Here is a 72,089-nt window from a genome sequence, read left to right as displayed (position 1 = left end):
TGGATGAGTTGTGTCTCGTGAGTGTTTGCAGTGAATATACACCCAAAATTCAATTTGTAAATCCATACTATAGCCAAGATAAGGAATGCAACCCCAAGATAATTTACTTTGAGATTTTCTAGATATTCCCCCACACTTGAACTTTATTATCCCACTCTGAGTTGGAGAATTATCATACACCTAACTTAGGAAGGTTTGGGGTCGGGTGAGTCACCCTGTTTTTCCTTGAGATTAGATCGAGTAGGTCATCAAGGCTACAAAAGATTTCAGCTCGGAACCTTGGTAGAACCTTTAAACATATGCACACTTTCAATTTCACTTCGATTTCACTTTGCCATACATTTTCAAGTATTGAACTCAAGTTTCCCTCCACTACAATTGGCTTGAATGACATGCAGGGCTTGCACCAGACACCCAAGTTACTAAGTAGTGTTGGAGTAGATTCTCAGTGCATATATCATTTGATTGCCACATTGTGGCTTTAGACATTGATGCAGTATGAGTTCAAACTTTTTTTTTTTCCAACACACATTACTCCAATCCGTGTAATGTCTTGACTTCTTAAGCTTTCTAGGTGGCTCTTGTAGTGAGCTTTAGGCCAATTACTCTCAAACCAGACGGCTTTAAGGAATTAGGTGTAAAACACCCCTTGGGCTTACTTACTCAAACCAAATAGGCTACAAGCCAAGACTGGATCAAAGAGTAAATAATTATTTTTTTCTTGGCAATCAGCTATATCATGCAAGTATATCATGGTTCAACCTTAGCACCTAGCCAAAACTCGTGTAAACAGGATGACTAACAAAATCGGCTCTCTCAGTAGACAACGTACTTTCAAAGAATTTAAAATCCCTTTGATCGGTATATTTCAATTCCCTCCTCAGTGCGGAATTTTTTATTACTTCAAAGTGTAGGGTATTTTGGATGCTCTCAAAGTCTTTCAGAAAAGTAAACTAAAGAGGCTACACACTTGCACTCAAACCAAAGTAAAGACTACAATTCAATGAAATCCCCCCCATACTTAAATGATGCAGTGTCCTCAATGCACGAAAAAAAAAATAAAAATAAGGACAAAGAAGAGGAGGAGTACCGGATATGATCATGGTGGCTCAAAATAAGGAGGTGCATGGAAATCCATGACCTCGTAAGAATGTGGTGAAGAAAGTGGTATGAGAGAGGAATTAAAAGATGTGCTAGAGATTGTAGAGTGTGTACCCTTACCTGGATCAAATATTACAGAGCCTCCATTGTGTTGTTGGGACAACATCTCTTGTTCCTTTTCAGGCGGTTCCACTGGTGGTGACTTGGGAAGAGAAGTAGACAGATTACCATCTGGCTCAACAGGTGGTGGCTTGGTCCACAATTTAGAAGGCTCTCCCCCATACTTGGATTGAGGCAAATCCTTTAGACATTGATTAATACCTGTGTTAAGAGAAGTTGTAACCAAATCAGGTGGTTCAAAAATTAGATGCACGTCTTCATCTAAGCATGGTTGCTTTCCCAATCGAAAGACATTAAAATCATGAGATGCATTCCCAAAAGACAGCCTCATCAGACCATTCCTACAAATGATCAGAGCATTGCTAGTAGCTAAGAAAGGTCTACCAGGGATAATTGGGATTTGACCTTTGATATTGGTCACAGGTTGGGTATCTAGGACTATGAAATCCACGGGAAAAAGAAATTCCCCAACCTTTAATAACACATCCTCAATTACTCCCTTGGGAGTCTTGACGGATCTATCTGCCAATTGTAATGTGACAGATGTAGGCTTAAGGTCTCCTAACCCTAATTGTTGGTACACTGAATATGGCAATAAATTGACACTAGCTCCTAGATCAAGAAGGGCATGGTCAATTCTAGTGTTACCAATCATACATGAGATAGTTGGGCAACCAGGATCCTTATACTTAGCCACAATCTGTTGTGACAGAACTGAGCTCACATTGGCAGTCAGGAAGGCTTTCTTAGGTACATTGATTTTCCTTTTCTGAGTACACAAGTCCTTGAGGACCTTTGCATAGGTAGAAACCTGGGAAATAGCATCTAAAAGAGGGATGTTAACTTGCACATTTTTTAAGACATTTAAAATTTTTTCAGTTATTGCATCATTCTTGTTGCTTTTAAGCCTATTGGGAAATGGAGCCTTAGAGACATAAGTCTTCTCAGGTGGCTCTTCATGTTTCTCTTCACTAACTACTATAGGTTCATCAGACGAACTTTGGACAAGGGGCTGGTCATTCACAACTATGGGAGGGTCATGTGGGGCACTTACAATGGGTGATGGATGGAAAACATTCACAGCATCAATAGGAGGCTCAGAAGTTAAAGGAGTTGGTTGAATTGGAGCCTCTTATTGGTTCTCACGTCCACTCCTCAGAGCATATATGGCATTACATTGACTAGAGGGTTCTGAGTGGTGTGGACTCTGATGGATAGAGTTCAACTGAGTGTGAGGTGGATAGGGCATAGAGGTCCCATGGTTCGGATCTGGTTGACTCGCCACCTTACCCTTTTCCCTTTCATGGAGAGTATTGGCCAGTTGAGAGATTTGCCTCTCCATGTTATGTTGGCTGGTCAGGAATGTGCTCATGAGGAGCTCCATACTCTTCTCAAGGGAATTTAACCTGATAAACTCATCACTATTTTTCAAAAATTCAGGTGGTTGCTGATTCATCATTGGGGTTAGATTATTGGGAGGGGAGACAAATCTAGGGTTAGTCTGCTGGGGAGCAAACTGACCTTGGATTGGAGGCTGGAATGTAGATGAACCAATTTGATTGGGATCTTGGTTCCATGAGAAGTTAGGGTGATTTATCCACCCAGGATTATAGGTTCCACTATAAGTATTGTTCATTACATGCACACTCTCATAGCTTCCATGCCCACTACACCTATTATGGCACTCATCCATCACATGTGATGAAGATTGGTATCCACTACACAAAGGGGTGGTCTGACAAACCTAATTTATCGGGGAAGGTCCCTTGGTCACTATGGCTTCCAGTCTTCTAATAAGACTGTCCAACTGAGCCTCTTTGGCTACAGTTCCCTCTACCAAAAATCCCTCACCGGAGTTTTCATTTTCTTGAGTGGATTCCCACTCTCTGGTCTTGTCCGCTAAGTCAACCAAAAACTCCCAAGCTTGATTTTCATTGGTGAATGATGTGAATCCAGTTGGGCACATGGATTCCACCAACTGCTTGGTTTGATAATCTATACCCTCATAGATGATTTGGCACAGATGCCAAGTATCTAGGCCATGGTGAGGACATTCTTGAAGAAGGTTGTTGAATCTCTCCATAAATTTAGAGAAAGATTCGTTTGGCCTGTGTCTGAACTGCAGAATATCATTCCTAATCCTATTGGTCTTATGCAAGGGAAAGAACTTCTTTAGGAAGACAACTATAAATTGATCCCATGTAGTTATTGAGTCTCTAGCCAAACCATAGAGCCACTTTTTAGCTTGATCCTTAAATGCAAAGGGGATGAATCTCAACTTAACCGCATCATCAGTCAATTGTTGCATCTTAATGAGCACACATACCTCCTCAAACTCCCTAAGAAACAAATATGCATCTTCGTTAGCTACCCCATGAAAGTGGGGCAACATACTAATGAAATTAGATTTAAGCTCATAATTGTTTCCTTGGGCGACGGGTAAGCAAATGCATGAGGGTTGTGCAGCCCGTGCGGGACAAAAGCGATCCCTAAGGGTCATAGGTTGCCTCTCTCCTTTCTCACCCATAGTTGGAATCTCAACTCGTTCTATCCGGTTCTTAAAATTCCTCTCCCAAACAAGCATACAAAAGCCACAATTCGAAATTTAAAGCACAAAGCTCTTTGTTTTTTTTTCTTTTGGATTTTTTTTTTTAAAATTTTTTTTTTTTTTTTTGAAAACACTACGAATCAATTAAAATTGGAAACTAAACAAGCGTCACCTCCCCGGCAACGGCGCCAAAAACTTGTTTGAGTTTAAAATAATAACCGCAAGCGTACGGGTCAATCGTAGCTACGGGTCGAACACGAGGAGGTCAACCTTGAATAAATTTCCACTTTTAATTAACGCGAAGTGTACAACTTACCAAATATGAAAACAACCTATATATAGAAACTATCAATTATGGAAACTAGCAAATATAGAAGCAACTAAATTACCAAAGATAACAAATTAAAAATAGAAACTAGGGCAACCACTAAGGTAATGGATGAATTAAAAATAAGAAAGTCACTTGAGAATGAGTTCCACCATGAGAATTAGGGCAAATCAATGGCTAGCATATTAGGGCAAAGCATGCATACGGCATAAGTCTATAAGATATGCGGCACGGCTTATATACGGCTAACATATCCTATGAAAACAGTGCTCACACAACATACAATGTAAACAAAAAAAAAATACATGAACATAATTTTGTCACAATGGATACGGCTAACGAACATGTATATAGTTCTCCTTGGAATGACATACAAGCTGTGGGCGGTCATCCATCGTAAGTCCTATATTGATCATGTCCATTAATCACAAAGACATTGCTAGCCATCAATTCTTCCTTCTCGCATGGTTTCACCCACTCCCAAAAGGAGAGGTTTAGCTAGCCATGAAAGCAATGAAGAGGGAAGGAAGGATTGATGGAGAAAAAGACATAGAAATTATTAAAACTAAAATTTATAAGAAGAAGAACTTAGCTGATTCGAATAACTCCAATGAAGATGATTCCGTCACTTGAATTCCATCACTTGAAATCGCATCCAATATTGAAGAACAAATTACCAAAGTGTATAATGAAGATTACACATATGATCGAAGGGATGGGGAAATAAAATTTATCCTAACAATGATTCTAAAAAATAATAAAATTACATATGATAACCTAATTACATAAGATCTAAAAACTAAAAATAAAAAGAAGAGGATGAGAGATCGGGTATAACGAAGAGGAACAGCACTACTGCTGCTATTATCATTCTAGAATAGAAAATTAAAACTGGAAAAGAAAAAAAATGAAGGACTGAAGGGAGAGAGCGGCTGGAGTGCGATCAAGATGGGTTTTATATGGGGGAGAGAGAGCTCGTGAAAGGGAGATGGGAAGGAGATAGCAGAGAAGAGGGAATTTAAGAGGAAGTGGGAAAGAGAAGATATAGAAATCGAATTTACCAAAATAAAAGAAATACAATCCGAGGGAGAATACGAGAGAGTTAGGAGAGAGATTAGAGAGAAAAGATATTTTTCTCATTTTTTTTTATTATATTTTTTTATCCTAAATTTCAACTTCACTAAGAATCGTGTTTGGGCTATATCTTTTTATCCTAGGTCCAGATGGAACTAACCCGAGAATTAAAGTTACACCATTTTAAATTCCAGACAATAAGAGCCCAATATCCGATATCTTTTGAAAGATTCTTGATTCTCCAAAATTACCGTTATGCCCCTATGCTTGATTTTTCTCTCTTCTTCTTCTTCTAAACTCGAATCGGCTCTAATCAAGTGACTTTTGATGCTGTGCATTGGAAAGCTAACCCGACTGAAGTCTTCAACCTCGTAATCTGGCATTTGGCGGTCCAATTAGACATGTATTCTCTACTTTGACCAAAATGCCCCTAAACCTGAAAAATGACAAAAAGTACCCGAGTAGCACTGTTCAATGTGGTAAAATGAATGCTTTATATCCTAAGATTTCACACATAAATGTGCTCATCAAGAGCAACCAGAAACAATATAAACTTTAGAGCTAAGAGAGAGACTTAATTGAAAATTTAATTCAAATTATGTAAATACCTCTGTAAGGGAGTGGAGGGAAAAAAATAATGAGGAGATCAATATGAAAACCCGACAGGAAAACGGAAGTTCTTGACAAACAGCCTCTATAGATAACTTTATGGCTCTTAAGTAATTTATTTCGTCTAGTACTTCAGGAAAGATTGAACTTGACAATAAGAACCAAAAAAAAAAAAAAACACCCATCAACCAAAGTACCTGTACATACCTTTCTAGGCATGAGAGTGTTAGGACTAATTTCAAAATCATGTGGACAAAACTAGTATGTTGTAAAATTATTTATCCTCTTTTCTAATAATGATTGTTGAAGTAATGATTGCCATAAAAGATTAGTTAAATAGCATTGTTTTTGTCACCTTATTTATTTAATTTTTTTTTGGTGGAAAGTTTTTGCCACCTTATTATAATACAAGTATGTTTTTTTTTATTTTTAGATATTTTAGGAAAGTCCATGGAACCCTTTGTTGTCAATTCAAAATGAACTTTACATAAAACTCTATTTAGGCTATAAGATCATCTTGCTCTCTTTGACTAAGTTGAGAGTTGAGTTAGGTAATTCGCAGAGGCTTTAGCGAGAGTATAAAAGTAGCTATTAAGAGATGTAAATTTAATAGTCCTTTTTTTTCTTTAACCCGAATATTCTCTAGGACCCGGGTTGGCCCTTCATACTTTTATTGCTGAAACCTATAATTAAAACTTACAAGGGGGGGACATGTCTGCCTTACCCCTACCCAATTACAAGGTGATTCACTCTTGCTCTCCTATCATCTCACACCCTTACAGATCCCTCTACCTACTAATCCTTAACGAAGGAATTCCATAGTAATCCTCTCCAATGATACGATTGAGTTCAAAAGGTAGTACACTAAAAGCCTCAAATTTAGTGTTATTACCATTCCTGCACGCAAAGTTCGCCAACCAATCAACCGCCCTGTTACCTTCTCTAAAGATGAAAGAAATTTTAGGTCCTAAGTAGCTCAGCAGTCCTTCTATTTCATTGTACCAGTACCATAACTTCCAGATGTTGCAGCTTCTAGTAATCACATAATTCACTGTAAACTTGGAGTCTAAATTCACAAACAATTCGTTGAATCCCAACTCTTCACAGAATTTTAAGCCATCCCGCAACGCCCTGAACTCTGCAATGGAATTGGTACACTCTCCATAAAAATTAGCGAAAGCCGCTAAAACCCTCCCATCACAATTTCTGACAATTTAATAGTCCATTGGATGGTTAATTAATCAAAGGACATAGAGACACAAGTAGATAAACAAGAATGAATAACATTGGCTAAATCCACTTCACATCATATGCCAAATGACAGTACTAAGAATTTAATACGTGAATAAGTACAATAAATATTAAAAAGGAACATCCTAATTTTTCGTCCAAATTTTTATAGATCAATGAATAATTACCGAATCAAATCCTGATTTTATTTTAGTCCACTTTTTTTACCGTACTTTTTTAATTGAATTCTTAAAGGGATTTTCTTTTTTACACCTTTGTAACAATACTTTTTTCCCCTTTTAATATGACACTTTTTTCTCAATAAGATTAAATAATGTAATTTCACATAAAAGTACATCAAAATACCATATTAAAACAGCTTTCTCTTTCTATTTTTTTTTTTTTTTTTGGTAGAAAGCAGTAATTTATTAGATCATGCAAACAACTCAAGGTGTTGAGAGCGAACATAACTCTTGCAACCAAAGAAAGGAAAGAGGCCAAACTGTCGTGCATGTAATCTACAGGGCCATTCGGGCCAGGGAGTCAGCCACAGTGTTAATCTCCCTTGGAATACAACTGAAGTTACAAACAGTAAACAAGGATGACAAATGTAAAATATCATCAACTATTGGACGAATCAGCAATGGTGAAGCTTGTGTGCTATCAGTAAGGAATCTGATTAGATTGGAATTATCAAATTCAATTACAATCCTCATATGCCCAGATGCATGAAGATCCACCAAGCTTTGACGTACCACCAACGCTTCACCCACCAAAATATCATTGAAAGAATTCGGTGATGATACAACTTTAATAGGATCACCTACTGAATTTCGCCAGACATAGCCCAGGCCACCAGAAGAACCGCTCAATGGCAGACTTGCATCACAATTACATTTAATAAAGCTCGGTTCAGGCCTTTGCCACCGAAGATGATGATCCAAATGTGCAGCAGAGATAACTTGAGCAGTAGGAAGAGACCCAATAAATTCCTTACATGAGGAAGACGCTGCAGTAATTATATCCTTTGGTTTCCATGTGCGCCGGCCAAAGATAGCATCATTCCGCGTAATCTACAGGTACCAACAAACAAAACTAATGTAGGTTACCTTAAAACGAGCCTCCTTCTTCCCTAAATGTGCAAATTGCCCCCAAGTAGAAATCCATTCAGCAATAGAGGAGATAGTAGGTGTAAAGAAATTACAGCCCATACTGCTTCCAAACCAAATAGCCCGAGAGAAGGTGCAACCAAAGAGGATGTGTAACGGTGTTTCCAAACTACCACAACAAACACAAGCAGCATCCACCTGAAAATAACGCCGATGAAACGCATCACCAATTGCAAAACCCGATGCACATGCCCTCCAAAGGAAATGCTGAATCTTAGGTAAAGTCTGACATCTCCAGATTGCATTCCAAACTAATGTGGGAATAGTATCCCATGAGTGGGGTCTCGAAGTAGAGGCTGCAGCACTTGCCATCCTAACATCGTGATTTGATAGCATATGATATGCACTTCGAATTGAAAAAATACCACATTTACTTGTTGCCCATTCAAGAACATCTGGCTGAAGAAACAAAGATAAATTAATCTTCAATATCTCACAAACATCACTATGGCTGAAAAGAAAATGCAGCAACTCAATACGCCAACTTCTAGAGACCGGATCAATAAGATCCGAGACATATATTGCCGTGGCATTAAGTGGTCTTGGAGAGCTGATTTTAAAGTAAAAAACAGTTGGAATCCAAGCATCCTCCCAAATCAAAATGCTTTCACCAGCGCCAATCCTCAAACAAAGACCAGAACAAAGAACATCCTTTCCAACCATGATACTCCTCCATCCCCAACTTTGTTGATTACCAATCTTTGCATTGAAAAAGTTTGTATGTGGAAAATTGATGGATCTAAGGAAACGAGTCAACAAACTAGAGGAGTCTGTCCACAAGCGCCATGCAATCTTAGATAATAAAGCATAGTTATGCCTTCGTGGATCATGAAAACCCAAACCTCCACACTCTTTTGACAAACAAAGACGATCCCAAGAAATCCAATGAAGCTTAGGCTTGCCATTGGTATCTCCCCATAAAAAGTTTGAAGCACTTCTTTTTACATGATCATGATGAGACACAAGCAGCTTAAAATGTAAACAAGCATAATTAGACATAGAGGATACCACAGACTTAAGAAGAATCTCCTTGCCTGCATGGGATAATAACTTCGATTTTCATCCTTGCACCTTGTTATCCACCCCTTGTAACAACTCCTTGAATAAAGAGGATTTAGACACCCCAAATTCCGTAGGTAAGCCCAAGTATTTTTTAGGACCAGAACCATATTGAATTTTGAGGACCCTGGAGAACCGCCTCTTAATCCTTGAATGTGTATTGAGGAGAGAAAGTCAAGCAAGATTTCTTCAAATTAATTTCCTGCCCTGAAGCTTTGCAATATAGATCAAGATAGTCCCTCAAAGAACACAACTCCTCAAGTTTACATTCAGCAAATAAAAGACTATCATCTGCAAAAAGCTAATGTGTAATAGCAGGAGCTCGATTCCGTACACTGAATCCCTTAATAATACCATCATTCTCTACCTTGATAAGTAAGCAACTAAGAACATGAGAACATAAGATAAATAATGCCGGAGAGAGTGGATCACCTTGCCTAATACCACATGTAGGAACCACCTTGCCTCTTGAGGCTCCATTAATTAAGATTTGGTAAGAAACAGACGAAATACTACTCATAACCAATCTCACCCAATGTGGCTGAAAGCCCAATCGAAGAAGCATATGCTCAATAAAAGGCCACTCCAGCCGATCATATGCCTTCTTCATATCAAGCTTTAAAGCAATAAACTTCTTCCTTCCCTTTTTCCTTTTGTGAATATAATGAAAAAGTTCATGAGCAATATAAACATTGTCAGAGATCGCTCTATTGGGTATAAAAGCAGATTGATATGGTGAGACAATAACATCCAGAATATCCTTCCAACGAGTAGCAATATTTTTTGCCAGCACTTTCACAACAACAGTACAAAGAGCAATAGGCCGAAACTACTCCGGACCTTCAGGTTGTGAAACTTTGGGAATTAAACACACCAAAGTCTCATTAAGACAAGGAGACATAACACCAGTCTCAAAATAAGTGGTAACAAAACCATATAAATCATCCTTAATGATGTCCCAATAGCGTTGAAAAAAAGCAGGTGGAAAGCCATCAATACCTGGTGATTTCAATGGACTCATAGAAAATAATGCTACACGCATCTCCTCTAAAGTAGGTATAGAACACAAAACAGTATTCATCTCTAGTGTGATAACAGGAGCAATAGAATCAAGTACAGAAGCCATAGAGGGATAATCAATTCCTTCAGACCGAAAGGCAGTATCAAAATGAGAGATGACTTCATGATAGATAGCACATTAAGTTTGAGACCATTCACCATTAGAAAGCTTAAGCCAAAGAATCCGATTAAAGCTCCTCCTTTGCAAAGTGGAGGCATGAAAAAAGTGCGTATTTTTGTCCCCTTCAGTAAGCCATGAGATACACTACTTTTGCTTCCAAAGTTCTTCCTCATTAGCAAGTTCATCATCCAGATCTCTTTTTAAGGAGAGGATTTGTCTGTGACTGTCATCAGTAAGAGGGCCCTGTTGTAACTGATCAATGGCAAAGACAAGAGACTGGATCTTGGATTGAACATTACCAAAAACCTCCTTATTCCACCATATATAGTCATCTCTGCACATCTGCAGTTTATGTTGTAAGATAGATGAGGAATCACCAATATAAGGAGTCTCCCAAGCTGAAGAAGCAATAGATTTACAACCAGAATGTTTAAACCAAATGGACTCAAATCGGAAAGGTCGAACACCACGAAAACGACCACCCAAAGTGTCAATTAGAATTGGTGAATGATCAGATCCAATAGCTGGTTTTGAAAAAACCGAAGCATCAGCAAAGGAAGTACGCCAAGAGCTATTGCATAAGGCTCTATCTAGGCGAACTTTAACATTGGCATCTCCAACCCGCCTATTACTCCAAGTAAATGGTGTGCCATGACAGCCAAGATCCATGAGATTACAAGCATCCAACATATTGCGGAAATCCAGCATATCCCTAGTTGTGCTTCTATCACCACCATTTTTCTCGTGCCATGTCAAATGTGAGTTAAAATCACCATATAGTAGCCATGCCGAATTCCTAGTAGCACCTATAGAAATCAATTTATCCCAAACTTTGTAACGTAAGGATTTAATTGGATCCCTATAAATGCAACTCATAAAAAAGGAATTTCCAACACCATCATTAAACACAAGATCCAAAATACGATCAGAAGTAAATAAAAACTGTATGGAACATGGATCCCTCCAAATTAAATCGAGCCCACCAGAATGTCCAATAGGATCAATAGTAAATAAATGATCCATATGCAGCCGTCTTTTAACAATTTCCATACGACTTTTATTACATTTTGTCTCCATTAAGAAAATCAAATCTGGCCTATCCATTCGTGAGAGCTGACAAAGGATTCGAATTGTCAAAGGGCGGCTCCCAATCCCTTGACAATTTCCAACTTAAGTATTTCATTGCTGCCCGTGGTGCTGATCAACATCAGCCACCACGGGTGTAGAACAAGCAACAAGTTCTGAAGTGAAGGTTACCATATCATTTGTAGCATCTGGAGAAGAAGGCCTTGGCCGTTTATGACTGTCCAAAACACCATTCTCTAAATGAGGGGCAGGATTATAAGACGTTTCTGAAGTATCCATAGCAACAGCCAGCCACAGAAATAGGAGCACTTGGAGGAGCCGTGGCATGAGCAGGCTGGGCCAATAAATTTTGTGCATCTCCACTTGAATTTGCAGGCAGTAAGTTTGGTGCTAATTGAGCTACAAGCTAGTTATGATCACCACCAATGGAAACAGCCGAAAGATATGGTAATAAAGAAGCCAAATTGATAGCCATTTCATGAGGAACATCTATAGGAGTACCAGCCAAAGAAGAAATCTCCATCAACTTGGCCAAAAACGTTGAATGAAGAGAAGGTTGCATGGCCGAATGGGTAGGCAGACCTTGGCAACCAATCATAGCACTATTTTTAGTATTTTCCAAACTAAGTTTATCCACATGGAATGACGGTTGTGCAGTTACAGATAGAGCAGCACCCACTTTTAAGTTATTTGAAAATGCAGGGTGATGTGGCAGATTTGAATTTGAAACACCCTGAGCAATGGACATACCACATGTACCATTGTAACCGTCACCACCACCACCACTCACAATTGGTGGCGCATGTCCGGCTGCCGGAGTACCTAAACCAGCCCAGAGCTTCCTTGAAGATTCAATCTGGCGAGAGGAAGGAGTAAACCCTCTCATTGAAACAGCAAAGTGATGACCAGGGCATGATGTGATGGGCAATCACTTCCCTCCTCACAACCGTGATCCAGGCGATGAGCATGTTGTGCGTTAAACAACGCAACACACTTATTTGAATCATGATCCAATAAACCACAGAAATAGCAATAATTAGGCAGTCGTTCGTAAGCAATCGGAATGGATATTCGTAGACCTCCACGTCGCTTGATATGAATCATTTGTCGTAGAGCCTTTCGAACGTCCAAAGTGATCCGACATCGGAAATAGGTTGAACGAACACCATTAACAAAGGAGGTTGTCTCCATCAGATACTTAGGAACACCAATCTTCTTTGCAATAGATAAAAGAACCTTTGTCGATCGTAGATCAATAGGTACATCATGAAACTGGACCCAAAAATCACAGTGGTTGAAGTCATTTTCCAGTGTTCCATTCCATAATTTCAAAACAAGCAGATTACCATTCACAGACCATGGCCCATCGATCAAGACATTCTTCATATCCAATTCATGTTCAAATTTGAACAAATAATGATCAGATTCAAGAGGGCTAACAAAGAGAATCGTTTCATGAGTTGTATTAGTATACCATATCATTACAAGAGATTTCATGTGTATTTATACATGGGTGGTTGAGAGATTCTCAACCCTTAGCTTGCTGTATAAAATCTGCTATACATGGTTACAGAATAATGGAGAATTGTGAAAAGATTGTGACTGAAGATTGAGTGGATTGAGTTGCCGCATCTGTGCGCACATTATCAAAGGAAAGGCTTCATAAGGAAGATACACCAAGATCACCAAGATGGGCCGAATATAGCCTGCCATATGTGGCTTGTGCTATATTCGGCTGAAACACCCCCTCAAGCTGATGATTCAATGGGTCGGATCTTTAGGTTGTCGCTGAGAAACTTGAACCGGGCCGAGGTCAAACCTTTGGTGAATATGTCAGCAACTTGGTCGGTCGTTGAAATGAACTGGACCGAGATTTCTCGACGAGCGACCTTTTCTCGGACAAAGTGATAGTCAATTTCAATGTGTTTTGCCTGGGCATGGAACACCGGATTGGCTGATAGGTATGTGGCCCCAATGTTATCACACCAGAGAACTGGAGGGGTAGGTAACATAATGCCAATTTCTTTAAACAATGACACAAGCCATGTCAATTCGGCTGTAGCGTTGGCGACAGATTTGTATTCGGCCTCCGTAGAAGACCGTGCTATGGTACGCTGCTTGCGAGATGATCATGATAATAAATTGTTTCCAAGAAAAATCGTAAAACCCCCGGTTGACCGTCTATCAGTGCTATCACTAGCCCAATCAGCATCAAAATAGGCTTGAATATGCAAGGGGGACTTCTTGTCAATGAGGAGCCCATGTGATTTGGTGCTTTTGAAATACCGTAGTATACGCTTCACAAGGGACCAATGCTCCTCTGTTGGAGTGTGCATATGTTGATACCCCCGATTAACCACATAAGCAACATCTAGTCTTGTAAGTGTTACATATTGTAGGGCACCCATAGTGGAGCGATACAATGTAGCATCAGTAAACAGTGCACCCCCTGACTTGGTGGGTTTGCACGAGAATGGAATAGGTGTAAGAACTGGCTTGCAATTTGTCATGCCGGTTTTGTGTATCAGATCTGAAATATATCACTGTTGAGAGAGAAGGAGCCCTTTGCTATGTGGTACAGCCTTAATGCCCACAAAATAGTGCAAGGGTCCAAGTTCTTTGATAGAAAATGCCTTGGAGAACTAGTCAAGTAGGGCTGATATATGAGTAGACTTGCTGCTTGTGACCAATATGTCATCAACATATACCAAGACATAGGTCGTAACCCCATTCGCCAGATAAATAAAAAGGGAAGGATCCGTCTGGGATGCCGTAAAGCCAGTCTCTAGTAGAAACTGGGACAGGCGGTGGAACCAGGCATGTGGTGCCTGCTTGAGACCATAAAGAGAACGATGTAGGTGGCAGACATGGCTGGGTCTAGTTGGATCCTCAAAGTCTGGTGGTTGAACCATGTGTACTTCTTCTGTTAGGTTGCCATGTAGGAAGGCATTGCTAACATCTAGTTGGCGTATGGGCCACCCACTAGATACAGCCAAGGAGATAACAGTTCTTATAGTTGTGGGCTTCACCACTGGGCTGAATGTTTCATTGTAATCAATGCCTGGCTGTTGGTGGAACCCCTTTGCAATAAGGCGAGCCTTGTAATGCTATACCGAACCGTCCGCTTTCCTCTTAATCCTGTACACCCACTTACAACCAACAACATTAAATCTGGGGTTGGGGGGAACAAGAGACCATGATCCATTTCGAATTAATACATTAAACTTCTCGGCCATGGCAGCCTGCCAAGTTGGACTGCGTTTAGCCTGACTATAGCATGTTGGCTTAACATCTTCTGACATACCGGTGGTGGCAGAGAGTGCTTGTACCCTTGATACAGGGGCCATCTATGGTGGGTAGGGGACGGGTTGGGTGGCTGCATACAGGTCTGAAATTGCTCTTATTTTTGGTGGACCACGTGGAGCCCTAAAGTTGGGCGGTGGACTAGGCGGTGGAGTGACAACAGGGCTGGCCGGTGGAGTGGGTGTGAGGGTGATAGGGCTGGTTGGTGTGGTGTTACCTTGTGGACCAGGTGATGGTGGAGATGTCAAAGGGGGCGGCACTAGAGGTGCAGCCACGCGATGCGTAATTGGTACTAACGCCCACGGAGTAGAGGGCATAGTCAATGGTACGGGTCCAAGGAGAGATGGCTGAGACTTAGAGAATGGAAAGACCATTTCATTAAAGCGGACATGCCGGGCTATGTAAATTCTTTTAGTGGCAATGTCCATGCAGCGGTAGCCAGAATGTGAAGGGCTGTAGCCCAAAAAAACACAAGGAGTGGAGAGAAACTCCATTTTGTAAGAATTGTAAGGGCGAAGGTTAGGAAAACATAAACAACCAAATATATGCAGAAAATTATAATCAAGAGCACGATTATAAATGAGCTCAATAGGTGATTTACCTCCAGTAGCACGAGACGGCATTCGATTGATAAGATATACCGCTGTCTCAAACGCAAAGTGCCAATAGTGATGAGGCACCATTCCCTGGGCAAGCTAGGTCAATCCCGTTTCTACAGTATGGCGGTGACGTCTTTCGACGGTACCCTGTTGTTCATGGGTGTGAGGGCAAGCAATACGATGTTGAACTCCTAGGGATGCAAAGTACTTGGAAATTGAGAGTTAAAGGGCGGGTAATATGTATGATAGGCCGATGGGTGTTGGCTATGGTTTCTTGGTTTAGAAAAACAATCGGCTGTGTTATGGGTGTTTCGATTGCAAAAGGTGCAGCACAAACGGCCTTGCTGGTTAGGGCGGTAACCACGACCACCCCGTCCTCCACTGTTGCTACGCCCACCGTGACCTCCCCTCGAAGGGGCACGATCTGATTGCACACGGTTGGACTGATTAGTTGATGCCGAGTCCCGTGTCGCAACATTTGCAGCAGGCGTAGACGGATTACTGCTTGCATCAATAAGAGAGAGATTCTTCAATGACGAGTTGTGTAAAAATTCATAAGTCAGCAACTGTGAATGCAACTCATCATAAGAGACTGGGGTCGCACGACCAGCAAGAGTAGGAATAATGTCTCGAAGGTCTGCACATAGAGCTCTGAAGATATGAATATTAAAATCAGTATTAGATATTGGTGTTCCAGCGGCAGCGAGGTCATCTGCAATGGCCTTAGCCCGTTGCAAGAACGCGGCAACAGGCTCGTCAGGCTGATGAACAAGATCTTGGAGTGCTAAATGTAAAGATAGCACACGGGTAGCAGAAGCAGATGCATATGTTGTAGTTAACATTTCCCAGATTTCCCTGCTGGTTGTCTTGCCAATGATGACCGAGAAAACTTCTTCAGTCAGAGAAGAGAGAAGAATGCTGCGAAGGACTGCATCTTGTTGACGCCATATCGTAGCTGCAACCGGATCTGTTGGGCAGGGATGGGAACCATCGAGGAACCCAAATAAATTCTGGCCAAGAAGAAAGGCCTCCACTTGTGTGCGCCAGTACAAGAAATTCTTTGGTGAGAGCTTGATCGATATATAGTGATGGGCGTTTGGAACAGATGGAGATAAAGAGGAAGGTGTCAAGTTCGGTTGCAGGCTAATTATGGGATCTGTGAAAGTGGAATGGGTAGAGATCACTGGTAGAGATCGATGAGGTGATCGATGAACTGATGGCAACAGTGGTGTGAGCAGCCTCAAGAGGTGCTGAAGACAAAGGTGTGGATGTAGTTGGGTCCCCCATGGTCGTGTGTTGAATAGAAAAAAAAAAAAAAAGCTCGGTGGACCTTAAGGTGGCTGTGATACCATAACAAACTGAGAGAATCGTTTCATGAGTTGTATTAGTATACCATATCATTACAAGAGATTACATGTGTATTTATACATGGGTGGTTGAGAGATTCTCAACCCTTAGCTTGCCGTATAAAATCTGCTATACATGGTTGCAGAATAATGGAGAATTGTGAGAAGATTGTGACTGAAGATTGAGTGGATTGAGTTGCCGCATCTGTGTGCACATTATCAAAGGAAAGGCTTCATAAGGAAGATACACCAAGATCACCAAGATGGACCGAATATAGCCTGCTATATGTGGCTTGTGCTATATTCGGCTGATAAGGGCATACTTGAACATCTGCCACAGGACTCCAAGCCTTGACCAGTCCCTCAGTGACAGACTGCCTCCTATAAGGCTTCACTACAACTACCTTTCCAACCAAAGAGAAAGCGTAGTCGGCAGCAATTCGATCCTCCACATCGTCTGCTAATGTAAAGGAATCGTCATCAGAAGTTGGTTCTTCATCTTGACCACTTCGGTGATGTGGTAAAGATGATGGATCAGGAGAGGAAGATGGAGAATCTGGGTGGGACAGAAGAGGAAGTTTGGTATGTTCATGGATCGAAGGATTAGGGGTGGACTGTGAACAGGATGAGTAGGAGAATGATGTACTGGAACGGGTAATGGAAAATGGGATGGTGATGGTAAAGGAGGAGGAGTGGATTGTGGCGGAGAAACCATTAAAGCAAACAACAAAGTTCAGAGAAGAAGAGAGAAGTAATGAAGAAGGGAAGACATTGAAGATCAAGCAAGAGAACAAGCACACAGGCGGAGCAAGACCATCAATTAACCTTGACAGTATTAGGAAGGTGCCAAACAGCTTTCTATTTTTTAAAAATCCTTTTTTACTTGCATTAAATAATTTTTGGGAATAAGACAAGGAGCAATTAGAAGGAGGTATCAAATTCTAAACACACTTACAAAGGTGTCATTCAAAACTCCCATCTAAAATTAACAAATAAATTAGTCAGAATTATTCTCATTTCGAATGCTTCCCGAATTCAAAATTTCTATGCTAAGGAGATAGATTGATTTAAAGATAAAATTTATATAAATATTATTTATATATATATATATATATATATATATATATGTGTGTGTGTGTGTGTGTGTGTGTGTGTGTGTGAATTTGAGAGGTAATAAGGACATTTTAAAATATGAGGGAAAAAGAAGAGGGGTATGCCACCAGTTTTCCGAGAGCTAACAGCTGTGCCCGATAGAGAGGGTGGAATGGGGATGCCAGGGGGTCATTTTCTTACGGGGTGGGAGAGAAACGGACTCAATTTCGGCATAACGTTAGCATGCCCAACCTTTACCTTTTAAAATATGAGGAAAAAAAGAGAAGTGAAAGTTTGCTTTATAAAAATATTTTAGGAAAAGGGACTTTGTCGGGAAGTGTGGCACCTATGCCACATAGGATGGGGCAAAATGACCTCCCCACACCCATGAAACACGGAAATTCCGCTCCTGTCGATGCCCCACGCTAGCGCAGGGGTCATGCTGGACAGAAATATAGCTTAAAAAGTTTGAGGACCAATAGAGATATTTCCTTTTTCTTTTTGGTTAAAAGGAGCTTATATTAGTAGAAGCTAATTAAAACTTACAGCTTTTAGTAGTATGTCATTCCATTAGCATCATTCCTAATTACAGAGGAACGAGCTTCTGGAAGACAATCAAGACTAAAAACAACTTCTTGAGATAGATGCACCAAACCAGCCAAATAGTCAGCACAGCCATTGATCTCCCTGACATGATGTATAAAACTATAACTGCAAAAGTTGTCACGTAAGCCACGGATCTCCTCAAGCAGCCATAATGCGTCCCATTGAGGTTGGAAGGACCCCATAATCATTTGCACCACCACCATAGAATCAAAGCGCACCTGCTCCTGCTGTATTTGTAAGGCTTTAGCCTTCAGTAAACCAGCCCTAATAGCAAAGAGCTCCATAAGAACAATACTACCACATCGCATCCCAGGGGCCAGAGCAAAAATTGGGTTCCCCATAGGACCACGTCCAATTGCACCATACCCATCCCTCTCCTGCTTTACAGACCCATCCCAATTCACAGCCACCCATCCACAAGGCGGGGCGGCCAAACATGGGAAGATGGTGCATGGTGCACAAAGGGGACAACAATACCCCATCTTTCAAAGAAGGCCCTATTACAACTGCTGTCCAAAATAACATTATTAAGCTCCGAGAACTTCTGCCTTATAACCCTTTGGATATGGTGGAATACTGAATCCGAAGAAGTAGACACCAGTTGATGAACTCTAGCATTCCTCTCTTGCTAGATACGGTATAAAGAGGCTACAAGACTAAACTTCTTAATATTTGCGACCAGTGAATTACCTTGAAAGTGATCAACCAGCCACCCAATCTCCTCCTTCCAAGCAGCTAATGGACCTCTAACATAGCCATTCAACTTCAAAACATTCATCCAGATAGAAGCCGAGAAGGTACACTGGAAAAAAAGATGATCAATAGATTCTGCCGCACCATGACACAGAATACACGTAGTATCCGAAGAAAGACCCCATCAAAGAAGGTGACACCGTGTTGTGAGAGATTCTTTCATAGCCAACCATGCAATAAAAGAGAACCTTGGCTGGGAGAACGAAAACCAAACCAAGCTACACCAGTTCACCATGCCTCCTCACCGAGTCCCAAGCAATTTTGAGAGTGAACTTGCCATTAGAAGACGGAGTCCAAACAGCAGTGTCCCCGCCAAGTCTCTTATGGATCTTCATATTGACAATCTCAGAACCTCTCTCTTGCAAGGCCAAATCTCGAAAAGCAGTCTCCCACTAACCATCCCCAGTTCTCAATAGCCTGACCGTATCAAAGGTGCTACGCTCAACTGCCTCTGCAAGCAACATGCCCGGCTTAACAATGGGACCCCCTGGCAGCCAAGGATCGGTCCACAATAAAGTGCTATCCCCAGAACTGATGAGATAATGAGTGAAACGAACAACCACCTCCCTTGTCCTCAAAACTTCGCGAAAGGTACCTGAACATTGCGAAGGAATGGATAAAGACCAAATAAAGTGCCTCTTGAGCTATCTCTGCTTGACAAAATTAACCCAACATGTATTCTCATTTGAAGAAATAGACCAAATCCACCCTCATGAACATGCCTCATTAATGCAGTCGTGTTCCAATTTCGCAAAGAACGTAACCCCAATCCACCCTCATGTTTAGGCCTACACACCATAGACCAAGCAACCTTATGCCTCCCAGTTGAAGAGTTTCCTCTCCAAAGAAACCTCGCAATCATCCTCTCCAAAGATTCAATTGTAAATTGAGGAAGGTGAAAAACATTCAACCAATAAGAAATAGAGCCCATCACCACAGACTTGATTAAAACCAACCTCCCTGCAAAAGAAAGGGCCCTAGCCTTCCATGAAGTCAACTTGCTCTCCACTTTGGAAACCAATTTAGCAAAATCATTAGCTTTAAAGGCACAAGAAGTCAGGGGAACACCCAGATATTTAATAGGCAAGGCCCCTTCAGCAAACCCAGAAGTAGCACAAAAAAATGACTTAATCTCCACCGGGCAATTAGCAAAAAAGATTGAGGATTTGCTAAAGTTAACAGAGAGACTGGATAAACCAGAAAAATCATTGAGCAAGCATCTCAACTTAGAAGCATTAGCTTGGGTAGCCTTACCAAAAACAAAAAGATCATCTGCAAAGCATACTGAAGTAATCCCCTGCTTATCACAATACTGATGATAAGCAAAATCCCTCACCTTCGCTGTTGCTGCTAAAGAGTCAGTGAATACTTGTAGAACAATATTAAACAGAAATGGGGACATTGGACAACCCCTATTAGCAGAAAAAACCGGCGGTTGTGCCCCATTAAGAGAAACAGCATAACTCGGATTCACGATACAACAAGAAACCCAGTTAATAAAAATGGGAGGAAAATTCAATTTGTGCAAGAAAGTAAACAGAAAGCTCCATTACACATAATCAGATACCTTTTTAAGATCAATCTTTGTCCCAAACCTAGGCATCCCACAGCTGGAATGATAGCCATGCAATAGTTCTTGGCATAAGAGAATATTATCAGCAATGTGACGACCCTCAATAAAAGCAAATTGGTTGCAATCCACCAATTTCCCCATCACCAACTTAATTCTGTTAGCCAATAATTTTGCAATAAACCTATAAAGAAAGGAACTTACTGCAATAGGCCGATACTCATTGAAGGTTGATGGAACCAGGGTCAATCTAGAAAGCTTCACCTGGTGAGGAAGGTTCAAGTTATGAAAGAAATCCAAGATACCATTGCACAAATCATCACCAATGACATCCCAAGCCTTCTTATAAAAATAAGCCCCAAAACCATCAGTTCCAGGGGAACTGTCATCATCAGCAGCAAAAACAACAGCCCTGATCTCCTCCCTTGAGAAATCTCTGGAGAGAAGGGAGCCCTAAGAGGCATCCAATGATCTGTCAAACGGGAGATCTAAGGAAGAACAAACAACCTGAGGGGTACCCATGAAAGCATGCTCAAAAAATTTTGCCGCTTCAAGCCGAATCAAGGCCTCATCAGTGAGAAGCACACCATCAGAACTATGGATAGAAGTAATCCTGTTCATGCTGTGCTGAGCCTTCAAACACCGATGAAAAAACTCAGTATTGCTATCCCCATTTTTTAACCATCGGACCCGACCCTGTTGACATAGCTGAGACTCCCAAACAGTGAGAAGACGCCGCAAAAGAGACACTACCTTGTTCTCCCGCTGGAAGACCTCAAAGTCCATAGGGTTTGAGGAAGAAAGACACTGGAGTTTATCAACTTCAGATTTCACAGATGCCACATGATCATCCAGCTTATGAAACTCCCTCCTACTCCAATTCTTTAATCTTCCCTTCAAGGTCTTTAGCTTCGCCAAAAAAGAGAACAAAGTGGAGCTAGAGCACGGCATACACCACACTTCCAGAACCAGTGGCAAGAAATCCAAATGATCAGCCCAATGGTTATAAAAAAAGAACTGCTTACTGCGCTTTTTAAATATCAAAGAGAATGACACAATCATGGGGCTATGATCTGAAACCCCAGGATTATGAAAAAAAGCTGCAGAAGATGGGAAAGAGCCAAGCCAAGCAGAGTTCACACAAACCCTATCAATCTTCGAAGAAATCCGATCAACACCAAAGCCACGGTTGCTCCAAGTATGGTGGCAGCCAGCCCACTTTAAGTCAATCAAGTCGGCTGCCAATAAATAATCTGAAAGCAGCTGTGTCATCTGAGAGGTTACAGGTCGCCCTCCAGATTTATCACTTTGAACACAAATGGAATTGAAATCACTTAACACAATCCATGGCAGCGTGTTGGAAGCATGAACATGAGATATAGTATTCCAAAGATCCACCCGTTCAGGAGCAAAGCTCGCACCATAAACAAAGGAAGCACCAAACACCTGCTGGCTCTCTTTAATGAAGACTTGGACATGGATTAATTGTGACGTAATTAAAATAGGCTGCAGAGAAACCAAATCTGGATTCCACAATACCCAAATCCGGCCAGAGTCGACAACATCACTATTAGTACAACAATTCCAACGCCCTCTAAACACCTGGTAGCACATGTCAAAATTCTTTTCCCTAACACGTGTTTCCATCAAACCAAAAACCACAAGCTCATTCTTCGTAGCCCAATCAAACACCGCCCTGCGCTTATCGGGTCATTCAAACCCCGAGTATTCCACGCTCCAAAATTCATCAATGCGAGGTTGGAGAAGTCGGGCAATGCGAGGTTGGAGAAGTGGGGCAATGCGAAGAGCTGCCCCGACCTGGACTACGCTCATGAACACGTGGTATTACAGGACCCACAACACCATCTTCACTATTCAAAGTAGGTTCAACATCCTGCAAACGAGCGAATCTATTTCCAATAAATGGCTGATCTACACCCTTCCCATTAGAGGAGTCGTTATCGTCTACGGTTCCCTGACTGATGCAGTTCCCTAGTTCCTCTCACAGGAGGGAGGTGGGACCCACCCAAAGATCCTGACCGAACAATCTACCTAGGTGGGATCCACCCTCCTCTTGTGAGAGGAACTAGGAAACCGCACAGGTCAGGGAACCGTACATGAAAAAAAATTCCCCATTAGAGATGGTCATCAAACCCAAAACAGATCGGTCCAGCGAGCCAGACTTAGTTACCACAGGCACACTAGTGGTTGTAGATTTAATATCCTCAATACCTGAATTATTATTAGGTCCATGTTGACCCAAGTCACGAGCAGCATTCGTCACAGCTTGGTGGTTGTTAACAACCACCTTTTCTTTGCCACGTTCCACTACACTCTCCGTAGAGGATGGAGCAACCACCTTATCCTTTGAACCTCCGCTTGACACCTCATTAATCACCAATGAACCAGCCCTCACACCTGTACGACCAACCTGCTCCCTCCCATTTGAAACGCCAGATGGCATCTCAATTTCCATCCGAGCAGTTATAGGACCTTCAATTACAGCCTTGGATGATGACTTCGCCGGAGCAGTCAACGCCAGTGCCACAGGAGTCTCCGGTGGCGGAGGACGCTTGCCTCTAGCCCGTCGTCTGTTCGCTGGCCGCCATGCTTCTTCAATCTGCATGCCTTCAACCTGTTGTTCCTCAGAAGATTGACCACGACGCATTGCCGCAACAATCATAATGAACAGCTTGCTCAACCAAAGTTCCATCTTCCAATGCGATAGGAATAGTTGTTGGCAACCCATCTGCAGGATTAATAGACACACAAAACCTTGCAAAAGAGAGTCGCTCTCGTTTCATAGTCCTCCCATCAGCGCAAATTGGACGACCCAAAACACTGGCAATACGCCCCAAATATCTACTTCCCCAATATTGAAGATTGAGGACATAAAGGCGAACCCATAACGGCAGATTTTTGCTTTTTCCTTCCTTCGTAGTTTTTGTTGACCATTCAAACAAATGGACCACACGCCCGAGTCAACGGTTCTCACCTCTCTCTATCCCTCAACCCTGTCTCTATGTACGTTCACCCACGTCTATATGTATATTCTCTTTCACACGCAGGAGTCAATATTCTCCTTCTCTCTCTCTTCCGTCACCGATGTCTGTTTGTATATCTTTTCTTGACAGATTCATTGCCTCTGTCTCTCACTCTCTTCCTATTATGAATTAGAAGAAGAGGAAGCAAGCACAAGCAGTAGAGAAGAAGAAGAAGAAGAAGGCAGCTCTAATCTATATAAAACTGTAAGCTCTCTTTTGCCACAATCAAGTTCTGATATGATCATATATTCTGAAAGGATTGTTTCATAGATCCAATTGATGGAAGATACTCCACAGATGGACGCATGGACTGCCAAGGATGTACAAGCCAGACCCGTTATGTATTTGAAAAAAGTTTTATGAGAATGTTCACTTGCTGTGCAACTCTGTTTTCTAAGACAGTTTTGTGGGCCAAGGAGAAAGCTAAAACTATTTCCGAAATTTGAACTCATGACCTCTTAATTATGAGGTGTTGGTCTTTACTTTTTGAAACTTCACACGCTGCACCTATTCTGGACAAATGATGCGTCCATTCCAACTGTTAGATAGAGATCGAGGACATGGTCTAGATTAGTCACACGTCAAATTTCAGAGTATACTTTAATCAAATACCCTCCATGTATTGACATGCATTCTGTGTATTAGTATAGTAGCTCATATCTATCTTGTGATTTTCGGAAACATCACAAACAATTGTGGCACCAAATAATTTAAATGCATATTTTTTGAAGAAATTGTCTCCTTAGTTCTCAATCATATTAAGCAGGGCTGTTTTATGCATCCTTTTATGGTCATCTGTAGATGTGCAAGGCCTACAGAGTCATAGTGCTAACATTCATATTATTTATAGGCAGTGAATTAGTGGAACAATTATGTAGTTAAATGTTGAGTGTTTTAGAGAATAATCATATATTAGGTACGGATTAACATATATTAAATTGAAAAGATTCTTTTTTGCTTCTCTTTTCACATATAAAGGAATGCACTAACATGATTCTTTTGTAAAAGTAATTCAATGGACAATGAGGGAGTGATGGATAAAATTGAAGATGAAAATGAACAGCAAGAGCACCCACAAGAGAGGAAGCTTGTGCATTTTGATTCTTTTGACAAGGAGAATGGGAGAGTCTCAGCACGGTATCTTAACCGTAGATCATTTCAGGTTTGTTTTGTTTGGCATACGAAAACATTACCTCCCCCTCTTTGGGAATGAATTGCTTCCGGATTATTATTCATTACCTTCTCCTCCTGTTACTATTTCAATCAAATTTCCATTATATGATAAAGTCAACTTGGCTAAATTTCAGGCTGTGGATTGGGGAACCATCTTGAAACTTGCATTCCAAAGTATCGGAGTCGTTTATGGCGACATTGGTACCTCACCACTATATGTGTATCCTGGAATTTTTCCCAATGGCATTGCTCATAATGATGATATCTTGGGGGTATTGTCTCTGATCATTTACTCCCTTACCTTGATCACTTTGATCAAGTATGTCTTCATTGTTTTATCAGCCAATGACAATGGTGATGGTAAGCTTTCTCTTTAGTCTAACCTTCTATTATACTTAATTCTTTCTTTTCAATCACTGATAGTATCCAAAAATATTTTTGTTGTTGAACATCTTCTATTTGCAGGAGGTACATTTGCTCTATATTCTCTTATATGTCGCTATGCCAAGGTGGGATTCACACCAAACCAACAGGCTGAAGATCAATATGTATCCAATTACCATCTTCAATTACCAAACCGCAAATTTCGTTGGGCATCTGCTGTCAAGTCCTCTCTTGAAAGTAGCAGATTTGCGAAGTATTTTCTCTTGTTTATGACTATGCTTGGAACATCCATGGTTCTAGGGGATGGGATACTTACTCCAAGTATTTCAGGTAAAGAAATCATCCACCATAATTATAGAAATTGAGAGCATAGCCACAAACTGATTTACTGGCAAGACTTTTTTTAATGTTGATTTTAACTGATAGCCTAGGCACCATGATCTTTTGTGATTCTGTTCTTCATAACAACTTTTTTTGTTTTTTTGTTTTTTTTTGGCAGTATTATCTGCAGTAGCAGGAATTAGGGAAGTTGATAGTTCTCTGACTAACAACACAATCATGTGGATATCTGTGGTGATCCTAATCCTTTTGTTCCAATTTCAGAGGTTTGGAACAGATAAAGTTGGGTTTACCTTTGCACCAATTCTTACAATCTGGTTCCTCTTTATTGCTGTTATTGGTGTATATAACTTCATTGCATATGATACAAGTGTAATCAAGGCACTTAACCCTGTATACATTGTGAAATATTTTCAAACAAATAAGAAAAATGCCTGGATTTCACTTGGGGGTGTCGTCCTGTGCTTGACAGGTATGCACATAGCCAAATTTATATAGAAACCATTTATTTCTTAATTTTGATAAGTGCTAGCTATGATTATGAACCACTAGGATTGAACATGTTCTTTTGGCCTTGTGTCTTTGATGAACCAATAACAGGATCAGAAGCATTGTTTGCGGATCTTGGCCACTTCAATCTTCGCTCAATCCAAATCAGCACATGTACTGTTGTTTTTCCCTCCATTATCTTGGCCTATGTAGGCCAAGCTGCATATCTCAGGAAACACCCTCTTGATGCATATGATGCTTTCTACAAATCAGTTCCAAGTAATTCTTCTTGTCCCTTGCTAAGTTTTAAATCATCAATGACTCCAATTTGTGAGTTAATCTAACTTATAACTGTTGTGACTCTGTTTCAGAACCTGTTTACTGGCCAATGTTGGTGGTGGCAGTGTTGGCAGCTATTATTGCTAGCCAGTCTTTGATCTCAGCTTCCTTCTCCATAGTACAACAGTCTCTCGCACTTGGGTGCTTCCCACGAGTGAATGTTGTCCATACTTCTTCTAAATATGAAGGCCAAGTATATGTGCCAGAGATTAACAACTTACTCATGATAGCTTGTGTCGCTGTCACACTAGGATTTAAGACGACATTGCAGATTGGGAATGCTTTTGGTACATATTCAGTGATCCTTCAGATATAGAATATGTGTGAATTTCTTTCAGATTTGCGTGTGTTAATTTAATGTACTTCTCTTTGAATGCAGGGATTGCGGTGGTGTTTGTTATGGCACTCACATCTGCATATCTTATCCTTGTCATGATTATGATATGGAAGACAAATTTTGCATTAATTATCCTCTATGTTGCAACCATCGCCCTTGTGGAGTTAATCTACTTGAGCTCAGTCCTATACAAATTCGATCAAGGGGGGTACCTTCCATTAGCCTTCGCCGCATTCCTCATGTCTGTCATGTTTGTTTGGAACTATGTATATCGAAAGAAGTACACGTTTGAGTTAGAAAACAAAGTTTCAGTGGAAAGACTCAAGGAGATTGCCAGCAACCAGCAAATTCAACGAGTTCCAGGTGTAGCTCTCTTCTACTCAGACCTTGTCCAAGGCATTTCCCCAATTTTCACCCATTATAGTCTCAATGTGGGAGCACTGCACACAGTGCTTGTGTTTATCTCAATCAAGTCATTACCTATAAGTAAGGTCCCAGATGAGGAGCGTTTCTTGTTCCGAAGAGTTGACCCTCATCGATTGCGTATCTTTCAATGCACAGTGAGATATGGATACAAGGATGTGGCAAAGGAACAGGAATTTTTTGAAGATACATTGATGAATAGGTTGAAGGACTTTATTAGGGAGGAATTTCTCAAGGTAAGATCATTCGAGAATGAGAGAGTTAGGGAGACTATTGACGAAATTAACGGGGAGGTATCAAGAATCGATGGCGATGAAGCAGAAATAGAGGTACAATTGGTGGAAAATGAATGCAAGAAGGGCGGCATAACATATATTGTTGGTGAGATTGAGGTGGTGGCTTCCAAGGTATCTAGTTTAGGGCCGAAGCTGATTATAGACTATGCTTACAATGGATTGAGAAGGTGCCTAACGCAACAAGATGAAGTCTTTGCTATTCCTCACAAGCGTTTGTTGAAGGTGAGAATGACTTATGAGCTGTAGTGTTGTGGTGTTTAAATACCATATTATCTATTAGCCATTTGGGTTTGTTGGACTTGTGTGTGTCCATCAAACCTGGTTCGGTCCGTTTCAATCCGGTTTCATTTTGTATTGAACTTTTATACATTTTGGGTTAATATTATCACATGCGATATAAACTATTTGAGCATTATGTGTCCATAAGTTTTACTTAAAATGGTAGTCACGAGTAGGGTTTGGGCTGGGCTGGGCTGGGCACCCTTATTATATGGTCGTCGCATTGGGTATGCCTAGACATGTGATGTCAGGGTACGAATGCGAGTACTCACTTGTTTGATGTGTGTATTAACGAAGAATCTATTTTGTCGATTCCCTCATGTATTACTGCCATATGTAGGAAGGGATAGACATGTGACACCGACACCCTTTGCCTAAGAAAACACTATCGCTACAAAGTGTGATCGCATTCTTTGGTTCATCAATGACTGAGACTCAAGCGAGTCAAAGCCGGTGTTCTGGGAATGCGTGAACACTTTATGAGTGAAGGAGTTATCCAACATGGTCACCACTGCCAGATTGGGGAACACCAAGATTGAGACTGTCTATGTATGGTCGGAACAAAATCTGGATCCAGTGCCGTTTTGGAAATGGTTTTGCAAAAATCTATTTTACATAAAATAATAGATTATGTATATTTATTTGAACAAAGTGTTTTATCGAATTTTACGGGACCCGATCAAATGCACAGACGCTTTTATATGGACATGTACTATGGAATGGGGTTTGGCAGTACATGTGTACATGCCCTAGATTCCATAATGATGGTGTTGATAAGTGGGGGGTTCTATATGATAATTTATTATTATATAGGGAGTTATTTGGAATTGGCTAATTTAATTAGTTATTTATTTAATTAATGGATATGGTGCTAATTATAATTATTCATAAATATTAAATAAAATAACTAATTAATATTTTTCCTATTAGATTCTGCACCTTTTTGAAGCACTTTAAGTTTAAACAAAACGTTTACCAAAAAAAAAAAAAAAGAGGTTTAAACAGAATTGCCAAACTGAGAGAGAGAGAGTCAGATTCTCACAGGGATTAATCTAATCCTTTCAGAGTTTTTAATTAAACCTTAGCTCTATATAAGGGGACCAAAACGCAGAGGGGGGGGGGGGAGTGCTCCACGTTTTTGTCTGGTCCCCTATCTCCTGCTTTCTGGTCTCTCGCTTTCCCTCTTGTGATCTCTCTCCTTCTTCTTCTAGTTTCTCTCTATTGTAATTGAGAGTTAGGGTTTGAGAAACCCTAGATCTGTGCTAAAGAATTTGAGAACATCTGGGATTGGTTTGAAAAACCTTGGTAGCACCATTGGAGGTTCAGATCTGTTTACTTGGAGCGCTCATTGGAGGAAGAACCATTGTCTATTGGAGGAGCAACACTTGAGGCTCACCAGGTTAGCAATTCTTCATTAATTCATCATGTTATTAATTATTATATATTCATGGGATGTGAAAGAAACTCGAATCAATTTATTTTCGTTGCGCATTCGAGTATGGGATGGATCCCTCTTGCCATGTGATGGATTAGAGATGATTTTCTCCGTCCCTTCTACGTTCCATAATTGCATGGGACACATGAGGGAAGGAAAAACCCTAACAGGGATGCACTAGGGTTCCTGTGGGCAACCATGGGAAACCCTAAAATTCAAATGGGGCACCTATGGGACACCATGGGCTAACCTAGGGCGTGCAATACTCTAATTGGTTTATAAATGTGTTTCCCTAGGGAACCATGGTTTTATCCCTTAACCGTAGTTTGACCTACAGTGTGGTATCAAAGCCAACTTTTCCACCCATGGATATTAGATAATTAATGGTTAATATAATTATCATGAGTGGGATGCAAGTTTGCACATGGGTAGTTAAATTATGGTTGTTGTAACAACCTTCCTATGTGCACATGGGTAGTTACAAGGTTGTTAGTATAACAACTTGCCCATGTGATGATGGATTTGATTTTAATTGTTTTATGCCAATTATTGAAGCATGGTATCCAAGTAGGGAATGATGGATATATTTTTTTTAAATTTTAATCATGATTATATGTGTGTGTGTGTGGGGGGGGGGGGGAGCGCATGTTGCCAAGCCTCTACGCACGCCCTCCCCTTTTTCCCTGCCCTTGTACGCAACCCTAGCATGGGCTGCGGCCTGTAGGCTGCTGTCCGTGGGCTGTAGCCTGCGGGCTGCAGCCTTGGGCTGCTGTCCGTGGGCCTTGGGCCTGTGGGCTGCATAGGGAGTGCCTGCGGCCTGCATGAACTCCCCTTGATTTCTCTCCAATTTTTTGATTTCTCTCCAATTAAAGAGATTATTTTTTCAAAACAGAATTTTAAATTTTTGTTTTGTTTTTTGAGGAAGTTGATGGGTGAAGGGATCCCTCCCTCTACCCACTTCCAATTAAAATGTGATTTTAATTTTATAGGCTTGGATATATGTTATCACATGTGATGTGGTGGTTCAATATTTGAAGAAATCCATGTTCTTTTTTTAGTTTACTTGCTTTAATGATGCCCATGCATGAGATTATGTTATAATGTGATTATGGGAATGACATTCTAATAAAATGGATGGATTATTGATGTATGTGATACATGGGGTTATGGGTGGATGTGATGCTTCTCTCTCTTTCTCTCTTTCTCTCTCTTTTCCTATCTTTTTTATAAACAAATGTATTCCACCCCATGGGCAGCCCAAATTGTGGGTTTTTTTACCCAAAAAAAAAAAAAAATGGTGGGTTGGTTGCTCCATGTGAGGTTTCTTTATTAAGAAAAGGAAAGTGTATAGAAGTTTTTCTAGGTTTCCATTGTAATTTTAGAGGAGCTAGGACTCCCAGGACATGTTGATGGTGATCCACATGTGGTGCTCAAAGCTTATGGAGATGCAAATCACCTACTTTGAAGACGTGATCGGGGGGAGGAGATGATCGAGGTGTGGCATCCATAGCATGATTGATCTACCCAAGTTATTAGTTTTATTTTTATTGGGAGGGTTCTTTAATTGCTTCTAATAAAAATGCCGTCATCCCATAATCACTTTTAATTAATATTAATTAATTATGCTGTTTAAATCTATCCATGATATGTGAGAGTTGATTAATCCCTCTTTGAACATAATACATGTATGATATGGACTAGTCTTAATCGGTAGACATGTCCATGGCCTCTTATTCAAGACAAATATAGAAATTGTGTGACATGACTCCGCATAGGCCGGCAGGACATTGCCAGGACCGCTGCCACACGGTTATCTATATTTACCTCTATTTAGATACGTTAGGGTATGGATAGTGAGAGGGCACTGCGACAGTGGGCCATCTTTCATGATTCCATGATTCTAACTAATACAATAGCTAAGTACATGACTTGGGTGTATGTTAGCCGACAGGATCTAGACATGACACCCAGGTGGCCGAATATATTGGAAGCCCATGAGGCGGACAACTTAGTCTACACTACCACGGTGTGTATAATGACTCTCGATAGGGTAAGTTACGCATGCAAGGGTTGTAGGTATCCAATTCAACTTTTGATCATGAGGGGGACCCAAATCATGAAAGACATCATTGATGTGTGTGTGCTCAATTTTAATTTCAATGGTTGTTGATAAGCATGTGTTTTTCACTTGTACATGTGTAGATTACTTTACAATGGCTGCCGTTAATTCCAACCTGTTAACACTCATTAGCGAATACAAATTTAATGGTATAAACTATGTCGATTAGTACCGGAGCATTAAGTTGCTCCTGACTACTGAAGGACTATACACGGTTCTAGATGAACAAGTTCCTCTCAATCCGACCTAAATGATGTTGAGGCAAATGAAGAGATGCAGGATTTTCTCATAAGGGATTCCAAGGCACCACTTTATATCCTAGGATCGTTGGAAAAGTTAGTTCTAGACTTAGTCATGGATATACGCACAGCTGGGGGTAAGATGGATAAGCTTGCTGAATTTCTCAACAGGCAGTTGACACACCCATTCTGATGTGGTGGGTCAAATCCACAACACCAAGATGTCCCTAGGGACTCTAGTGATGGATCATGTAATGAAAATGATCAATCTGTTTGAAAAATTGGAATCCATGGGGACTGATTTCAGCCTACGATACAAGATCGATGTGATCTTAGCATCACTCACTTCTCCCGATGCACCCTTTAAAATGTCCTACAAGATGTCCGATAAGGAGATGGAGCTCACCGACCTTGCTAATGCATTGCTAGAGGCGGAAGCTTCCTTGAAAAAGGACAAGGTTGAGGTCAATACAATTGATGTGGAGCCTTCTTCAAATGGGAAGAAGCAGAAAAAAGGAAGTAAGGGGTAAGACCCTGAAACCCAAGAGTTGGAAGTCTAGCAATAAAGATAAAGGCAAGTGCTTCTATTGCAAGAAGGAGAGTGGCTGGAAAAGGAACTGTCGTGCTTACCTGGCGACTTTGAAAAATAAGAAGCTGGATGAAACAGAGGCTGCTAAAAAAGGTACATGTGATCACATTCTTTATGAATCTAATTTGTCTTTTAAACCGACCAATTCTTGGTTGGTGGATAGTGGTCCCACAGTTCACCTTTGCAATGATTTGTAGGAGTTCAAGGGAGACAAGGAACCTGAAAAGAAATGAGGTGCATCTTCGGATGGACACTGGAGCTGAGACCATAGCAATGGCTGTGGGGACTTTTACTTTAAATTTTAGTTTTGCTTGTTTAGTTTTAAAGGATTGCTATTATGTACCCTCTTTTAAGAGAAAGATTATTCAGTTTCAAAACTTATTTTAGATGGGTATAGTTTTTTCTTTAATACTAAATTGATTATTCGTTTTAATAATTCCTTTGTGTCATCTAGATATTTGCAAAGTGGTTTGTACTTTCTAGATTGCCCTATTAGGACGAATGTTGTTTTAAATGTTGATTTGAAACGGAAAACAGCTCCAGTGAACTCAACATACCTGTGGCATCTAAGATTAAGTCACATTAATTTGGACCGAATTAGTAGATTGGTGAGGGATGGGCCCTTAGAAAGTCTGAGGGTGGAACCATTCTCCACCTGTGAGTCATGCATTCAAGGCAAAATGACCAAGAAGCCCTTTAACAATAAAGGTACTAGAGCCACAGATCTGTTAGAGTTGATACACACTGACGTGTGTTGACCCATAAACATACAAGCGCGGCATGGGTATGAGTACTTTATATCATTCATCGATGATTACTCTAGATATGACTACATATACTTGATGTGTAGGAAATCGGATGTCTTTGATAAATTCAAAGAATTCCAAGCCAAGGTCAAAAGACAGCTTGATAAATGCGTCAAGTCCTTACGATCAGATCATAGAGGGGAGTATCTATCGGATGAATTTAAAGAATACCTCATATCACAAGGGATAGTTAGTCAACTAACTAATCCAGGCACACCACAACAAAATGGTGTATCTGAATGACGCAATCAGACCCTATTGGATATGGTCCGGATGATGCTCACTTATAGTGAGCTGCCTCTCTCTGTCTGGGGGTACGTTTTAGAAACGGCGATTTATATCTTGAATAGGGTTCCATCCAAGTCGGTAGCTAAGACACCCTTTGAGTTGTAGAAAGGACGCAAGCCCAGTATTCAACACCTTAGGCTATGAGGTTGCATAGCACATATGCGAAAGCAACAGACAGACAAGTTGGAATCCAGGATTTCAAGATGCTATTTCTTAGGCTACCCCAAAGGCATGATAGGCTATTATTTCAATGATCTGGTTGACCAAAAGGTCATTGTAAGTAAACACGTCACATTTTTTGTGTAAAAAATAATGATCCAGAGGTCTGAACCAATAGTCATTAAAGAGCTATCAGATAGCTCAAAAACTTCACTTCCAGAAGTGAGAGCAATTGACATACCCGGTGAAATACCAACACCTGAAGAACCTCGACGCAGTGGGAGGACTATTAGACAACCCACCAGGCTTACTCTTCTAACCGAAGAGGTAACAGTAGAAGAGTTCCATATGGTATCGGTTGAATCGGATGATGATCCGATGACATACTTTGTGGCTCTTAAGGATGTTGATGCCATTAGGTGGCTAGAGGTAATGCGGTCTAAAATCGATTCGATGCATTCCAACAAGGTCTGGACTCTAGTCGATCCATCACTTGGCGTTAAGCCGATTGGATGTAAATGGATCTTCAAGAGGAAGAAGGGCGCAGATGAAAAGGTTGAAAGATTCAAAGCGAGACTGGTAGCAAAGGGCTACACCCAGAAAGAGGGTATAGACTATGAGAAAACCTTTTCACCACTGGCGATGATGAAATCCATCAGGATTTTATTGGCTATCGTTGCACACTTTGATTATGAGATCTGGCAGATGGATGTGCAAACTGCATTTCTAAATGGATTTTTTCAAGAGAAAATCTACATGGAATAGCCAGAGGGGTTCTCTTCCTTGGAGGAAGAAAGAAAGGTGTGCAAATTACAGAGGTCCATTTATGGATTGAAGCAGGCTTCTAGGAGCTGCAGCATCAGGTTTGATCAATCAATCAAATTATTTGGTTTTGATCAAAACATGGATGAACCATGCGTTTACAAGAAGATCAATGGGAGGGTAATATGTTTTCTTGTTTTATACGTAGATGATATATTACTGATTGGTAACGATGTAGGATTTCTTTCATCAGTAAAATAGTGGTTATCCACAACATTTTCGATGAAAGACCTTGGTGAAGCTAACTATATCCTTGGGATCAAACTCGTGAGAGATCGCCAGAAAAGGATGCTAGGCTTGTCACAGGCTACCTATATAGACAAAGTCCTGGCTAGATTTAGTATGGAGAACTCCAAACGGGGAAGTGTTCCCTTCCGACATGGAGTCAGTCTTTCTAGATCTCAATGTCCTCAATCTCAGACAGACATTGAAGAGATGAAGAGGATTCCCTATGCTTCAGCAGTAGGGAGTCTTATGTATGCTATGTTGTGTATGAGGCCATTCATTTGCTATGCAGTAGATATGGTAAGTCGTTACCAATCTAACCTCGGACGGGAGCATTCGAGCGCTATCAAGAATATCCTTAAGAACCTGAGAAGGACTAAGGAATATTTCTTGGTTTTTGGATCTGATCCGTTGTCAGTCTTGGGATACACAGACTCGGATTTTTAAACTGACAAGGATGATAGAAAATCCACGTCCAAGATGGTATATCTAATGGGTGGAGATGCCATTATGTGGCGGAGTGCGAAACAGAAGTCTACAACTAATTCCACTACCGAAGCAGAATACCTTGCAGCTTCCGATGCAGCAAAAGAAGGTGTTTGGCTGAGGAAATTCCTATCAGATTTGGAGGTTGTCCTTGAGCTCGTCAAGGGCCCCATTCTTCTGTTATGTGACAACAGAGGGGCCATTGCACAAGCTAAGGAGCTTAGGGCTCATCAGAGGAATAAACATGTGCAGCGAAAGTATCACCTCATCAGAGAGATTATTCAGCAGGGCAACGTGAGTATCTCCAAAGTGGACACAACTGAAAATGTGTCTGATGCCATGACAAAGGGTTTGTCTCCAGGAGTGTTGGAGAAACACATGGAGGGCATGGGTTTAAAATGTATGGGGAATTGGTTTTAATGTACAAGTGGGAGATTGTTGGACTTGTGTGTGTCCATCAAACCCGGTTCGGTCCGGTTCAAACCGATTTCACTTTTTATTGAACTTTTATACATTTTGGTTTAATACTATCACTTGCGATATAAACTATTTGAGCATTATGTGTCCATAAGTTTTACTTAAAATGGTAGTCATGACTAGGGTTTGGGTTGGGCACCCTTATCATATGGTCGTCGTATTTGGTATGCCTAGACATGTGATGTCAGGGTACGAATGCGAGTACTCACATGTTTGATGTGTGTATTGACGAAGAATATACTTTATCGATTCTCTCATGTATTACTGACAGATGTAGGAAGGGATAGACATGTGTCATCGACACCCTTTGCTTGAAGGAACTCTGTCGCTGCAAAGTGTGATCGCATTCTTTGGTTCATCAATGACTGAGACTCAAGCGAGTCTAAACCGGTGTTCTGGGAATACATGATCACTTTATGAGTGGAGGAGTTATCCAACATGGTCACCACTGCCCGATTGGGGAATACCAAGATTGAGACTGTCTGTGTATGGTCGGATCAGAATCTGGATCCAGTGTCATTTTTGAAATGATTTTGCAAAAATCTATTTTACATAAAATAATAGATTATGTATATTTATTTGAATAAAGTGTTTTCTTGAGTTTTGCGAGACCCGATCAGATGCACAGACGCTCTTATATGGACATGTACTATGGAATGGGGTTTGGCAGTACATGTGCACATGCCCTAGATTCCATAATGATGGTGTTGATTAGTGGGGGGGGGGGGGGTTGTATATGATAATTTGTTATCATATAAGGAGTTATTTAGAATTTACTAATTTAATTGGTTCTTTATTTAATTAATAGATATGGTGCTAATTGTAATTATCCATAAATATTAAATAAATTAACTAATTAATACTTTCCCTATTAGATTCTACTTCTTTACCTTTTTGAAGCACTTTAAGTTTAAACAGAACTGCCAAACTGAGAGAGAGAGAGAGAGAGAGAGAGAGAGAGAGTCAGACTCTCACAAGGATTAATCTAATCCTATCAAGGTTTTTAATTAAACCCTAGCTCTATATAAGGGGATCAAAATGCAGAGGGGGGCAGTGCTCCACGTTTTTGCCTGGCTCCCTCTCTCCTACGCTCTGGTCTCTCTCTCTCCCTCTTCTGATCTCTCTCCTTCTTCTAGTTTCTCTCTATTGTAATTGAGAATTAGGGTTTGAGAAACCCTAGATCTGTGCTGAAGAATTTGAGAGCATATGGGATTGGTTTGAAGAACCTTGGTAGCACCATTGGAGGTTCAGATCTGTTTACTTGGAGTGCTCATTGGAGGAAGAACCATTGTCTATTGGAGGAGCAACACTTGAGGCTCACCAGATTAGCAATTCTTCATTAATTCCTCTTGTTGTTAATTATTATATATTCATGGGATGCGATAGAAACTTGAATCGATTTATTTTCGCTGTGCATTCGAGTATGAGATGGATCCCTCTTGCCATGTGATGGATTAGAGATGATTTTCTTCGTCTTTCTACGTTCCATAATTGCATGGGACACATGAGGGAAGGAAAAACCCTAATAGGGATGCACTAGGGTTCCCATGGGCAACCATGGGAAACCCTAAAATTCAAATGGGACACCGATGGGACACCATAGGCTAACCCAGGGCGTGCAATACCCTATTTGGTTTATAATTGGTTTTCCTAGGGAACCATGGTTTTATCCTTGGACCGTAATTTGACCTACATGGTGTAACCATATTAATAAATACACGTATTATAGATGTACCATACGTATCATTCAAATAGATAATATTTGACATAGATTTCAAAAGTTGCGGAAAAATGCATGTCTTTTATGAAGTCCTATATTGATATGTGTGATATGTTTTAAAAAATGGAAAAAACATTCTTCTGGCAATCACGGTCTTAGCGCATAGAGCACTCTATTGTTTAAACCAGTAATTAATGTGTGTGTGTGTGTGTGTGTGTGTGGGTGCGGGAGGATAGGGATACTGAAAAAGAGAGGGCTCCATCGATCCATGGTATTGGCACATAGAGTACTCTAATGCAAATAATGACAAAACAGTCCATCGATCCATAAAAAATATAATACTATATCTTAGGAGAGTCGTTGAACCAACTCCGAATCTAATTGATTTTTCCTCTCAGTTGATATATCAAACTTTTGCTCAGCTTAGGCATTTTAAGACACATCATCAGATGATTACTCCCATTTTTTGCAATCCAATTCACATTCGACAAAATCTGTTATTCCCAGCCTGACACTTAGAGGGAGGGGAGGGGGTGAACAGTGTATTTTAAAATTTTCTTCCCAGACTCTAACTAATCACACCTCTATCTACTGATGACACTGTCTCTCCCAATTGATTCTGACAATCACTACACTCCTCACTCTTGGCACTGGCTAGCAACACTGATAGCCACACACAAGAAGGCACTATCTTGCCAACACACCCAACACACACAAATAATCGTTGCATTCCTAGCATTGGCATTGACACACACACACAAGTAATACTGACTGTACACCACTTTCTTAATCTCAAATCTAACTGGCTAGGGCAATCCCAAGTTTACTAGTTCACCACACTATTAATCTTGACACAAACGGTTACAGAAATGATTACACAGCCGTGCAACACACCTTGCCTCTCAATCACAAGCCTAGATATCAACTATCCATGTGGCAAGGTCTACGTGGTGTGCACACCCATCCTGCAACGTACTCCAATATCCAGAATAATAAAATAGTCACATGCACAAGACACCAGATATACATGGTTTGGAAATATACCTACATTTATTAGGTAATACCATAACCATGGTTTTGTATTATACCGAATACACTACATAATTTTGGCCGTTACAACGGCTCAACTGCTTCTACACCAGCTTTAACTCCTACTTTACAAGAGTAAGGGCTTCAATCCCAAGGTTTACACTACCTCAACAATGAAGGCGTTGCAATGCCTATGTGTCCAACTACAACTGAACCCCCCCAATATACTATCAGTGGGCTTATATCATCGCCCTATAATGTAGCACAATAGAAAATGCAAATCCCCACCCCCAAATACACTACAAACATTCACATGGATATTTTTACGAACACCTAGCCCATATGTGAAATACAATGAAATAGGAAATGCAAAATGTGTATTACCTCACCGGAGTAATACACCAACTTTTGGGATTGCCGATGATTGATGTCTCCAATGAATAATCTTCACTCTTCTTCCTTTTCCTCTTTTCCTTGCAAAAACCTTCCTAGGATGGCTTCAATGCTCACACACCATGTCGATAGCTTCAATGGAGGCAAAACATAAGCTTGAATGATGGTTTGATGGAGTTTAATACATGCAGACCTTCTTCCCTCTTCTTCTTCCTCTTCTATGGAAAAACTCTCACCATATGAACATCTATGCACATATTACCTTGCTTGAGGTTTTCAATTAAGTCAAAAAAACACCAAGAATGATTTCCAATCATCAATGTAGGCATCCACCATAAACTCCTCAAAGATTAACATTTCAACACTCTTCTTCCCTTTGTTCTTTTTCTCTTCTAGGGATTTTCTTTCTTTTTTTTTTTTGTTTTTATTTTTAAGGAGATAATGGAAATGAGTCCTAAAAATCACTTAGAAAGCTCAACAAAGGACTCAAACTAAGCTTGCTCAAACCACTCAATTTGAACCAAAAACTAGTCTGGCAGACTGACCTTTGCTCACTTCGGCAGGCATAACTCTCTCCCTCTCTCTCTATCCTTCTGATTGGGCTCATTCTTTTTTTCATATGAAAGAAGACTCAAATTTCATTAAATTTTATAGAAATAGCCTTCCTGTAATTCTGTCTGTAACATGCTCAAAAATTAATCCAAAATCAAATAAATTGAAAACGTCATGTGTTAACCACAGAACAAGAGAGCTCCCTTCACGGACATTGTTGCGTGTGAAAACCTCCTTCGTCCGGTTCGCCCAAGGATGAGCCTGCAAAAATTGAGTGAGCACAAGAGAGCCGGTGTGGCTCCGGCCAAGGACTCTCCGATGCCTAAGTTAGGTCTCAGGTGCAACAGCGTTTCAACTTAGTGGAAAGTGAGATGAGCGTTTGAGCTCCATACCTGGGTATTTATAGGATGAAATGATGAAGTCGAGGCGGCTGAGATGAGTCCTTTTATGGTAAGAGTCCTCTTTTGGTTGGCTCTTCCGTGTAGAGTAAAGATGAGAGTTATTTTTGGAGTCGGACTCTTGATAAGGTAAGAGTCCTTATTGGAGCGTGATTCGATTCCGTCGTTGGATAACGGCCCGATCCGTATCCCGTGTTTATCAGGATGCGATGACATGGCTCTATGATTTTGGCGAATTGTAATCACCACCTCTGGAGGGGCTTCAGCCTCGGACGGGCGACCCCTCGGTATTCGGTTCAGTTCGTCAGTGAAGGTGGGAGGTATAATGTACCGAAGCGCTCGTCCAAGAAGCCTCGGCTTTGGGCTCTGCTCGATAGGCTCTCTTCGCGCCACCGGTCCCATGGTTGCTCGGCCAGGTATTCATCCTTGGTGGTTTTAGCCTCGTGGTAGACCCAAGTGGCCTCGGCTGAGTGCTCGGTGTTTGAGTTTAAAATAATACCGCAAGCGTACGGGTCAATCGTAGCTACGGGTGGAACACGAGGAGGTGAACCTTGAATAAATTTCCATTTTAATTAAGGCGAATATATGAAAACTAGCAAATATAGAAGTAACTAAATTACCAAAGATAACAAATTAAAAATAGAAACTAGGGCAACCGCTAAGGGGATGGATAAATTAGGAGTAAAAAGTAACTTGGGAATGGGTTCCACCATGAGAATTAGGGTAGATCAATTATTAGCATATTAGGGCAAAGCATGCATACAACCTAGGTCTATAAGATATGCGGCACGACTCATATATAGTTAACATATCCTATGAAAATAGTGCTCATACAACATACAATATAAGCACAAAAAATACATGAACATAATAGTGTCACAATGGATACGGCTAACGAACATGTATATAGTTCCCCTTGGAATGACATACAAGCTGTGGGCGGTCATCCATTGTAAGTTCAATATTGATCATGTCCATTAATCACATAAACAATGCTAGTCATCAATTCTTCCTTATCTCATGTTTTCACCCACTCCCAAGAAGAGAGGTTTAGCTAGCCATGAAAGCAATGAAAAGGGAAGGAAAGATTGATGGAGAAAAAGACATAGAAATTATTAAAACTAAAATTTATAAGAAGAAGAACTTAGCTGATTTGAATAACTCCAATGAAGATCATTCCGTCACTTGATTCCCATCACTTGAAGCCGCATCCAATATTGAAGAACAAATTACCAAAGTGTATAATGAAAATTACACATATGATCTTAGGGATGGAGAAATAAAAATTATCCTAATAAAGATTCTAAAAATTACATATGATAACCTAAATACATAAGATCTGAAAAAAAACTCAAAAGAAAAGGAAGATGAGAGAATCGGGAATGGGAAGAGAGAGATATCTAAAACTTCAATTGAAACCAACAAATTGAAGAGAAAAACGAAGTTGGAAGCTTGTTGTTCATCACATGAAAGAGAAAATAAGAACAAAGACCAAAAGAAGAAATATAAAAACCCCAAAAAAGCTCTCTGGAGAGGAGGGCGCTTGCTGTTCTTGTATGCCCATCGAGCTCTATGTGATGTCCTCTCCACCGTTCTTTCTTTACAAAGGGAATAGACTCCCAATTGGAAACAACCACTAAAACCGTGGTTGATTCCCTACCAATTCCAACTCCCTAAAATCCATGTGAGAATGAGAGAAAGATTTTTAATTCTCAATCTACAACGTGTTATCACATGAGAGAGAGTGAGAAATTTTTTATTTTTTTTTAATCTTCTATTCCTTTATCATAAATATCAACTTCACTAAAAATCATTATTGGGCTATATCTTTGTATCCAGAGCCCAGATGGAGCCAACCTGAGAATTAAAGTTGCACCATTTTAAATTCCAGACAATATGAGCCCAATATCCAATTTTTTTGGAAAGATTCCCAATTCACCAAGATTACCCTTATGCCCCTATGCTTGATTTTTCCCTCTTCTTCTTCTTCTTCTTCTTCTAAACTTGAATCGGTTCTAATCAAGTGACTTTCGACATTACGCATTGGAAAGCTAACCCAACTGAATTCTTCAACCTTGTAACCTGGCGTTTGGCGATCCAATTAGACATGTATTCACCACTTTGACCAAAATGCCCCTAAACCTAAAAAATGATAAAAAGTACCCGAGTAGCACTGTTCTTGGAATAAAATGATAGTAATTAATACATTAAAATGAGGTATAAAATATGCCTAACAATGAAGAAGAGCCTGAATTCCCCAATGAAGAAACCCTTGAATCTAAGCCGGCCTATGAGTAATTTCGACTGAAAAACTCTAAGGCCAAACTCCTCGTATTAAGTTCTCTGGAAAAAACCATCGCTGATTCGGTTAAGGATCTGTACTTGACCAAGGACATGATGGAGGAGTTGAAGGAGATGTATGTGAGAGAAAAAAGACCCCATCATCAACTGGTGACACTCCTCCATAGCATGAAGATGGCTCAAGGAACTCCGGTTATAGATCATGTGATGAAAATGCAGAACTTGTTCCAAGAACTGGAGAACCTTGGGACATCCTTCAAGCTGAATTATAAGACGGATGTCATCTTCTACTCTTTGCCTTAGGAGATCTATGGATCGTTTATTGTTAATTATAACATGAATAAACTCTCCATCGAACTCCTTGAGCTGGGAAACATGTTGCAAGAGGTGGAAGCTGCATCCAAGAAGTAGAAAGTGGAGGTCTTGACTACAGAGGACAAGTCTTCTTCCTCCAAGCCCAAGGGCAAGAAATAGAAGAAGAAGGCTGATAAGGGAAAAAACCCTAAGGTCGGTGCTAAGGGAATTCAGAAGAGCAAGGGCAAGGGGACTTGTTTCTATTGTAAGAAGGACATACATTGGAAGAAGGTATGTCATGCTTTCCTGGTTGTTCAAAAAAAGAAGCAGGAGAAACAAGAAAAATGTGTTTCTAAAATCTTAGTCCTTTATGAGTCTAATTTGTCAGAGGAACCTACTAACACATGGTTGGTGGACTCGGGGTCTACCGCCCATATTTGCAACTTGTTGCAGGGGTTCAAGCTGACAAGAAGGCTGAGTAAGGATGAAGTTTGTTTGAGAATGGATACGGGTGCTGAGGCCGTTGAAGATTTTACTTTACTTTTTAATAATAATACTTTGATTTTGAGAGATTATTTTTATGTTCCCCTATTTAGGAGGAACATTGTTTCTGTTAGTAGGCTAGTAAAAGATGATTATACTTTTCTTTTTGGTGATAAGTTAACTATTCTGTTTAATAACTCCTTTGTTACTACTGGTCTACTGGATAACGTATTATATCTCTTAAAATAGACACTAGAGGTAAATGAGATCTCCAATAATTCTATAAAAAGAAAATCAGCCCAAGATAATTCAACATATCTTTGGCACTTGTGGTTAGGTTATATTGGAGTAGAAAGGATAAACAGGTTAGTGAATGATGGACCTTTGGATTCATTAAAGGTAGAACCTTATCCAAAAGATGACCAAGAAATCCTTCTCTAACAAGGAAAGAAGAGCCGAAGCTGTGTTGGAATTGATACACTCTGATGTGTGTGGACTCATTAACGTCCAGGCGAGGTATGGTTACGAATACTTCGTAACCTTTACTGATGATTACTCTTGTTATGGTTACATATACTTGATGCACCGCATGTCAAAAACCTTTGACAAATTCAAGGAATTCCGAGCGGAGGTTGAAAAATAGTTGGGTAATTACATCAAGTGCCTCCGATCTGATCGAGGAGGAGAGTATTTATTAGATGAGTTCAGGGACTATCTAAAAGAACCTGGGATTATATCTTAGTTGACTGCCCCAGGAACACCTCAACAGAACGAAGTTTCAGAAAAGAGGAACAGAACGTTGTTGGACATGATTCGGTCCATGTTGAGCTATTCAGAACTGCCATTGAGTTTTTGGGGTTTCACACTAGAAACTGCCAACTATATACTCAATAGGGTACCAACAAAGTCTGTGACCAAAACACCTTTTGAATTGTGGTATCGGCGCAAGCCTAGTCTCCAACATCTTAATGTGTGGGGTTGCATAGCACATCTAAGGAAACAATAGACAGATAAGTTGGAATCCCGAACAGATAGATGCTATTTCTTGGGATACCCTAAGACGACAATAGGTTACTACTTCTATGACCCTGTTAATCAGAAAGTCATAGTTAGTAAGCATGCGACAATTCTTGAGGATGACATGATCTCACCAAGATCAAATCCAGTGGTTATTAAAGAAGTATCTAATGACCAAGTGCCCTCTGCACTGACAGAAATTTCAGTTGACATACCCACAGTAGAGCAATAACCTCAATAGCCTAGACGGGGTGGGAGGTCTATCAAACCACCAACTCGTTTGAACCTTCTCATTGAGGAAGATCAAAAGGTGGAAGAATTCCACATGGTGTCTGATTGTTCAGACACAGATCCTTATACTTATGCTGAGGCTCTTAAGGATGTTGACTCGGTGAAATGGCAGGAAGCTATGCGCAATGGAATAGATTCCATGTATTCTAACCATGTCTAGACTCTTGAAGATCTGCCACAAGGGGTAAGACCCATTAGCTATAAATGGACCTACAAGAGGAAGAGAGGTATGGATTATTGTAAGTACCGTGGTCCTCGGGACGAGGGTTCCTCAGCCCTTATGGTATATGGCGACATAGGATTTTGGGAGATATATGTGTGTGTGTATATGGATATGGATAATAGTGTCAATGTATAATATTGATAAATAGGGGATTGAGATCATGCATTAAAATATGCTAATGTAATGTGAAGTCGCCACCTAGGGTTAGGGCCTAGGACCTATTAAGTGTAGCCCTATCTGTTGTGAGCGGAATCGGGCTACCTGACTCCATATGGTCGGACCAAAGGTTCAGGTAAGGGGTCAGGTTATGAGTGTGGGAAGGTGTTAGGCACCCACCTCGCCCGGCCGAAGCCGATCTCTCTGTGTTAGATGCTACATAAGGACGAATGTTCTCTCTCTTTTATTACAGGGATGGGGGATATTATGAACTACATTCAGATGCTATGAATTGAACTAAAGCATAATAAACTACATTACCTATATGAAAAATGCGAACTAAAACGATGAAATATGGAAGGACTACATTGAATCAACAAAAATGCAGTAATTATACCTGTATGGTTGTATTCCCCTGGCTCAGGGGAGATAGACGAATGGACTGACGCCAATTCTTTCTCGACAGAGTAATGACTCTTTCAAGTGATTTGGAGAGGGGTAAATAGACAGAATAATGTCTATAATAAAGGAGTTTTAATGGTTATCCGTGCACAGACGGGATAACAATGCCAAGGAGCAAAAGCGCTCTATACTTAGAGGGACAATCGAAGGATCTGTCCGCCACAAGAAAACTTCAAGCACTCACACTCTCATGAGAGGAGGAGAAATGAGGGTGAAAAGGGGGGAAAAGAGACTAGGAATCACTTGGGGAGGGTCTCTCCACCCAAAATTCCTTGGAAAATGTGGGAGAGGACCCTCTTATTTATTGGGAGGGACCCCCTCTTTCTCCTGGCCAGATAAGTCCTCCACAGCACCGTGGAGATGTCTACGGTGCCGTGGGGGACTTTTCCACGGCACCGTGGGTGACATCAGTAGGCTGATGTCACACCCCCTCATGGCGCCGTGGAAATCTGGTACATGTCCCCACGGCGCCTTGGGAAGGAGTCCATGGCGCCGTGGGGGCATAGTACCATTTTTTCTTATTTTTTGGCCTAAATTGGGCCATTTTGTGATCAACATGGTTCTTGGTCTTATGGGTAAGGTATCTTGGGTCTAGAAGGAGGGAGTGTGCGTCGTCCATCGTCCATGTCCTGTTGTCATCATCGCCAATTAGGGGGGTGACAAAAATCAGTGTCTACAGTTTGCCCCTCTTTGGCCAAGGCCTGTGCCAACAGCCGAAGGGTGGAGACAAAAGACCGACTAATTTTGTCACCAAGAGGATGTACTGCTGACGCTTTGCTCAAAGGCGGTAGAGTTGCTAAAAATAGGCGGTTAATCGCGATGAAATCTTTCGCTAATCCTCAAAAGAAAACCTCAGAAGAACCAACTCTTTATCTTGTGAGCATTGCTCAAACAATTTTTGAGGGTGATAAGGCATAGCTCGACCAAAGATCTGGGTAAGGCACCACTCGGCCCACAAGATCGAATATGAGGGACTCCACTGGGATAGAATTTTGAGGGTGATAAGGCACCACTCAACCGAAGATCTAAATAAGGCACCACTCGGCCCGAAGATCAAATTTGAGGGTGATAAGGCACCACTCAACCGAAAGTCAAACTTGGATGGTTATAAGGTGCAACTCGACCGAAACCATCAAGTTTGGAGGGTGATAAGGCATCACTCGACCGAAGATCTAGATAAGGCACCACTCGGCCCGAAGATCAAATTTGAGGGTGATAAGGCACCACTCAACCGAAAGTCAAACTTGGATGGTTATAAGGTGCCACTCGACCGAAACCATCAAGTTTGGAGGGTGATAAGGCACTACTTGGTCGAAGGTCTAGATAAGGCACCACTCGGCCCGAAGATTAAATTTGAGGGTGATAAGGCACCACTCAATCGAAAGTCAAAGTTGGATGGTTATAAGGTGCCACTCGACCGAAACCATCAAGTTTGGAGGGTGATAAGGCACCACTCGACCGAAAGTCAAACTTGGATGGTTATAAGGTGTCACTCAACCGAAACCATCAAGTTTGGAGGGTGATAATGCACTGCTCGACCGAAGCATTCAGTATTGAGGGATTTCACTGGGAATTTTTTTTTTTTAATTATTTTTTTTTCTTTTCTTCTTTCCCCTTTTTATTATTATTATTATTATTTTTTTTAATTTTTATTTATATATATATTTTTTTCTTCTCTTTTTTATGTTCTTTCTTCTTTTTTTTTTTATTTTCTTTTTTTTCTTGGTCCACGCCGTCATGTGGGGGTCCGCACGGCTCCGTGCCAGACTTCAAGGCTCCGTGGGCGAACCTTCATGGCGCCATGGGCCGCTGTCCCACGGGATCGTGGAGAATTCCACGGTGCCATGGGCGCGATGGAGAGTTTATAAATAGAGGGCTCCCTCCCTCATTTCTTCACTCTCATTTCTGCTGCGAAGCTCTGCTGTTTTTTATTTTTGACTTCACTCCTTTTTACTCACTCACATCATGTCTTTCCGCTGCCGAGGACGCCAGTCTAACCAGGAGCCACTGCTCGGTACTACCGCTCGTGATGCATGAGCTGCATGGTATCCTTCAGGGGTTACCTTAGCTGGCACTGCCCGCCATGGTTGCCGCTCCATATGGGCCTAGGTCAGTACTCTTACTCTTTCCCTTTCAATTTATGCATTTTATTTATATTAGCTTCATACCTCACCGCATAGATTTGAGGTAATGTCCCTAGATTCTGCCTCAAGCACCTAATGGCATGCAAACCTAGGTAACGCCTCTAGATACCATCCTAGGCACCTAGTGGCACGTAAATCAAAGCGAGGCCATTAGACACTTCCCTAAGTGTCTTTTAGCACGCCAATCTAGGTAACGCCTCTAGATACCATCATAGGCACCTAGTGGCACGCGAATCTAAGCAAAGGCCATCAAACACCACCCTAAGTATCTTTTGGCACGCAAATCTAGGTGATGCCTCTAGAAATCACCCTAGGCACCTAATGGCACATAAATCAAAGCAAGGCCATTAGATACCACCCTAAGTATCTTTTGGCATGTAAATCAAGGTAACGCCTCTAGATACCACCCTAGGCACCTAGTGGCACGTAAATCAAAGCGATGCCATCCAACACCACCCTAAGTGTCTTTTGGCACGCAAATCTAGGTAACACCCCTAGATACCACCCTAGGCACCTAGTGGCACGTAAATCAAAGCAAGGCCATCAGACACTTCCCTAAGTATCTTTTGGCATGCAAATCGAGGTAACGCCTCTAGATACCATCCTAGGTACCTAGAGGCATGCAAATCAAAGCGATGCCATCAAACACTACCCTAAGTGTCTTTTGGCATGCAAACCTAGATAACACCTCTAGATACCATCCTAGGCACCTAGTGGCATGCAAATCAAAGCAAGGCCATCAAACACTACCCTAAGTATCTTTTGACACGTAAATCGAGGTAATGCCCCCTTTTTACAGTCTCTCCCTCTCTCTCTTTTTTTTTTACTATTTATTTAATTGTTGTCCCAATTATTTTGGCTAACCATTTGCCTTATTTTTCTTTGCAAGGCAGCCCCCTTCCTTCGCCCAAGAAGTATTGTGGGCTGGAGGCTGTTTCAAAGTGGTACCGCATACTCTGCCCGGCTGTACAGTCACGGTTGGTTCGGACCGGGTTGGGACACATCGCCTCATCTCTAGCCCGCGAGTTGGACAACCTGACTGCGAGGGCTCTGATAGAGAGGTGGTGGCCAAGCACCCATACGTTTCACCTTCTCTTTGGTGAGGCGACGGTCACCCCCCTAGATTTCTACATGATCACGGGATTACCCTTTGGTGGGATACCCGTGACACTGACTCCGGAGGAGTGGGTTATAGCCTCGACGGAGCCATCAGAGCGCCTGGAGTATTACAGGCAGCAGTTGGGGATTGCCGTTATAGGGAGAGAGATCCCCGCGTCGGTCCTGAGGGGTACCTGGGATGAGAGGGTCGTTACAGACCAGTCGTCGTCCGTCCTTCAGGAACAGCAGGCTCGATGCTTCCTCCTCTTCTTGCTGTCGGAGGTGATCTTCAGGGATATGATGGGCACGGTGACAGTCGATGTGGCATATGTTCGCTTCTTTGAGCACTTTGACGTGGCCACGGGCTACGATTGGGGGAGTTCGGCATACGTCTACTTCCTAGATATGCTAGACTATCTGGTTGTGGGGTCGTCGAACCTGATCGGATGCTGCTACGTCCTATGGGTTAGTTCTCTCAACTTTACCTTTCTCTCTTTCCCTTTTTTATTTTTATCTCATTCTTATTTATTTGAGCTCATTTATGATTATCTATTACAGACGTGGAGCTATGAGATCCTTCGGTTCTGGATCCCCACTTTCAGACCTGGGGATGACCCCAGAACCACCTTTCCTCGGACTACGCGATGGCGTAAGTCCCATTTGCTCAGGAGCGGTTGCCATAAGGACCTTGGGTCCATTCGCGGCTTGCTGAATGAGCTGCAGCTTACCGAGGTGAATCTAAAGTGGTTTTTTATCTTATTTTCTCTTTTCTTCTCTTTCTCTCTCTCTTTTTTTTTGTATTAATCCTGACTCTCACTTGACAGGCTTCTCTCGGCCCTTATTTGGGGGAGATGATTTTAGAGCCGGACCTGTTTGACAGGGCCTTAACTCTCTCCACTCGTAGGGTCCTCTTCGAGGGCCCATAGGGGTTTACCTTTTACTTGGGAGAGCAAGTGTCCCTGCAGTGGTCTGAGGCTCGCTTGGTGCCATGCCCTCCTCCTGCTCAGGTCCATCAACCAGCCTTGATGGATCGGGATGAGATTGAGCACTGGAGGGTTGGTGAGCCTGCGACTGCGCTGGTGCTAGCCCAGACGGACTATACCGACTTCCTTCTCCGAGAGACAGTCTGCGTCCCCCTCACCTGCAAGGGGCCTTAGGTGAGATTTTCTCCATTTTTCCCTCTTCTCCTCAGATTGTTAAGCTAGCTTTTATCCTGATTTGTTTCTTTTTTTGATAGTTTCCAAGTCACCCCATGATTCCAGGGGTCTATGGTGGTGGGAGCTCTTCTCGCGCCTGCCGAGTAGGGGAGGTGGAGTCAGGTGTTGGGCCTTCTAGAGAGGTTCCAGCCCTGCGGATTGCTAGTCCAGATGACCACATTCTAGGGTATTGTTCGTGGTTTATTCGCCACCACGAGCCTAGGATGGTTGAGGTCATCTTACCACCTCCTCGGGCTGCAGACACGGACCTAGGCCTCCCTCTTCCTTATGATGGGATAAGCACATCCAACTTTCCTAACTTCATCCGTTATTTTTCAAATTCTTGACATCTTGGATGATTGTCATGTTTAGGTGGATGCGAGCCGATACGCCGACATGAGGCACATGATGGCGAGCATGGATGAAACTATCATCTCGTATGTAGACGTAGGCCATAGGATGGTAATGCTTCGTCTCTTTCTCCCCCTCTTTTTTTATTTCATTTTATTTCCATTTTTTTTTTATTCATGCTTATCTTTTGATTTTCCTCTCTCTCTCTTTCTTTTTTTTAGAGGGTTGAGCTTGACCATTGCAAGAGAGAGATTGAGAGACTGAGGCTTGCAAATGAGCAGCTGCAGCTTAACCTTACGCGGGCTGAGGTCTAGAGCGATGCCCTGATGGCGTCCCAGAGCGGAGAGGGGGAAGGCTTGGATGTTGACGATTACTCCCCTGAGTCATGACCGCTCCTCTTCTTTTTTATTTTGTTCTTTTTTCTTCTCTTTTTTTTTCTTTTTGGAAGTGTTGTTACAGCTATGTACATTTACTCTCCTTCCCTTTTTTTTTTTTGTTTATATTATTTTTTTGTATGGATACTGGTGCAATTTTTATGTATACTTTTCTTTTCTTTTCTTTTTTTTTGTACACTTAATCAAAATTTTTTTTTTTATGAATTCATTGGATATTTCTTTCTTTGAAATGCACATGAGAGTCCATCCCTTTCTTTAGAAGCACAAATTCCATTGGTAAATGGTTTCATTACATGAGAAAGGACAGACAAACAAACAAGTAAAGATAGGAACATCAAATTGATATCACTTATTTGTAACATCTTTCGGATAACAGAATCACCACTTCTTGTGTCACATCTCTAGAGTTCTAAAATTCTCCATCTTAGGTTATTCCTGCCTCGGAGATACTAAGGGATATAAAAACTGGTGTGAGTTAAACCCATGAATCTTACATAATTGTACCCTGTTATTTCTAGTTTTTCTATCTCGGCCTTCATCCAAGGGCAGTTCCATTGGATTTCTTGGACATCTTTCTCTTCCAAATATTTCTTCCAATCTTGGACCTTGTGGAATTCTGACTTTTCCCTTTTTATTTGATAATGCATAGGTCGGAGGTGAGGACACGGAATTGGTGTTACCAATTTTAGTTTTTCCATCAACCACATTTGGAACACCGCCGAAGATCCATGAAGGAAGTCTGTTTCGTATTTCTGAGACTGACTCATGGTATCAAACCCTTTGAATGTTTCTGCTAAAATGGTAGGAGCGATGTCGCATCCTTCTTCAATTTGCCTAACCACTTCTGCAATTATTGGAGACATGCCTTTTTCCCGGAGATGCTAATAAGTACCTCCCAATCATACAGAATAAGTACGCCCACTTTCTGCGTCGGATCTGTCTTTCTTCTTCAAATCCATTGTTGTTGAAGATCTTTACAACTTTCAATGCATCCACCTTGTCATAATTGAGAACTTGCTTTAACTCCTTCTTATTCATGGCAAAGAAATCTCCCAAATTTTTAAAAAGCTAATCTTTCTTCATAGTTGGGAGGAACAACTTTCCTCGAGGGGCTGACATCATGCAAGCCCGGAATTCTTCAATGGTCGGAGCCAGCCAGACTTTTTTGAAGTGAAACGCATGCAATTAGGGGTTTCAGCACTTCGACACTTCCCTCAGTAAGTCATGATGGAGCTTGAAGCAACCGATTCTTCCCAATACTATTAGATGGTGATCCTCTAGAAGTGTAGGCTTGTCCACATTCATCCGGAGAGTCCACTGGTGCAACTGTTCGTCGAGTCCTTCTTTCTTTGGTCCCCTCATACTACCTGCATCAAGGATTGGGTTAGCATTTTGCGACACAAAATGAATAAATCCTTTGTTAATAACCAGCTCTAGATGACTTTACTCCTAAGCTAGGTCAAGGAATAGAAGGCTAAATGGTGAGATTTACTCATATGTGCAAGGGACGCCGGCTGGCGGAATTTATGGGAGGAAACCAATACAATGCCCTCTTTCTCTTTTTTTTTTTTTTTTTTTTTTAAACCATACACGAATACATTGAGTTGCCTACGTATCCCTTTGGAGGAATCAGGTCGAACGCAGTTCAAATTGCTTTGCATATCTCAGACAAAATACTTCTTTAGCTGGTCTATATTGACCAGACCTTGAAGATCTTCTCCGTTAAGATCAGAGAGTTGGACTGCCTGTCCTGGCAATATGGTCTTGACTTTGTAGGGTCCACTCCAATTGGGTTAGAACTTTCCTCTTGGGTCGTGGATTGGAGCTCGCTGCTCTCTAAGGACCAAATCTCCTTCTTCAATGCTTCGAGTGCGGACACCCTTATTGAATGCCCTAGCCATTCTTTACTGATATTTCTTGAGATTATCCATGGCCTTCATCCTTTTCTCATCCAAGAGATTGAGCACTTTGTATCTAGCCCTTACCCATTCCCCTTCTAGAAATTGACTATCGAGTAAGATTCGAAGAGAAGGGACTTAAATTTCTCTCGGCAATACACCTTCTGTCCCATATACCAGAGAATACGGCATAGCTCCGGTAGAGGTTCGGATGGATGTCCGATATGCCCATAAGGTTAGTGGAAGTTTCTCTGCCCAGTCATTGTGTGTGTCTGCCATCTTTTGCAATATGACCTTCATATTTTTGTTGGCTGCTTCTACTGATCCATTAGTCTGTGGCCAGTAAGTAGTAGACTTATGCCTCTTAATGCCAAATTGGTTATAGAGTTCTTCCACTTTTCCCTTGAAATGCAGGCCTTGATCTAAAATCAACTGTTGTGGCACACCGTATCTGCGGATGAGATTCTCTTTTATGAACTTTGCCACCTTGGCGGAAATTAGAACTGCATAAGATTGAGCCTCCACCCATTTTATGAAATAGTCGATGGCGACTAACACGAATTGATGTCCATTTGAAGCCTTTGGAGTTATTTTACCAACTACATCAATTCCCCAGGTAGAAAATGGCCAAGGGGCATTTAATGAGTGCAACTCTGTCGGAGGAATATGAATGATGTTGGCAAATATTTGGCATTTATGACATCGCCTTACAAAGGTAGCACACTCAGCTTCCATAGTGACCCAATAGTATCCCATCCTGAGAATTTTCTTGGCTAGCATCCTTGCATTCATGTGTGGTCCACATATTCCTTGATGGATTTCTTCCATAATGATTTGAGCCTGATCCTCATCTACACATAATAGTTGGATACCATCATAAGACCTCTTATACAACAAGTTTCCTTGGAGGATGAATTGAGTAGCATATTTTTGCAAATGCCTCTTCTCTCTTTCTGAGAACTCTTCAGGGTACCTTCTTTCCTTGATGTAGTCAACCACTGGAGCATACCAAGGCCTTCCATCCTCGGTGAGTGTATTGACTGGTTCTCCATATGCTGGGCGGGTCCTTCTTTCTATTAGGAAGGGTTGGATCTTATCCCGAGTATCACATTCTACCATGGACGCCAAAGTGGCTAAAGCATCGGCAAACCGATTGCTATCCCTGGGCAGATACTCAAAAGAAACTTCCTTGAAGCATTGCGTCAGTTGTTCCTGATAAACTTGGTAGGGCTTCAGCTTCTCATCCTTAGTCTTCCACTTTCCTTGTGTTTGATAGATCACAACAGAGGAATCTCCGTAAACTCTAATTTTGTCAACCCCTACAGACAGAGCCATTTCTAATCTAATAGCACAAGCTTCATACTCTACTATGTTATTGGTACAACTAAATTCCAATCTAAAGGCCATTAGCAAGTAAAAATCCTCTGGAGTTATCAATAATACCCCTGTGCCAAATCCTTTTTGATTGGCGGCTCCATCAAAGTACTATTGCCACCCTCTAGTTGGTTCGACTTCTATGGAGTGCAAATCTTCATCTGGGAAGAGGTCCTCTGTTGCTCGGGAATCATCCTCTAAGGAAAATGCTGCTAGATGGTCGGAGATTGCCCGCCCTTTCACAGACTTTTGACTGACATAAGTTATGTCAAATTCTGATAATAACAACAACAACCTAGCCATTCTCCCTGTCAATGCTGGTTTCTCGAAGAGGTACTTAATTGGATCCATTCGAGAGATCAACCTGATGGGATGTGACACCATGTAGTGCCTCAGGCGCTTAGTTACTCAAACCAGAGATGTACATGTCTTTTCTACTGGAGCATATCGAGTTTCATACTCGAGGAATTTCCTGCTTACATAGTAGATTGCATGCTCTCCTCCATCCGTCTTGCCAACTTGGGCCATCATTGATCCGACCGCTGTTTCTCCTACTGACAAATATAGGAGCAAAGGTTCACCGCACACTAGAGGGACAAGTATAGGAGGAGAAAGTAGATACTCTTTGATTTTCATAAAGGCATCTTGACATTTCTCATTCCATTCTTTTGGCTCTTTCTTCCTTAGGAGTTTGAAGATAGGTTCACAAGTAGATGTCAACCGGGATATGAATCTCCTGATGTACTAGATGCGGCCCAAAAACCCTCGTACCTCTTTTTTTGTTTGGGGTGGTGGCATTTTCGTGATGGCTTTTATCTTGTCGGGGTCCACTTCTATCCCTCTTTCGCTGATAAGAAACCCCAGTAATTTTCCTGCTTTGGCCCCAAACACACACTTCTGTGGGTTCAGCCTTAGCTTGTATTCTTTGATTCTTTCAAAAAACTTTCTGAGGGCTACAAAATGGCCTTGTCGATCAACAGATTTGACTATCATATCATCGACATATACCTCTACTTCTTTATGTATCATGTCGTGTAGGATAGCCATGGCCGCTCTTTGATATGTTGCCCCAGCATTTTTCAACCCAAAAGGCATTACTTTGTAACAAAATGTGCCCCAGGGTGTGGTGAAGGTAGTTTTCTCCCTGTCCTTCGGGCACATACTAATTTGGTTATATCCTGAGAAACCATCCATGAAGGACAGTAGAGCATGGCTTGAAGTGTTGTCTACCAAAATGTCAATGTGGGGTAACGAAAAATCATCCTTCGGGCTAACCCTGTTTAGGTCACGGAAATCCACACACATTCTGACCTTCCCGCCTTTCTTTTCTATTGTTTGATGACTTCTTCCCTGATCTTCTCACTCCATTCCGACCGCATCCTTCTTAACTTCTGCTTGACTGGGCGAGCCTCCGGATATGTTGGTAGGTCATGTTGCACAATCTTTGGATCGATGCCGGGCATATCCTTGTAGGACCAGGCGAAGACTTCCTCAAATTCCTTGAGTAGAGGGATCATTTGGGATGTTTCGTCATTGTTGAGAGAAGCACCAATTTTGATCATTCGAGGGCATTGATCGGTCCCTATATTTACGGGGTGGGTGTCCTCTTAGACGGGTTGAGCTCTTCTTTGCTCTAATTGTTCTAACAGATTACGATGTTCTAGTACATTATCATCATCAGAAGAATAGGAAGAAGAAGAAGAAACATACTCAGAATCAGCAATTTCATTCATGATAAGGGGAAGAGTACAGACAGACCCAATGGACTGGACATTTCCACAGGACTCAGATACAGACTTAGATAGGATTATGCTAGAGTTGGTTACAACTTCAGACTCATTAGTATGGAAATCTTCCATCATTCTTGCCCAGTTCGCTATGGATCCTTGAAGAGGTTGTATAAGAAGATGGGGTGCCGATCTTTCTTCCTCTTCTTCAATGATCACCGCCACTTTGAACAGCTTGCCGATCCCTTGATCCCCTGTGACTTCCTCCTTGCTGGCTTGATCCAATTTCATGGCTATCCAGTCCACATCATCTCCAAAGAATATTTTGAGCCCTGGCAGACGTTTGCCCTGCTCTTGAACGAACCATGGTTCTTGATTTCCACAGTAAGGGAAGTCTTCTCCCTCTTTCACGAAGTATCTATTTAGAGTCTTGAAGTATGGCTCACCATTTACTGCACTATTCTTCTGTCCTGCGGTTTTCTTCCTTGGGTCCTTCAGGTTAAACCCTAATCCACATCGGTTGGCATTGGCTGGTATCTCTGGGAGTGCCGGTACCCCCTGTTGGTTCTTTCCCAATCCTAATCCAGGGAAATATTTCATCTTTTTTATAATCTTTACAAAGGCCTCGCTCCACATTGTCAGGAATTTCCCTAGACTCTGGTCTTCTTCGCTTGCAGAGGTAGTACAAATGTAGCCGATTTCAAATCCACCCAGCTGTATCTCCTGCGAGGATGAACCACCTACTTCAATATTGGCCAAAGTGTGCACCATTTCTGGGTCTCCAAAAATGGTAATCACTTTCTGATCATATATGAATTTCAGCTTTTGGTGAAGACTTGATGCTAAGGCTCTTGTCGAATGCAGCCATGGTCTTCCAAGCAACATATTAAAGGATGCTTGAATGTCAATGACTTGGAAGTCTATGGTAAAGCAGGCTGGTCCAATCTTGACGCTGGTGGTAAGAATCCCAATTACCTCCCTTCTGGAATTGTCGTATGCCCTGATGGTTTGACTGGATGACTTCATCTTGTCTAGAGATAAACCCATGCATCTGGCTGCTTTGAGGGGCATTACATTGAGGGCGGACCCATTGTCTATCAGAACCTGGGGGACCTAATTCTTGTTACATTCCACCGTAATGTAAAGTGCCCGATTGTGATTCTTTCCTCCTGGGGGTAAATCCTCTTCTGAGAAAAAGAGTGACTGAATGGCATAAGTGGCCCCCACTATGTGAGATAATTCCTCAGGCCCCATTTCTATGGGCACTTGAACCTTGGTAAGAGCTTTCAAAACAGCTTCTCAGTGGGTTGGTGACGCCATTAATAATCCCCAGATTGAGATATTAGCTTGGGCTTTCTTCAATTGGTCTAGTACTCGGTTTTCTGGCTCAACAACCACGGTTGATTGACTAGACCGATGTTTTTCCATTGTCAACTCTTTATTCTTGAAGTTTCGGCCACTCCTGGTTTTCACCACATCTGACTCTCTTTCTTTGATGACCAACCGGACTGGGCAAAAGTCTCCATCTTCTTCGTCACAATCAGTGATGATAAGAGGACCCTTGGGACAAATTTGGGTTTTACCTCCTTCACCAGATAAGGCCACAATAGACTTCCAGGCCTGATTTACGATTCCTGATAAGGTTTCTTGCTTTTTAGCAACCTGCTGGACTGTATGAGATTCTTCTGGTATCAATTGGCTAATGGCATGAAAGGCTTCCAAAGCCACTTGGTACATCTTTCTTGCTTCCGCCAATGACTTATAGAAGTTACGATCATTCTTTTCTCCTTGAGAAACTGAGCTTTCAGACCTCTCTTCCGGGCTTGAAATAACTGGGTGGATATTCCTTGTTGGGTCATTTACTGTTCCTCCCTCATTGACATGACACATATAGAAATCGTCATGTGCTCTTGCCCATGCATGGTATTCTCTGTTACCCTGATACGGAGACGGGGAAGGAGTCCTGCTTAGGTCTTGTGCCAAGGCTAAAGTTAGCTTTATAGAGTTTTTCAAATGATGAATTGCTTGAGGGAGCACCCACTGTTCTTTAACAGGTTCCAGCTGTTGAAGCTCTTCTTGGTACTTATCATCGAAGACCACCATTCTCATGAGCATTTCCTGGATTTTATCCACATCCCGGTGGATCTTGTTCACCTAGAATGATAATTAACATAGTGCGGGTCCATAAATGTTCTCATACTTCTCCAGGCGCGTCTTTGGTTACCAAGGTTCCTCATCCTCTGTTTCTTCTTCCCCTTCGGACACTTCATCATTGGATTCCTCTGATGCAGATTCTTGCTCACTTTCATCTTCTTCAGATGATTGTTCTTCTTCTAACGGCTCTTCCCCTTCAACATTGATGTCCATGGGAAAAATACCCCTGGTGGGGTCATTCTGAAATTCCCCGAGGCTGAAATCATTGATCCATGTGTCCCATGTTTCACTTCTTCGGGGTGGATCCGGATAGGAGAATGAATCTGAATACAAGACCTGGTCTTCTGGAGGAGTTTCGAACAGATCACAGGCCAAAGCATTGACTAACCAAGTCATGTTTTTCAGCTCATGGAGGGTTCGAGCGAGTACATCGCTCTCATTTGGCATCACCAAGCTCTCACAACGTGCTGTGAAGTTACTACACACCAGATCTGGAAATAGAGAAGTAGCCTTGTACAGGATCTCTTGAGTATTGGTGGAAACATTGAGTATATCTGCGACCTGGTAGAAGGCGCTCATGCTCCAAAGCTCGAAATCTTCTTTGGACACCGTCCAATCGCCTTCGGGGACCTCTGGAGATGATATCTTCTCATCATCTCTGCATTCATCATCATCGGATGATATGGGTTGAATAAGGCTGGTAGGATCATTATTATCATTGCTTTCGATGTTATTTACCCAATCCATCACTTCTACTCCTTCGTCCTCCATCGTTGGACTTTGCTCGGCATACTCTATCCATCCCTCGTGGATTTCTTGATTGTCTACCTCATATGAGCTGCTGTCAGTATCCCCCCCTATATGGATAAGAGAGACTTCTTCAGTCAAAGCTTGTCCAATAGCCAGTGCTGAGACTGCTTTAAGGAGCTGAGGTATGACTCTGGTGATTTCATTCCCTTCTTCTTCTTTAGGAACCAGGTGACATATTTCGGATGATGAGAAACCATACTTGCATAATGGTGTCATTGTCTCGAGACCCTCTAATCCATACTTCAAGAAATCCAACTTTTGAAGCTGGTTGATGGATGCTATACCTCTGCCTTGATCACATGGTTGCCCACCTGTTCGGATATTCCCGTCATAGTTGGTTTGGGTGCAGTAAACGTAAACCTGCATCCTTTCTGCCCATGCTTGCCGTGACTGCTCATCTCTTCCTAAATACCACGGGATGGGCTGGATCAATGTAGTAGGATCTTGGAATGGTGTCTCTTCCTGCAACATGTTTACTGACCCTGTAGATGACTCTGGGGAATAGGTCCCCTTCACCAGTGGTTGTGAGATTTTCCATGCAGGTATCTGGTATTCTACCCATGTGGCACCTTCTGACTTTGGATGATAGAAAGGGGAATCGGGCTGATCCACTTCCTGAGACACCTCTTGTTGAATCTGTGGTTCTTTTTCCTCCTTAAGTTTCTTGGTCAACATTGCTATATAGACGTGCGCCTTCATTAGCTTCCTCTTCCCGACTGGATGAATCAAAGTGGTAGGATCTACTTGCTCAGCATCCTCTTGAAGCATGTTTACTCCATGGTTAGGCAGAGGATTTGTGGTGACATTTGGCGGTTGCTTCTTCTGAAGTTCAATTTTTCCCTCGTCAATCAAGTCCTGGATCGCATGCTTAAGAGCTAGGCATCTATCCGTATGATGGCCTTGTTGGTCGTGTTAATGACAGTACAGATTGGGCTTATACCAGGTAGGTTGATTGTTCAAATCCACAGGCCTAGGAGGAACTGAATTGATCATTCCCTGCTTCTTGAGCTTGGTGAATAACAACGAGGGTGTCATTCCTTCAAAGTTGAAATTCCTCCTGGATGCTTCAGATTCAGTTTGGATCACAAGAGGGGTGGATCCTGCGGCTACCACCTGGACTTCTACCACCTGGCTGCTTGTCCCTATAGTATTTCCTCCTTTGGCTCTTGGGCTTTTCCTTGCCGAATAGCTTCCTGACGCTTCACGGGTCATACCCTGATTCTGCCTTTCTTTAAAGATCTTATCTTCAATCTTCTTCCTAATTGTCATAAGAGCATCAAATGTCTTAATATGTTGGTAGTATATCTTCTCACAGTACTTCCCGTACAGATTTTCTAACAATATCTTGACCTGCTCCTCCTCAGTAGGGCGGTTCCACATTTTTGTGGCCTTCTCCCTGAACCGCATGATGTAGTTTGAGAACTCTTCACTTAGTTCTTGCCTCAAGGTTTCCAATTCTCTTCAAGTAATATCCATCTCGGTGTTGTACGAATATTGCTTAGTGAAGGCTTTAACCACAGAGGCCCATGACTGGGTTTGAGTGTGATCAAGCTGGGTTAACCACCTCAAAGCAGATCCGGCCAAAGAATACAAGAACGCCTGTCCCATTTGGTTTTAGAAAGTCCCCATGATCTGGCAATGGTGGCAAAAATCTTGAGATGAGCCCTAGGATCTCCCGATCCGTCGAACTTATCCAATTTCCATTTGAAATCTTCGGGGATTTTCCTCTCGGGAAAGAACACCAGGTCTTCTTCAGCTTTTTCTTTGACTTTGCCCTTGACAACCACTTCCAACTCGGCTACTTTTTCTCTCATTTTCTTCTCCCGTTCAGTCTTAAGAGGGTCCATAGGGTGGCTATCTTCCCCTTCTTCTACTGGTATGATGATTGGAGTCTTGAGGGTTGCGGGGTTAGTTTTTTGGACTTCTTGCTCTGCTTGCTGGTCTAGCTATGGATCCACCCTTAGATAGTTCATTGACCGACTGAACTAGTTGTGCCATGAGTTACCGCATTTCAACCATGTCTACTTGCAGCCTATCCACTCGATCTTCGACGTGACTTTCAGACAAGTGATCCTCCGGAGGATTCATGTTACTCACAAGTGATATCTAAGAAGATGAACTAGAAGAATGAGAAAGAATCAGGGATCTTGAGGAGAATGGTGGGCTGGCTCGAGTCAACCTTCCGCCGCATCGGATCCAGATGGATAAGGATGGAATCGTGCTTCTACGAAAGAGAGAAGAATACCTAGTTTAGACCTTAAGAAGGCTAAAAAAGAATTTTATTATTATTTTTTTTTTTGTCATTTTTTCCTTTTGAGTTTTTATGATTTTTTAGTATTTTATAACATTTGTATCATATTATTTTATTCGATTCAAGTAATCGGAGTGGTCATCAGAGTTTCAGTAGACTCCTTCTGAGACCAGACTTCGAATGCCGTCATTGCCCAAGCATTTTCAAACACAACATAAAAAAAACAAACAAAAGAAAGATCCTAGTTACCGGGTTATTGACGATTATGTCTGGAGTCAAAATGAGATGCCCTCTTTATTTTTTTTTGAGGGACATGTAAGGTTCCATTATATGGAAGTGGACTTCCATTTTTCTTTGAGGGACCATCGTGGGACTGTGGAATTCCTTATCTTTGGTGGCATCTCATATCAAAACCAGGTTAATCGTCAAATGACCCTAAACTCGGTCTTTCTTACAGCTAACAAAGGTTAGTTTGTGTCGTACCCTAATCATATGTGGTCTATTTTCCTACATGATGCATGTAATGGGTAGGCTTCCATAGGACAGAACAAGACCACCCTTGACAGAACCGATATACCTATCGCACGTGATCGCGACTTGTAGGCACGTGGTTCTTTTGATATACCTGGAGAATAGGTCACACAAACTCAGAGTAATCGAACTAGTGCCTTTTTTGAGTGGCAAAGCACTCCATAGCACACTAGTAAATACCCTCGCTGGTGATTCTAAACTCGTACAGTAAATATCAAGGGCTGTAGCTTTGCTGCGAATTACCCATGACTACTCATGGGGTCCAACGACTAACTACGGGGGTAAGAGGGGTTCCCATGCAGTGAATGTGTGCAAAAAAGTGGTACAGGAAGCGGCTATCATCCGATCTCAGAGTACTTAGTATGACGTGCCTCATCTTCCCGGGGGTAAAGGCATGACAGGGAGTACCCTCGCCGTTTGATTTCACTTCGAGCAGTATGCATGATTCGGTTAGTACACACAGGGGTTAGCCAGACAAACATATTATGGTATTTTTTTTTCTTTTTGTATTTTGTTTTGTAAATTTTTTTTATTTATATATATATATTATATTTTTTTATTATTATTTTTTCTTATTCTTTTTTTTTTTATAAAAGTTTAGAGAGAACATTCTGTCATTTATTGATAGCACCTATTTAGAAAGTTTGACCTCGGGTGGACATTTGTCCACCAGATCCCCAGTGAAGTCGCCGCTGTAAGTACCATGGTCCTCGGGACGAGGGTTCCTCAGCCCTTATGGTATATGGCGACATAGGGTTTTGGGAGATATACGTGTGTGTGTGTATATGGATATGGATAATATTGTCAATGTATAATATTGATAAATAGGGGATTGGGATCATGCATTAAAATATGCAAATGTAATGTGAAGTCGCTACCTAGGGTTAGGGCCTAGGACCCATTAAGTGTAGCCCTATCCGTTGTGAACGGAATCGGGCTACGTGACTCCATATGGTCCGACCAAAGGTTCGGGTAAGGGGTTAGGTTACGAGTGTGGGAAGGTGTTAGGCACCCACCTCGTCTGGCCGAAGCCGGTCTGTCTGTGTTAGATGCTACATAAGGACGGATGTTCTCTCTCTTTTATTACGGGGATGGGGGATATTATGAACTACATTCAGATGCTATGAATTGAACTAAAGCATAATAAACTACATTACCTATATGAAAAATGTGGACTAAAACGATGAAATATGAAAAGACTACATTGAATCAACAAAAATGCAGTAATTATACCTGTATGGTTGTATTCCCCTGGCTCAGGGGAGATAGACGAATCGACTGACGCCGATTCTTTCTCGGCAGAGTAACGGCTCTTTCAAGTGATTTGGAGAGGGATAAACAGACAGAATAATGTCTGTAATAAAGGAGTTTTGATGGTTATCCGTGTACAGACGGGATAAGAACGCCAAGGAGCAAAAGCGCTCTATACTCAGAGGGACAATCGAAGGATCTGTCCGCCACAAGAAAACTTCAAGCACTCACACTCTAATGAGAGAAGGAGGAGAAATGAGGGTGAAAAGGGGGGAAAAGAGGCTAGGAATCACTTGGGGAGGGTCTCTCCACCCAAAATTCCTTGGGAAATGTGGGAGAGGACCCTCCTATTTATAGGGAGGGACCCCCTCTCTCTCCTGGCCAGATAAGTCCTCCACGGCGCCATGGGTGACATTAGCAGGCTGATATCAGACCCCCTCATGGCACCGTGGAAATCTGGTACACGTCCCCACGGCGCCATGGGAAGGAGTCCACGGCGCCTTGGGGGCGCAGTGCCATTTTTCCTTATTTTTGGGCCTAAAATAGGCCATTTTGTGATCAGCATGATTCTTGGTCTTATGAGTCAGGTATCTTGGGTCTAGAAGGAGGGAGTGTGCGTCATCCATCGTCCATGTCCCGTTGTCATCATCATCAATTAGGGGGGTGACAAAAATCAGTGTTTACAACTATGATGAAACCTTCTCACCGGTAGCGATGATTAAATCCATTTGGATTCTATTGTCAATTACTGCATACCACGATTATGAGATCTAGCAAATGGATGTACAGACCGCTTTTCTTAACGGTTATCTTGATGAGGTCATATACATGAATCAACCAAAGGGTTTTGTTTTTCCAGGGGAGGAAAACAAGATATGCAGGTTGTTGAGGTCCATTTATGGACTAAAATAAGCTTCCAGAGGCTAGAACATCCGTTTTGATCAATCTATCAAGGAATTTGAGTTTGAACAAAATATTGATGAACCATGTGTATATAAAAAAATTTGTGGGGGTGTTGTCTGTTTTCTTATCCTATATGTGGATGATATACTACTCATTGGGAATGATGTGGAGTTACTTTCATCTATAAAGATGTGGTTATCCAAAACATTCTCAATGAAAGATCTGGGTGAAGCTAGCTACATCCTAGGAATCAAGCTTGTGAGAGATCACAAGAAGAGGATGTTGGGATTGTCACAATCCACCTACATTGACAATGTGCTTGTGAGGTTCAACATGCAGGACTCGAAGAGAGGTAATGTGCCTCTCAAACATGGAATTGGTCTATCTAAGTCACAATGTCCTCAAACTCCTGAGGAAACTGAGACTATGAAGATAATTCCTTATGCTTATGTAGTAGGAAGTCTGATGTATGCCATGTTGCGTACCAGGCCAGATATTTATCATGTTGTAGGGATTGTAATTCGATATCAATCCAATCCAGGATAAGAACATTGGACAGCTGTCAAGGGGATCCTCAAGTACCTAAGGAGGACCACAGATTACTTCCTTGTATATGGTTGTGATTAGTTTTCAGTAGTTGGATATACAGATTCGGATTTCCAAACTGACAAGAATGATAGAAAGTGTACCTCTGGGATGATCTTCATGATTGGTGGGGGTGCAGTGATTTGGAGGAGTGCCAAACAGAAGTCAACAGTTGATTCCACAATAGAAGCTGAGTACTTGGCAGCTAGTGAAACAGCCAAGGAAGGTGTTTGGCTCAAGAAATTCTTGATAGACCTAGGGGTGGTGCCTGAGCTAGTGGAGCGACCCATACAATTGTTATATGACACAGGAGAGCTATAGCACAAGCGAAGGAACCAAGAGCTCATTAGGGGAACAAGCATGTGGAGCGAAAACATCACTTGATTCGTGAGATTATTCAGTGTGGTGACATAGCCATAGCTAAAGTTGACACTATAGATAACTTATCTGACCCCATGACTAAGGCTTTACCTCCTTGTGTTTTTGAGAAACATGTTAGGAATATGGGGGTAAAGTTCATGGGTAACTAGCACTGATGTACAAAACTCCTTCTATTTGAATTAATAAATTTGGTTTTGATTAGCATGATCATTTGTTGAGCTCAGTTATTGTCCATAGGTATTCATACCTAAAACCGTTCACCACTAGGGATGGGACTGGACATTCCGTTCGGCATGGTAGTCACATTGTGTGTGCTTAGGAAGGTTATTTTTCAAGACACAAATGTGAGTGTACATTCTGTGTGTACATTGGACTGGATCATTTGAGAATTTCACATATGGTGTACTGTCAGTTTATAAGGAAAATGAGATTCTCTTAAGTAGTTCACAATTGGTCCCTAGACCTGAGGGGTCCTTATTGTTGCATTCATATGTTGAGAGTTTTGGTGTACCAACGGTTGATGTCTCTTTCTGACTATATATCGGTACACTGGACTCTCAATGTCTGACTGTATTCGAAAGAGATGCCCAACATGGAACCCACAACCCATACGCTGGGAGTATGTTGAGGAGAGTATTCTATACAGGATTGGACACAAATCCGGTTCCGATAGCATTTTCAAAATGTTTTTGAAATATTTTTAGATATATATATATATACAAAACATTATCTATTTTCTTGAACATTTTGTTTGAAATATTTTTCCTCGATCCAATCAAGGTAATTGAATCTCACGATCGGCGTATCGATTCATTGAGGTTTGACAGTCTCGTGCACATGCCTTATATTAAACCATGCAACATTGTTTTATGGGGGACTGATACGTGTTTTAACTACTTACCTTGGGTGTTAATTATTACATCTGCTTAGCATCTTCGATTTTGAACACTTTAGAAGCTGAATAGAATCCCATTGTAATCCTACTACTTTCCTTTCGGTTCCACTCATTTACACAGTACAATTGATCATGGTTTCCTTTTCGTGACCCTCTTGTAAGATTGGATCTTACAATAGGATGGAGGAGATTGTTAGAAAAGAAAAGATATTGGGTTAATATTGGATATTGTACCCAATATTGGATTCCTCTAGCAATGTAGATCTTTCCTAATTGAGAAAGATTGGATGGATAGATAATTGATTCCCAATTGAAAACTCAATATATCACACCCATGTGAGCTACCCTTTTGGGATTGTGTGAGGTGCAATTTATATATAATTATGAGATTGCAAAATCACACACAAGATATACACAAGGACCCAAAATCGTGGAGCTCTCTCTCCCTCTCCAAAAACCGTTTTCTCCCTCTTGCTCTCTTAGTGTTTTGATCCTAGAGAAAATCCAAGCCCTCGTGTTCCTTGGAAGTGTGGAGGAGTTAGCTTGACCGTGCAGGGAATGCAAAGCTTTGCGTGGTGCATGGAATGATCGTGAAAGGCCTATTATTGGCTAGAGGTCTTACGTCTGTGAGGCTCTTGGTAATGATCGATCCCTGTATTGTTTTGTTATTGAGAATGACATCTCCCATCGATATCCATGATCTTGTATTCGCTTCTGCTGGATCGAACTTTGTATGCTTTCAGTGTGTGGGCCTAAGGGTACGCATCATGTCATCATACTCAAAGTCCTATTGAAATGGTCTAAGTATGGCAAAGGGTCATTAATTGGAAATCAGAGTAAAAATGAGCCAAATACTGCTAAAACAGAACAACCGGATCCGGATTTCAAGAATTCGGCTCATTGGTTTTCTTCTAGAGAGCAACAGGCCTAGTCCGGTTAGGGATCTGGTTGCTAACCGAGCAACCGAATCCAGATTCCAACGAACCGCCGGTTCTCAGAAAGCCACAACCCGAAATTGGGCTGTGCCACCTTTGTTTTTGAAGGATTCGATTGGGGTTTCACCCTAGTTCAAATAACACATCTAATGAGATTTTAGTCCATCTGAAATCAAATCAAACACTGTTTTACTAATCAATCTATCCCTAATTTAAGATTAACAAATTAAACTAAGAAATTCAGAGAACTCACCTTGAACTTCAGATTCTTTTTCCCTTTCCCAGTTTTTCAATAATTCTTCCATCAATTCAGTCCCAGCTACACAAATTCTTAATTCCCATCTCCATCTCTTAACCCTTCAATAGATTGATAACTTAAATTAGTTAGATTCTAAACACCTAAAATCTAACCACTAAAATAAATAGAAATCCAAAGTTTATTTACTTTAGGATTCTATATCCAGATTCATAAGAACTCCTGATTCTATTTTCAATTCTCAGGTTGTTCTTTAATTCAAAATTCCAACATTAACAACTCTGCATTCTCTATGATTCCAGCACTTCAGTCCATCTCCATCCCTATTCAAATACAGTAAGCTTCTCCTAATTCTTCAATTTCTTTTCCTTCTTTTTCTCTAGCTTCTTCTCTAAGTTCCAGGATTTTCAACAATTATATCCAACGATTTGATCTCTTGGCTCCTTAGTACTGCAGTAGAATTCTAAATCTTAATCCCTAATTAATAAACCCATCTAACTCTTATTCTCACTTAATTTCAACTGAACCCATATTAATCTATGGTAACCCAATTTAATTTCGTCAAACTATCTTTAGGACCTCCATTACTCAGACCTTAGGACATCTAATACGCTAAGCTAGGTGGCAGGCTCTCATCATGCCACTAAATCACAACATAACCACATGCTGCCTCATAATATAATCCACTATCCATGTTAAGTGGTTGATAATATAAGCCCACTAAAGCACTACTCACTTAATCTTTACCCATGTATATATAAACCATATAAACTATCTAAAACACTATTCACTTAGTATATCTATATATAAACCTTAGTGTATTTCTTAAGTTAAATCCTTACAATATGAATGACTTATTTAAATAATAATAAAACAATATACCTCATATTACTTTTATTTATTTATTTGTTTATTTTTCTAGGAATCAGCAAAGAACTATATTAATAAAAAGAATGAATGAATACAAGATTAGGCCAAAAGGCCAAAATGAACTTATCCACCAGCAATTAGATTACGTATCCGGCTACCTTCGGCGTGGCCATCAACAGACAGGCAGCTTGAGAAAGCAAAAATGATAACTCAATTAAATCTAATCCAAGGTTTCACATGAGCAAAAATCCCATGAAGTTGTTATAGCAACACCAAATGCCCTAGCTGTCTTGGTCATGTAGCCTCTAGTGCCTTGGCTGCCATCAAGCCAAACTTGCCACCAAGGCTACCGTCTCACCACATGCAACCTATGACCTTTTACAATTTCAGTACATTGCCACAACATCGGTACTGGACACTAACACTTGCATTCCTCCATCTTACTCATTTTTTGAGCAATAATATAGGAATCTTTATATCTTTTACATCTAACCTCAGAATGGGGGTGATTATAGTTGCATTGAAAAGAGGATTCAAAGCACTACAAAGCTCCAATGTATGACCTCTTCCAATACGGCTACTTGGCATACCTAAATTGGCTCCAAAGTTGATCCCTCCACATGAACTTATCAAGTTATCTTGGGAAGTTGCATGTACATTATCCCCAATGCTGCCACATGCTGCCAACTACATGTCCATACTACAACAGTATGCATTGTGTTGAAAACAATTAATACATATGCACTGGGTTGACAACAATGACAACCAACACACAGACATTGCCATCTATACTGTGTGTTCAACAGATTTCACATGCGTACTCTTCAGATTCCCAACAATAAGAAAAACCAAATGATCTAATCTTAGGAACATGCTTCCTATTCAAGGTACAACATCTGGATGACAAAACTGAAATTTCATCATAGGGTAAGTGTTCTTCCAAAAATACCCTTCTTTATTCCACCTTCCACTTACAACATGACCAATACTAAAACATACAACTCTACCTAACTAATTCATGTGCCAAGTATGCCCTTGCTCAAACTAATATCTTCTATAATACCATAAATGAACCATCTTATTGGGTTGAATCAAACTAACAAAGTAAACCAAGTAATATACTTAAATTGTACTAACCATGGTTGAACCCACTAATAGGGATAAAATTACAACCTTGCAACATACCACATTAACACATTAATTCTTTAAGCTTATAAAACCATATGAAATAAATCAAACCATAGAAAAATAAATAAAAAGAACAATCGAGTACAAGCAACAACACGACAACAACAACAATAATAATAATAATAATGTCAAAGCTAGAATATAATAATAATATACATGAAAGGATCAAATAGAACAATTCTCAAAACAAGCATACTTAATATAGAATAATAATAATAATGGAAACATAATAGAAAATAATAAAATATTCTTACACCTTAGAAAACAACACATTATTCATGACCGACTTCCAACATCCGCCAAGATCAACCTACCGGTATAGAAATAAAATACAATTACAATGCTGACATCGGCATGCAGGGCACTCCCGGCCACTATGTTATAATGTCAAAACTTACGATTAGTCAACCAGAAACTGCCAAGTGAACCAAGAATGAGTTGGATGAGTTCATTAACCTCGTGTTAGATAATTTTAGGAAAGGAAAAAGAAAAATTCTACCTTTAAAAAAATTGGTTGGATGATAGAGTTTGTCGTTCCTTTACCAAGGACCAGTTGTGTAATAAGATTTTTTTTTGCTAAAGGTCAACAAGTATATATTGATGTAAATGAAAAAGGAACAGTACAGAATGACTAGCTCAACACTCAGGTAGCTTAGTACATAGTAAGACTAGCTCCTTTCAACCTCAGATGGGTCAAGTGAATCGATAATATGGCCGGCCCAAGGCTTCCCATGTAGTCGCATGAGAAATGAAGGTTGGAGACCCATTACAAGAACATGAAATTTTTTATGTTGCTGCTCGATTAGCTAGTGCGTTTGCTGCCACATTTCCGTCTCTGAAGCAGTGTGTGATTCGCCACTGTATGGATCCTAGATATTTGGTTGCCACCCACCAATTCTGAAGAAACCTTTGAACCTCTAGTTCCTGGGCTTCCTTTATGCCAACCAAGAATGCTGCCATCTCCGCTCTAAAGTTCGTTCCTACCCCTTGGAAAGATGAGAAACATCTTGCAGTTGCGCCCAGGTGGTTCCTAAAGATCCCCCCTGCTCCTGAGGATCCGGGGTTCCCTAGAGAAGAACCGTCAATGTTTAGCTTCCACCACCCAGTTGGTGGCTGTCTCCATCTTACCTCCAAAACTTGCTTCATCTTGGGCTTAGCAACAACAGTCCGGAGCTTCCTGGCTAGTATAAGCTCACTCACCGATTTTACAAATACTCCATGAGATCTGGTGCAATCTAAAACCTCGTTTATACATCGTTGTACAACTTGCATCGGTGAGCTTCTTAAGTTGTCATACCTCCTTTTGTTAAGCTCCAATCCTCCCAGATCTGTTGACATGTAATTATGAGGAGAACCCCCCAAATCTCTAGTAGCGAGATAACCTTGGATTTTCATCGCCACCACGAGAAGAGAAGTTCAAGAGATGGGAAGCCATTCCAATTTTCGTTGAAAAGGTAGAGAATCTCCTTCCATACTTGGCATGTGAAATTGCAACTTAAGAAGATGTGATTCCCTGAGTCCATGCCTACCCAACATAGTTCGCATCTCGACACTATTGGAACTGCGCTGCGACACACATTCTCATCAGTGGGGAGAGCACCATATACTAATCTCCAGCCAAACAGAGAGCTGCGGGGGTATAGATGTTGTTGCCATATTGCCCAGGACCACACTGGTTGTGATGCCTTCTGCCTCAACACGTCCCATGCCGATTGCACTGAGAAAGAGCCGGACTTGGAGTGAGCCCAAACACGGGCATCCTTCCTAACCAGATTTTGAATCATCGTTATGATCTCTTGTAGATGGGACCTCCACCTGTGGGAACACCCATTCGCCCTCTTCTATGAAGTCAGAGACTGTGGCAGAGAGATTTCTTGGGATTTGAATTGGTTGCAGACACTCCTCTATGCTTTGGTCTCCCACCCAGTTGTCATACCAAAATCGGATAGTTTCACCATCCCCCACTCCCCAGCGTTCTGCAGACTGGATAAAGCCCCACACCTTTCTGAGCCCCGGTAGCACTGTAGAAGAACCCACATGTTTTTTTAACTAGCCCAAAAATGCGTTGCTCTCGGCCAGATTGATCTTTTGGCCTAAGTAGTCCCCGTAGGCCTCTAGGAATCGCTTGATCTTCGTCACACCCTTCAATTCTGCCTTTATAAAGATGAATAGGTCATCAGTATAGAGTAGGTGGGTGGGGGATGTTACCTGACTTGGGCCTGTAAGTGGTTTGATACAACCCATATTTCATAGTGCACTAAGTCCTCGGCATAGCACCTCCTCGGTCAGGATAAATAGGAGGGGGGAGAGTGGGTCTCTATATCACCAAGAAGCTGAAGGCGTTAAGGACGTCAAATAAGAACTCCCACTCAAGGGTGTCAAAAGCCTTCTGGATATCTAGGTTCAAACCAAGACCTCCTCCCCTGCATTTTACTGACATTAGGTTTGTAATAAGATGAACAAGTTGCGAATTGACTACAACATCTATAAGAAAATGTTGGGAACAACAGGTTTCAGGTGGAATCCAATAAGTAGGACCGCCACAATTGATGATGATACTATTTGGGAAAGGGTTGTACATGTAAACAATAGTGTATTTCAAAATTTTATATATACTATTAGTTAACATTTTTCTTATAATTATAAGACCATGCCTAATACGCTATTATAACCAATTCAGGCAAATCCAACCTGGTCAAAGTTTAAGAAGAATATATGGTTTAACATACCGGCCAAAGTTGCAGATGATCTTCAGATATTTATATGCACGTGGGGATGATGGAGTCAATGCCAATGAGGATATTGTCAAACTGAAAGGTCCTTTAAACGAAGATGGCTTTGATATCCACCCACCTACAGAAGGGTGTCAAAAGCCTTCTGGATATCTAGCTTCAAACTGAAACCTCCTCCCCTGCATTTTACTGACATTAGGTTTGTAATAAGACGAACAAGTTGCGAATTGACTACAACATCTATAAGAAATTGTTGGGAACAACAGGTTTCAGGTGGAATCCAATAAGTAGGACCGCCACAATTGATGATGATACTATTTGGGAAAGGGTTGTACATGCAAACAATAGTGTATTTCAAAATTTTATATATACTATTAGTTAACATTTTTCTTATATTTATAAGACCATGTCTAATACGCTATTATAATCAATTCAGGTAAATCCAACCAGGTCAAAGTTCAAGAAGAATGGTTTAACATATTGGCAAAGTTGCAGATGATTTTCAAAAATTTATATGCACGTGGGGATGGTGGGGTCAGTGCCAATGAGGATATCCTTTAAATGAAGATGGCTTTGATATACACCCACCTATAGATCCAGGTTTGGATGATTTACAATATGTAGATGAAGGAATTTTTATCACCTACGGTTCCCCTGTCCGGTACGGTTCCCTAGTGCCTCTAATAAAAGGGGGTGGATCCCACCCAAGTAGTGTGTTCGGTCAGGGGGCGGAATGGTCATTTCAGCCCCCTATGAGAGGAACCGCACAACCATCCCGATCAGCGAACCTCAGGGGATAAAGGTCCTAGATGAAGAGCATCCTAGCTAGTGCTTATCAGAGGCTTGATAGAACCCCAAAAACCTATAGGAAGAGGAGTTTCACCGTGTATGTGTCAAATACATTGCAGTCCATAGAAAAATTCTTTGCCTGGAGAATGGAAAAGGTGAGCAATGAGGGGGCAAAATGATCGGTCGACCCCCCCAAAAGAATACTTTAAGGGAGAAAGAACTCCACCCGGTCACGCAGCGCACGCCGCCCCTTCTCCTAGAAACAGGGGGTGCACGTAATGACTGTCACTCCCCTGAAAAGATGGAAATGATCAAGGGTGCGATGATCATTTCACGTACCCCTGTGTTTTGGCACGCAGGAGCTACGTGCGCTGCACAACCGGGTGGTGTTCTCTTTCTCTTGATTTAAATAACTAGGACCCTTGAAATATCAAAGGGAACTGGGGAAGAACCGTATTAAATCTTCATCCAGCCTTAATGCTAGCATCGCTAGTATGCATGAAAGTCCATAACATGTGTTTCGTGTTTTTTTCGG

General features: G+C 41.4%; 2 protein-coding genes across 2 annotated transcripts; one reads left to right on the top strand and one right to left on the bottom strand.

The window, feature by feature from the left end:
* Positions 1 to 9,539: 9,539 nt before the first annotated feature.
* On the bottom strand, positions 9,540 to 10,364 carry LOC122644811. The gene is made up of 3 exons (XM_043838194.1): positions 10,113 to 10,364; positions 9,771 to 9,998; positions 9,540 to 9,605 (listed from the first exon to the last, which is right to left on the bottom strand). Exons 1-3 carry the CDS (start codon positions 10,362 to 10,364, stop codon positions 9,540 to 9,542), a joined length of 546 nt encoding a protein of 181 aa, XP_043694129.1.
* Positions 10,365 to 24,832: 14,468 nt separating this feature from the next.
* LOC122644810 (potassium transporter 5-like) lies at positions 24,833 to 43,627 on the top strand. The gene is made up of 8 exons (XM_043838192.1): positions 24,833 to 24,965; positions 25,105 to 25,350; positions 25,456 to 25,704; positions 25,874 to 26,185; positions 26,314 to 26,481; positions 26,574 to 26,828; positions 26,921 to 27,885; positions 43,599 to 43,627. The coding sequence occupies exons 1-7, from the start codon at positions 24,833 to 24,835 to the stop codon at positions 27,841 to 27,843; spliced, it is 2,286 nt and encodes a 761-aa protein (XP_043694127.1). The 3' UTR covers positions 27,844 to 27,885; positions 43,599 to 43,627.
* Positions 43,628 to 72,089: the final 28,462 nt, after the last annotated feature.

This window comes from Telopea speciosissima, chromosome 11, assembly GCF_018873765.1.
Source record: "Telopea speciosissima isolate NSW1024214 ecotype Mountain lineage chromosome 11, Tspe_v1, whole genome shotgun sequence".
Lineage (NCBI taxonomy): Eukaryota > Viridiplantae > Streptophyta > Magnoliopsida > Proteales > Proteaceae > Telopea > Telopea speciosissima.
This window is presented reverse-complemented; position numbering and strand designations above follow the sequence as displayed.

Coding starts and splice junctions, on each gene's coding strand:
- LOC122644811 (XM_043838194.1), bottom strand. CDS start 10,364: ATGGCTTCTGTACTTGATTCTATTGCTCCTGTTATCACACTAGAGATG. Junction 9,999..10,112: donor CTTGTCTTAATGAGACTTTG/GTGTGTTTAATT, acceptor ACTCGTTGGAAG/GATATTCTGGATGTTATTGT. Junction 9,606..9,770: donor TGGGCTTTCAGCCACATTGG/GTGAGATTGGTT, acceptor TTACTTATCAAG/GTAGAGAATGATGGTATTAT.
- LOC122644810 (XM_043838192.1), top strand. CDS start 24,833: ATGGACAATGAGGGAGTGATGGATAAAATTGAAGATGAAAATGAACAG. Junction 25,351..25,455: donor AGCCAATGACAATGGTGATG/GTAAGCTTTCTC, acceptor TTCTATTTGCAG/GAGGTACATTTGCTCTATAT. Junction 26,482..26,573: donor TTTCTACAAATCAGTTCCAA/GTAATTCTTCTT, acceptor ACTCTGTTTCAG/AACCTGTTTACTGGCCAATG.